This window comes from Eumetopias jubatus, unplaced genomic scaffold, assembly GCF_037043125.1.
Source record: "Eumetopias jubatus isolate StellerSeaLion01/CBP00866 unplaced genomic scaffold, mEumJub1_p1.0 scaffold_7, whole genome shotgun sequence".
Taxonomy (NCBI): Eukaryota; Metazoa; Chordata; class Mammalia; order Carnivora; family Otariidae; genus Eumetopias; species Eumetopias jubatus.
This window is the reverse complement of record NW_028274813.1, coordinates 86706511-86778599: the sequence shown is the minus strand read 5'-3', so window position 1 is coordinate 86778599 and position 72089 is coordinate 86706511. Positions and strand designations below refer to the sequence as shown.

At 40.2% G+C, this 72089-nt stretch overlaps 1 protein-coding gene, 1 long non-coding RNA gene and 2 pseudogenes across 3 annotated transcripts in view; 3 read left to right on the top strand and 1 right to left on the bottom strand.

The window, feature by feature from the left end:
* Positions 1–12294, top strand: part of GATM (glycine amidinotransferase) — a 15259-nt gene extending 2965 nt beyond the window's left edge. Inside the window, exons 1-8 of one of the 2 annotated variants that reach the window (XM_028126729.1) lie at positions 1327–1500; positions 4840–5035; positions 5888–6078; positions 7061–7198; positions 7374–7538; positions 8772–8835; positions 9300–9416; positions 11254–12294. In XM_028126729.1, coding sequence (XP_027982530.1) covers positions 1495–1500; positions 4840–5035; positions 5888–6078; positions 7061–7198; positions 7374–7538; positions 8772–8835; positions 9300–9416; positions 11254–11366 — 990 coding nt within the window. In that variant the 5' untranslated portion in view covers positions 1327–1494 and the 3' untranslated portion in view covers positions 11367–12294. Of the gene's footprint in view, positions 1–1326; positions 1501–4839; positions 5036–5887; positions 6079–7060; positions 7199–7373; positions 7539–8771; positions 8836–9299; positions 9417–11253 lie in introns of those variants that run through there. The other variant, XM_028126728.2, reaches the window with a different exon arrangement.
* A 19548-nt stretch (positions 12295–31842) lies between these two features.
* On the top strand, positions 31843–32874 carry LOC148163940 (52 kDa repressor of the inhibitor of the protein kinase pseudogene; annotated as a pseudogene).
* A 7-nt stretch (positions 32875–32881) lies between these two features.
* On the top strand, positions 32882–33870 carry LOC148163939 (52 kDa repressor of the inhibitor of the protein kinase pseudogene; annotated as a pseudogene).
* A 5369-nt stretch (positions 33871–39239) lies between these two features.
* LOC148163938 (uncharacterized) lies at positions 39240–50919 on the bottom strand. Its single transcript, XR_015768639.1, has 3 exons — positions 50867–50919; positions 41914–42285; positions 39240–40033 (listed from the first exon to the last, which is right to left on the bottom strand). It is a non-coding gene; the product is annotated as an uncharacterized LOC148163938 (long non-coding RNA).
* Positions 50920–72089: the final 21170 nt, after the last annotated feature.

The following is a 72089-nucleotide window of genomic DNA, read 5'->3' as shown; positions in this document are numbered from 1 at the left end:
TGACCGGAGCCAAAGGCAGACAGCTTAACGACTGAGCCACCCAGGTGCCCCGAGAGTGCTTTTTTTTAAACCAAAATTGGATCACGTTGCTCATCCTGCTCCTCTCATGCCTCTATTTCCCAATCTTCCACATGTCCCCTCCCCCCGCCACTACCTCAGATAAAGTTCTCACAGTATTTCAAGATCATTCACAATCTGGCTCTTGTCTGCCTTTCCAGGACTCCCCATTTCAATCATTGGTTCATCTTAGAGGTGTGTTAGTATGGCTGGTTAGCAGCTGTCCATTCCTATTTGGGTCTCTCTCAACTCTACGGTTTCACCTTGGTTTTCAGCAGACTTTATAGGATAACCCTCTAAGCAGCCAAACTAGACTACTCACTGTTCCCCAAACAACCCTCATGTCTGTGCTCCCACTCAGGACTCCTTCCACCTATGTTCCTGTACCTCTCTTGTCTGTAGTTTAAACCTACCCTCTTACTACCACAGAGGTCTGATGGTCCCTTCCCCAAAACCTCCCAGGGTTTCCCTGGCAACAAGTAATATCTCTCTTCTAAAAACTCCTAGTGTTATCTTTCATATTCCTAAGACTGGGCCTCAGTGGATTGGTGTTCAGGTTCAGAAGGAAGTGTCATCCACATTGCAGACACAGCCTGAGCTTCCATTAATAATGGGTTAGAAATATATCTTCATTGTACTTAAATTCTTCCTGAATATTTACATTGTTATTTATAACATGGATTAAGGAAATAAGTTCTATTACATCATTCCCATCATCATCAGAAATGCTGCCTACCTTGTACCCGGGCTCCAGAGGTATCAGCACAAAAGACCTTGCTTTCTGTTCAGAGAAATAAGATCTTCGTCTAGAAACAAAGACTAAAGCTAAGTATCTTATGCCAACCACCTGGCCATTGAACTGAATGCCAAAAGAGTAAAGGAAAAAGCAATGACCAAATGCGGGAGAGTTAGGAAGTCTTCTTGAAGAAAATGACTCTTTAATTAGACCTCGAAGGCAGGGTAATAGAAAAAGTCGTAACTTCTAATTGTTCTGAAACTACCTCTGGTTCTGGTATTTGATGTTTGATGAACAGATTAATTTATGTATCGTCCACGTGTTTTAAAAAGACATGATCTTTTTTAAGTCTTTTCTTGAAAAGAAGTCCCATCCCTAACCATTTTAATTGGGTGGAATTCAATTTCAAATTCAAGCAATAGCTTATCCTTTTACTTGTCTATAAAATTGTTGACTTTTGTACTGTGTAATCTTACGGAAACAGACATGATTCTCAGACACGATTTTGAGTTCTCTGTCATTTGTGGAAAGTGTACCGGGCTGAAGTCAGGAGACCAGGACTGAATTATGTATTTGATTAAGAAGCTTGATGCTAGTCTTCGCTAAGTAGCTCTTTGACCTTGTGCAAGATTCCACAAATATCTGGGCCTCAATAAAGTGAAGATATTAAGAGGCTTGCTCTCTACCTAACAAGACTAAAGATGAAGGTAAAATGTTATATGCTAAGTATTTCAAGGGACAGAACCACACTTCGGTTACTGTTGTATGGATCTAGATTTATATTACAAAAGTACATTGGGAGTGCAATGATTGTAGATACTACTAGTATTAGCAGTATTGATTTCATTCATTTTTCTGGTTATTTCTGCTTTATGCCACATGCTAAACTAGGTAATGAGAGAGAGAAAAGTAAAGGCATGCATGGCCCCCAGAAGGCAAGGCCTTACTAATAGAGGAAAATGATACGGATGTGTTAAATCAGCTGGGGAACAATGAAAGATAAAATAATGTATTAAACTGCTTATGGGCAATTAGAGCATAAGATTGGTTGGAAGATATAAAGGCTAGAGAAATTTTATGGGAGTAAGGACGGTGGTTGTCAGGAAGCAGTTTTTAAAAGCTATGTAGCTTTTTATTCTGTAAAACGTAATGAATACTTTCCACCAAATATGTGCTTTTTGTTTTGCTTTTATCTTTAAAATAAAGCTCTTAAGAAAGGACCTTTTGTAAGATACAAAGTCACCCAAGGTTAATGTACTATAAGCTTGAAGCTGGATAAGTAAGTTTCTATTTATATTTCATAGCCTTCCAAAGACAGTATTTAAAATTCATTTGGCAGCCCCACCACCACCCCGAGGGGTTTTAAGCTCTGAAAGACTATAAAGTTTCTAGGAGTGCAGCCACATCTCTGCAACAGATTATTAAAAACATCCTATGCTAAGCATTTAGTGTAATGTTTTTTATCTTGCAGATACTTGGTAAATAATTGCTAACTCATTTAGCAGGGTTACAAAGGAAGTGTAAATAATTTCTAACTATGTCTTGGAAAATGTAACGTGCCTTGATCATTTGGACTTTGTTCAACCTTAGCCAGACAGGGTATGAGTTACACAAGGAAACTCACACTTGTTCAAATAGCTTTTTTTCCCCCCAGCAAAGCCTAGTTCATATTTACCAAGGCGAGCTTCATTCTGCATAGTTACACAGAATACTTTGGAATGTGTCTGGCAAGACAGCATGGCTATGCATCTGCTGGAACAAGTTTTAAAGTTTCAAAGGCTTCTTGTCCTTTAGCGGACTTTAAGCGATGTGCCTGGCATGAGAAGGAGGAAGCAATGAATGGAGGAGCAGTACCACGATGTGTCTGAGAGGAATATTAAGACTCATTATTATCCTCTCCTCCTGGGGGCTGCTGCTGGACTTCCTAGGGGTAGAAAACAGTGGAATGCTTTTGTTTTTAAAAAGAGTAGATTGATCTTAAAAACTGCGTAAATTAATACTGATAATTTGAGACTGATGATATTTGTCACAGGCCAGAAATTGAGCCTGCTGTTTTCCTGTAGATCTTCAAAAGTAAAGCAACTAACCAATAATGTAGACAGGGATCAGCAAACTTACTTCTGCCAGATAATAAACATTTCAGGCTTTGCAGACCTTAAGTCTCTGTCACAACCACTCACCTCTTGACTCTGCCACTGTAGTGCAAAAGCAAACTGCAGACAATATGTAAATGAATGTGTCTGTGTTCCCATAAAACTTGTATTTAGTAAAAAAAAAAAAAAAAAATCTAGCCATGGACTTTAGTTTGCCAACCCCTGTTTTAAAGCCTCACTGTCATCCTCCATGTTTGTTAAAGACATGTTTTTCAGATTCTTATTCCTTCACCTGCAGGCTCAGCTCCAGCCTTACTGGTGCGAACCTAGGTACTGAACTAACAAGAGGCAGGTCTGCCTCCGTATATTTGAATTTATCAGACTGAGGTGGAAATGGAAGTAGAGACAGAAAACCTGGACAAGACGTCGTCTTTGACATTACTGGGCTAGACATCTAGACACACTCTATCTCATTACCCAGTTCCCTTCTTCACAGCCCTTAACCACTATCTGAAATTGTCTGATTTGTGATGGAAACCTTATCTGACATGATCGGGACTGGTAGTCAGTTAATCGATGATATAAGGAAGTATTTTTTTTTAAATACCTGCTTTAAATATTTTTTAAACTTAAAATATATAGATGTATATCACTTTGCCAGTCTTTTGATGAAAGTCCAAGGTTTTTTCCTACCGTTTGGATCTTCTGATTGGAATTCTGCCTCATCTATCTTGATAAATTACATCCATATAGTCTACATTTCCCAATGTATTTCTGTAAATTGAGAACTTAGGCACATGCAAAACAATCTGAATGAAGAATCCTTCTACATTTTTATATTTTTGGAAACCAATATTTTACAGTTGTTATGCCTGCCCTATTTCAACATTTTTAGCAAATTGAGCCTTTTTAAAGCATTTAATTGGTTTTCATTCAGTTGTCTTTTAAAATACATATCACCCTTGGACACTTTCTAAATGTTAAGCTTTTTTTTCAGCTGCCGAAAGTGTGTGAATTCACTTATTGGATCACTTCCTTTGATGACAAAAGGACTTGAAGCAGTATGAAAACTTGGAAGGACTGGGGAGGGGAGGCATGTCTTGCAGGGAAGGCGAGGAAGTACCAGAGGCAGACTTGCACTGCTGCATAATTTTGCCAAGTGCTAATTCTGTTGAATGAGAAAATCAATAATGGATTTTTAAGAGCAACAAAGAATGTTTGAGAATATGTCCCTAATTTTAAGGGGGCAGTGTCCTATTTTCCTATAGAGTATCTTGCGGTGCTATTTTCTAGACAGAATTCTGGGATGCATGGGTAGGTAGCACATGGTTTTATCTAAGTACAGATGTGCTTTTATCCTCTTATGCCCTTTCTTTGTTCTCTTATTTGATTTCGTTGAGACTATCTAACAGAGTACCTATGTCCTGTTTTGTCTATGAAGCTTTGTCTATGAAGGACCAGTAAAAACTGGTCCAAGAAGACTCCAAGCCCATCTGAAGGCAGATATGCTGTGAACGGCAAGGCAGAAGATCCCAGGCAAAGGGAGCAAAAGGTCTCAAAACCTCAAGAAAACTTAGAATTCTTCATTCAACAAATACTGACTGTCTTCTCAGAGAGGCAACATGCTTGGTGCTGGGGATCAACACTAGACAAGACATAGTCTTAGGCTCATTTCCATTAAATTATACAAATCAGGAGCACCTGGGTGGCTCAGTCAGTTAAGTGGTTAAGCATCTGCCTTCAGCTCAGGTCATGCATCGGGTTCCCTGCTCAGTGGGAAGCCAGCTTCTCCCTCTCCTCCCTGCTCGTGCGCACTCTCTCTCTCTCAAATAAATAAAAATTAAAAAAAAAAGAAAAAAGAAGTTATACAAATCATTGTTCACTGCCTAGGACCTTATCATGAGTTGTATTTTTCTCCAATTAAGTATTTCGCTTACTTTCTCCTGGTTCTAGGCCAACACATATGAAAAGTACTGGTCATTTTACCAGAAGCACGGAGGCCATTATTTTCCCAAAGATCATTTGAAAAAGGCTGTTGCTGAAATTGAAGAGATGTGCAATATTTTAAAAATGGAAGGAGTAACAGTGAGGAGACCTGACCCCATTGACTGGTCGTTGAAGTATAAAACTCCTGATTTTGAGTCTACGGGTAAGTGATGTTGGATACCTAAACTGCTAGTGTCTTAATTTTTAATATCTTTCTTAATGTGTAAGGAGAAAGTTCAAATAATCTGTCAGAGATTCCTTTGTTTTAATAATCCTTCAAAACTGTAAAGATTACTTAGGAACAGATTGGTTCTTTTTGATATGATTAAGATGTTAAGATGTCCATATTCTAAACTCCATTATAAATCAGAATCTTCTTGAAAGAAGCAGTTTTTCTAAACCTTATGATCATTTCCTTTCATAAAACAGTGGATTCCATGTCATTTTCCTCAGGTATAGAAGTTAAGAGGGGAACAGAAACATTCCCATTTTAGTTTTAACTGACATTGCTACAGGATTGGTCTTGTGCCTGAATTCAGTGTTCTAATTTACAGTTCTGGAAATGATCCTTGGCCCAATTTTTATCTTGTGCTACTGATATTCCCTGAAAAACTCTGTTTTTTTATGTAGCAAGAAAGGAGCTTACAAAACATGAAAACTTGGTGGTTCTAGATCTCTTTGAACAAGGACCTTATTGCTTCATTTCTTTTCTTCCTCTTTCTTTTTTTCTTTCTTCCTTCCTTCCTTCCTTCCTTCCTTCCTTTCTTTCCCCTTCCCTCCCTCCCTCCCTCCCTCCTTCCTTCCTTCTCTTTGCCATCCCCACACAGAATACTCATGCTAATAATCTAGTATGTATCATTCCATCTTTTTCCATTTGCATATAAATGTACGTATACACATTCCTATAGGTTTTCTGCAATTTTTTTTAACCAAAACCTGGGATCCTATTATATAGACTCTTTTGTCTTGGAAATTAGCATTGCTGAGGTTGTTGTGGAACTTTTTGGTCTGATAGGTTTATATGGTGCGATGCCTCGAGACATCCTGATTGTTGTGGGAAACGAGATTATCGAGGCTCCCATGGCGTGGCGCGCCCGCTTCTTTGAGTACCGTGCATACCGGTCAATTATCAAAGACTACTTCCATCGTGGCGCCAAGTGGACAACGGCTCCCAAGCCAACAATGGGTGATAAGCTTTATGACCAGGTAAGACCTTAATTATGGGTGAGCTTATTAGTAATTTTTCTCAATAATCCAGAGAATGACATAGAGATTCTCTGATACCTTATATTTAGTATGCATTTGAGAAACTGAGGACATCACCTTCATTCAAAAAAAAAAAAAAACAGATTGTTTTATGATGAAAATAGAGTAAACGACATTTGTGATGATAAGAGTAATAGTAGTAATAGCTAACACTTACCTGGTGCTTACCATGTGCTAGGTCTTGAGCTAAGTGCTTTTATACATCGTCAGTCCTGCTTATTCTTCACAAAATCCTCTGAGGGAGGAGCATCCGTGTTCCCTTACTGGGAGGAAAACTTTCCTAAAGGCACATAGCTATTCATTGGTAGAAACAGAAAAGTCACTCAACTGAACTCCCTTCTTTTCTTCTAGAGAAACAATGTGGTCTACAGGCCAAATTCACAGTAAAAGGAAGTATATATTCCTTCTTAGGCCACTTACTATTTAATCATTTATAGATAGAATCAAAAGATCAAAATTTTTTCTAGGGGTTTAAAGACAGAAATAAGTAATGAATTCATTCCACCACACCAAATCAATTTTGGCAAGGGATGCATGGCATCTCATTTTATGGTATGAGTTAGGCTTAGGACCAAATTCCTTTTCTAAAAGAACAGAATGACTTCATCCTGTTGACTTTCAGTATTGTAGCTAGCTACATAAATCAATATATGGGTCATGAATATTTTCAGAATTATTAATATCACTGTACCATTTCCTTCCTAGTATCAAGAAATTGCTGTCATGCCTAGTTTTTGGTTTTTGTTTTTTGTTGTCAGTTTATTTTGATTTAGTTAGCATGGGCCTACATCTTCCCCATGCATATTTTAGTCTAAAACGGGGTAGTACTATTTTGGGAAATGATGATGTTGAATTAATTCTCTTAGTAATGAATGCCCCATAAATAATTTCCTTTGTATGTATTCATTCTTGTTCCAATTAGAATTACCCTATCCATTCTGTAGAAGACAGACACAGATTGGCTGCTCAGGGAAAATTTGTGACGACTGAGTTCGAGCCATGCTTTGATGCTGCTGACTTCATTAGAGCTGGAAGAGATATTTTTGCACAGAGAAGCCAGGTCAATAAAAGCTGCCTCTTAAATTCCACACTTTATTATTATATTTTTTATTTATTATTTACTTGTACATTATTGTATTTATTTATTTTATGAAAATATTTTCATCCTGACTATTTTTAGTTATCTAAACATAGAACCAAATCTTTATAGAATTTCGTCCTCCTTTCATTTTCAGGTTACAAACTATCTGGGCATTGAATGGATGCGGAGGCATCTTGCGCCAGACTACAGAGTGCATATCATCTCCTTTAAAGATCCCAATCCAATGCATATTGATGCCACCTTCAATATCATTGGACCTGGTCTTGTGCTTTCCAACCCTGACCGACCATGTCATCAGGTAAGGGAGCTCTTAAGACTCTGGAGAAGCAATAGAGTCTAGCCACTGAAGTAATTACCATGTTTATTTTAAGCACTTCCATGGTTCCTAATGGTTCTAGATGACAAATTCAGCAGTGCTCAACATTATGATAATCAAACACTGGATTGCTTATGGTGGATTTACTACAAGGTGTCCAGAACTCACAAATGTACATTGTAGCCATGATAATTAGTATAGTGTCATCAGACTTTGACTTTCCTTGCTTGCTGCTTTCAAAGCCTCCAGTTTGTGTGTCTGTGTGTGTTTTTATCGAACAGAGTATATTATCCCATAGCTTGCAGCCAAGATCCCACAGCAGCTGAATTGCAGAAAGAATGATCCTTACATGGCTGGGCAATGCTCCTGGGTAGTGGGTGTCTTCCTCCCTCTCCGGGGGGTCAGGACCCCTTTGGCCAGCCCCAGCCTGCAAGGAGGAGCAGAGCCACTGCACTGCAGCTAGTCTGTCCCTATCACCTGCAGCTTCCTACCTCTGTTCCTTCCCTCCTACTTCCAGTTGGGTGGTGAGTGATTCCGTGTTATTTGGTAAGCTGCAGTACACCTTTTAAAAATGACTATTTTACCATGTCACTGTTCATTTCTATCCCGTACATTTATACCTAATGACCAAGATTACCTGTTTCATTTTAACATAATTTATTGATAAACTGAGTATATGAACATAGGGATGGCTGGATGGTAATAGGTCACTAAGGACAATTATGGTTCTTTGGGAATACACCCTTAACATCTATCCTTATGCTGTGGTAGAGATGCAAAGTGATGGACTATGAAGTGGATGGACTGTGGGTTTAACACAGTCACATTTTTGTTTCCTTAATAGCTAAATAGGAAATATTTTCCTTTTCTTTAATGCGAATTTGTCAAGGAAAGTATCTTCTGTATTTTAAGATCTCTGAAACCTAAATAAAACATGAGAATATTTTTAAAAGCTTTAACATTTCTGTTACTTTTTAAAAATTTTAACCTGGTAATATGGGGATTTTATGTACATTTTTAATTTGGATTCAGACAAAACCATTTCAAATGTTTGGAAATTTAATTTTTTTATTTTGGCAGTTGAGAAGTCAGTGTCTCAAAAAGAATTATTAATCATAAGAGCTATCAGAGACTAAATATGATAATAATAGCATAAATAGATTTAAGCTTCCTTGGAGTTTGTTTTTTGGTTTTTTGTTTGTTTTTGTCTTGCAGATTGATCTTTTCAAGAAAGCGGGATGGACCATAGTTACTCCTCCAATACCAGTCATCCCAGATGGTATGTTTACTATTATATACTTATAGCCTAAAATGAGTACTCCAGTGACTGAAGATCTTGCATCTATAGACAGCAGCCCAAATTTTAGCACTTTAGAGAAAATGTTTCCCCAGGAAGGAGTAAACTAGCACTTGGGCCTGTAGGTACAAGAACAAGGCTGGGACTTATGTTTGCAACCTCTACTTCCATAGACAATGAAAGAGAGAAGATGGGAAAAATCAGTATAAAGCAACATCACAAAGCAAGAAATGACTTTTTAAAGAAAACAAGGTGAAATCCGAATGTGTAATGGGTATAGATTGAGTCCTAACATTTATAAATTGTCTTAAGATTAAAATAAAATTCCACAGGGAAAGTGAACTACTGAAAGAATGGAAGTGTCACTTTAATATTCTTCACTTTGGAACTCTTGCTTTAAACAAAAATGATAGTGGACATGATTTAACTGTTGTTACCATTTTTAGATCACCCACTCTGGATGTCATCCAAATGGCTTTCTATGAATGTCTTAATGCTAGATGAAAAGCGTGTCATGGTGGATGCCAATGAAGTCCCAATTCAGAAGATGTTTGAAAAACTGGGTATGTACAAAAACGAAATGTGGTGTCATGCATGAAAGTATTAAACCAGAAGAACTAAAGAAATTACCTGCTAGGTCTGATGTATGCTTTATCTAATTCAATTTGTTCCTTTTAGAGGTACCACATTATTTCGTAGATGCACAATATTTTTATTGTTAACAATCATAATCCCAAAGGGTTGGAGATGCATTCCAGGTTCCTCAGACACTCCCTTAGCAATAAGTATATCAATCTTCTGTGACTTATCTAACCTCTTGGTGCCCACGTATGAAGAACTATCCCCTTTGTAGGCGAGCATAGAGATTATTCAGTCCTTCCGCAAATAAGAAATTGAATTGTTGAGGGTCCTTTAAAAGTCATTTAATTGTCATTACATATTTTAAGGGACATCTAAGGGTACAGATACAGAAGTGACTTATGTGTGTGGTAAGCACAATGAACCAAGTAATGAAATGCAGTAGTCAGTGTCAGTAAATCATTCAATTTTGAACTAAGAACTGGTTTTTACTCGTGTGGGAATTTGCTTATCCTGATATTCAAAATTTAAAATAGTTATTCTGACAGTATTGAGAAAAGTGTTGAAAGAAAGGATTTTCATATGGCTGGGACATAGAGTACAGAAGTATGTATGTTCATCACTCTTCACATACTTGATATATCCTAAGTGTCAAATAAAGCCAGGCAGTATATACTTGTTGAAAGTGAGTCAAGTTTTGATTCATGTCTTATATTTCAGGTATACTACCCAGAAGAAATGATTTGCCCCTTTGACACATCCCTCTTTAATGTGGTGTCAGTTGAAAAGGATTGGCCTGTCACTTTTAGACTGAGCCCAATCTAATGATTTGATCTCTAATGCTATGCCACTTTTTTCCTGACTTCCTTGAAACAGCCCAACTGCTTGAGTTCAGTTTCTTTGTCCATTAAGATTTTATTGTTTCTCAACTTAAAATATTATTAAGAACCAGATATGTGATTCATAATATTATTTTATAATTGTAGACACAGGGAACTTGTTAAAGCAAACTTTATCAAGCAACTGGAACCTTTCCAATTCAGGATTAAAATGGCTCTAGCCATCTGAATAAGATAGATACATCTGTCTACCAGGAAACATACTTGTGTTTAAAAGTCCACTCTTTATCCCAAGCCCACTCCTTACACCTTCCACACTGTATTCTTACTTCCCCAAGCCCTGCTCAGTCTCACTTTCCTGGGAAAGTCCTTTCTGATGGCCCTGCTGCTTCCCCTCCCCGACTACTCCAGTGGAAGCTTTAGTGGCTCTATAGCTGTATTTCCCCTCAAAATACAAAATACAAAATACAGAGGAGGGTAGATCTTCTTTTTAAAATCCTGTTATGCTGAACACAATAGATTTCTTTCTAAATACAGTTGGTTCACTGGGCCATGCACATCATCACAAGCACATCAGTACAAAATGATGCCAGATTAAACTACTCGTCTGAATGGATTTAGTACCTGAATGAGCATACAACCCAGCATATTAAAATACAAGCTCCGTTCCGTTGTTTTCTTAAGGTGGTAAAGTTAATCCCGTCAGACACATCCACTCATCCAGCCCGTTGACTTGTGCATTGTCAGCAAAACAAAATAGACTTCACAGTTTCTGCTGACTTTCTGGTGAAGACTTTATATTAGCAGTGGAATAGGTTAGATAAAATACAATTGGTGACAGTACAGTTGAAAGACTGTTTGGGGTTCAGGTAGACTTGAGGATTACAGACACAGGATTCCTACCCATCTTTGGGCTTACTTCCTATAGGAGAATCTCCCTGGGAGTCCATCCAGCTGACTACATGTCTCTCTTTTGATGCAGGTATCAGTACCATCAAGGTTAATATCCGTAATGCCAATTCCCTGGGAGGAGGCTTCCACTGCTGGACCTGTGATGTCCGGCGCCGAGGCACCCTGCAGTCCTACTTTGACTGACCGGGCCTGATGGCGCTGGTGGCTTGGCCTCCAAGAAATCTAGGAAGCTTAGGGATAAGGTTCGCTCTCCCACTTGAAGAAGTGCATGAACTGTAGTGCTTTAAACAATCATATCCTTAACAGGGGTCTTAAGCCTGGTTTATTTTTATTACTTTTCTTTGATGTAAGGAAATAACTTGTGCTAGGTATTACTGTCTTCTCCTAAATTCATTTACTATTTGTCTTCAAGTGTAAACATTTGGTGAATGTGTACCAACAAAAGTTAGTTGTTTGAGTAACTTGGCCACTAATATTTAACCGTCTACCTCTGTTTTTAATTTTCTTTCCAAAAGGCAGCCTGAAATGTTGGTCCTAATCTTCATTATTTTTTCCTTTTTTCTAAGACTTGTGAATGTTTGTATCACTTCTTTTTTCTAAATGAGAGAAAGATTTAAAATGTACACAGATCTTAAGCAGAACCAGATAATTGTCTCTTTTTCTAATGAGGAATTTTGGTAATTTTTAATTTTTTGTCTTTAAAAAATAATCTAGACTATGCAAACATTTTAAGTGAATTTTCCATAAATGTTTTTAGTATTCTTATTTCAACATTGGTGACACTTGCTACTAAAAACCTTTTCATACAACTTACCTCATTTCAAGTGATTTAGTTTTCTTTTTTCTCTGTCCAAATTTTACAGAAGTATTTAGTGCAATAGGTTATAACTATCAGTTCCAATCCTAAATTTTGATGTCCAGTATCTAATGGATATATTGCATCTTTGATAATCTAAGCTTGGTTTACAGATGTGCAAATTATTTAAAGCACAGACCTTAAAAGCATTAAAAAAAACTAATGGAGGTAAAACCTACATGCAATGTGAAATAATTTTAATGTTGGATTGTACATGTATTTTTATTCTAATAAACTTTTATGTTACAGAATGGATTTCATGAGAGTTTGGTCCAATTATTTTAAGCATAAGTAAATTATAAGAATGTAGCGCTAGGGACAGAATTCTAATGCTCTGAAATAATATATTCATCCCTAGTAAATAATTTAAACACAATACTTGTATTCAGAAATGTTTAGCAGAGTCATATTTTATTAGTTTTTTTTAAGATTTATTTTATTTATTTGAGAAAGAGAGAGAGCACATGGGGGAGGGGCAGAGGGAGAGCAAGAGCGAGAATCCTCAAGCAGACTCCACGCTGAGCACACAGAGCCTGACTCAGGGATAAATCCCACGACCCTGAGATCATGAGCTGAGCTGAAACCAAGGGGCGGACACCTAACTGACTGAGCCACCCAGGCACCCCCAAATTTTATTAATTCATTCAAAAATATCTGAATGTCTTTTATATATAAATATATATAATGTCTTTTATATATAAATATAAGGGACTAATCCTAGGCCCCAGAAAAGAAAGAGAGTCTCTGTTCTCAAGATGCTGTTTGGACTCATGAAAAATCTGGGAGAGGGGGTCGTAGGGCGGGGAAGACGTGCTCTGAAATGAGCCATAGGTTCACCCTATGCCCGTGCCCGTGCCAACACCTTTAGCTCCATTGTATTCTGATGTTCTTTTTCACTCACCACAGGAACACCTATCAGTTCTACACCGAGGCTAAGTCCTGCTCAAGAAGTCCAGAGTCATGTGGACTGGTACACACTTGGGGTGTATATTCCCAGGTCTAAATACTGCTCAGCAGTTCTATTACAAACCCCTCCACATTATCCCCAGGGCCTATTCCAAACCTTCACTATGTTGTGTTACCTGATCTGATTGTTTCATTTTTCACAGAGAAAATAAAGGCAGTCCAGTGTCAGCTCCCTCAGCTTTTCTGCTCCAGTCCCCTGCAGATTTGTCTGCATCTGCATTCTCTGGTTGAAGTCCTTTCTCTCCTCGCCTTTATAGCTAAGCTTCTAGAGAAAAGTCAGGCTTCATCCCATCACGTGTCTTTACTTCTCGACCCTCTACAAAGAGACACTTCTCTCACTGCTACAGAAAATGAGGTAAACCTTCTGAGCAGGCCTAACCCATACACCTATCCTTGATTCTAATCTTTCCCTCAGGAACTTGCTGTATCAATTATCATCATCCTTGTGACCCTTCTGTGTGTGTGTGTGCATGTTATTTTTTCCCCTTAGCAAATAGTCACACTTAAAATAATTTCAAAATAAAAACTATTCTTCTGGCAACTTCAGTTTCCTTTAGAGCTAAGCTTCTAGAAAGAATACAGATATCTACTATCTCCACTTTTTCACCTTTCATTTACTCCTCAATCTCCTGCCGATTCCTACCTTATCACCTCAATGTACTAATATCCCTGATCTGACCTCTCCAGTACTATTCCTAGTGGGTATTAGTCAGGCCTTACTGACCATTCCTTTCAATGTCTCTCCTCATATGGATTTTTGTGATACTACTTTCTCTAACTATAAATAAAATCTTTAAAAAAATAAAGCTCATAAATCTGATCACTACAGTGTGTTAACTTGTTTCTACATAGGAATACCACCCAATAGTGCAGGAGAATGTAAAAATACACTACCATGGATTTTTTTTTGGCCAACTTTTGGATACATAGGATCCTTTTTTTTTTCTTTTTTTGAGAGATTGGAATAATATAAAAAATACACTATTTTAAACTGCACTAATGGTAACAGTTAAATGAGGTTTGATTGCTAAAGACTCACCAGACTCAAAATTACAATGCATAAAATCTATAATTTACTGCAAGAAAAGGATACAGGATACAATATAGCAACAGCATTAAAGTAAGGACATGCATCACAGCCAAAGGCTACCTCAGAGCAAAGGGTTCAGGGCAGCCAAGTCCAAGCTCCACTTGTAATCCCTCTGTAAGGGGCCATCTACACACACTTTCTCTCAGATCAGGAACCACCAATGTGGACATGGACCATCTCAGAACCAAGAAGCTCAAGATGGAGTCATGACCGGGGTTTCTCAGCCCCTGTTGGTCATGTGGGCACATACTTGTTATGTAACTACCTCCAATGATAGGACCCTCTGGGTGTCTCAGACCAGGTGTAAATCATCGATATCACTGTTACCAATAAACAATGCCAACAGCTTGCCCTGAAACTCTTCCCATCTATGGTTACAAAGCAGCACTAATCATCTGTAGACTTTATGCCTTGACCAGATGTCAGGGTTATGTGGGTACATTTCTTATTTTAGTAAAGCAGTTCAGGCCAATTTTAGTCCTGCAGGAATTAACCCTCACAGTACAGTCTATCCCCCTGATCCATGCTCAGGGTTTTTTTTTTTTTAATTTATTTATTTGAGAGAGAAAGAGAGAGTGTGTGCATGTGAGTGGGGAAGGGGCAGGGGGAGAGAGAGAATCTCAAGCACACTCCCCACTGAGCGCAGAGTTGACATGGGGCTCAATCCCACGACACTGAGATCATGACCTGAGCCAAAACCAAGAGTCTGATGCTCAACCAACTATGCCACCCAGGTGCCCCAATAAGGCAACTTTTATTATGAGTTTCAGCTTCAGCAGGCGCCACATAACAGTAAGCAAATTCTTCTCAGAAAGCTCCATAGTCAATCCTACAGGAAAAGAGGCTACTTGCTTATGAACATAAGTTTCTCCCATGGCAACTCTTAGTAGCATGCTCCGTTTCCATATTAGGATGGGCATTGTCCTCCATGTTGGAGTGCTTTTCTGACGTTACCCATGACATGCTGGGTATTTCAGGTCTTAACATAATCTTATATCCTTCAGTTTTTGGAGCTATTTCATAAATGGTCAGTAACAAGCCTATAACTGTCTTCTAGAAGGAGTATACTGGAGAATAGCAATTGGTGCTTTTCTAGTTCAAAAGCCCAGAGGTGACCATTGATCAGTGGCCATGGACTTTTGCCAGAGACTCCAGTTGACATGAGTGCGGGCAGAACACTTCTAATTTAATCTCATCTTTAGGATCAGATAGTCCTAATGGCATAATTTTAGTTACAGCTTTCTGCAGTTCTAAGAAGCCTTGTTGCTGTTCAGAGCCTAAATCAAATGCCTCTTCCCAGGTAATTTTAGATTTAAGTTAATAGTATCTATCCCTAAGTGAAGGATATGATTTTTCTAAAAGCCAAATAGGCCTACCACGTGTTGAGGTTCTAGTTTAGTCTGGGAGGTGGGAAGCAATGACATATTCCTCGTCGTCTGCGGTAGGCCACAGGTTGCTCCAGCTCGTGCAATCCCCCCAAATTTTACTGTCTGTGTGGGACCCTGGATTTTTTTGAGGTTAAACTGATCATCCCCAATCAGTCATATGATTTATGACCTTCGTAAGGTTGCTTTTAGCTTAATCCTCAGTTTCTAAGATAATCATAATATCCCCAAAATAGTGTACTGAAATGTTGTCCAGTTGTATTAGATCTCGGTCCCACCTGACCAGACTGACAGTACATGGAAGAGTTCAACATCCCTGAGGGGATCCCATATATGTGTGTTATAGACCATAACATGTGAATACAGATTGTTTTGCCTCTCCTTGGAGACTGATAATAAGAACAACATATTTTCTGTGGGGTTCTGTGGGGTGAATTGGCTCACTTCTCATTGTCTATCTCTGTAGACACTCAGGCTCTGCTTCCTGCACCCTGCTATTGGATCAGATATCACTCCCCCATCAACTGTCCTGTCTCTCAAAAATGTGTGGACAGCTCTCATTTACTATTTTCTCTTTTCCCTTCTCTTCATTCTGGTGAGTTTTGATCTTGTTATTCTGCAACTATCATTTTAGGGCAGTTTCAGGGGGAAAGTGAAGATAAATGTTTGTGTTTAATCCACTCCAGTCCCGAATTATGTGGAAGTCTTTAGACCATTAATCCTAAATTGCATGATAAAGGAGGAAATTGAGGGAGTACCCCCAAAATCTTTATGAGATTTTATAGGAAGTTGGGGGGGACCCACAGCTTTGTCTCTTCAGATTTCTAGGACGTAAAAATCCCAAGGCTGGGAGTACAGTGAGGTAAGTGAAGTACTCACCTTGGACACAAAATTCAGGGGGCCCCAAAACTTACTAATCCATATAAATAATACTTCAATGCAGTATTATTAAAATTCATTAATAAAATAATGAAAAATCCATGATGAACAAAATATCAAATTTTAAAATAAAGATAGGATCAGTATTACTGATGGTTCTTTTGCCTCGACTCCCATGTGGCTCAGCATGACACTGGTTATACACTAGGAATTAAGGTGAAGTAGAAGTAAACCAGCCCTTGCACTGTCTTCAGCCCGGCTTCCAATCATCTGTAGCCCAGAAAATCCTCCCATCATCTGTAGCCCAGAAAGCTCTTCAGATTTGCTGTAGCTCAGAAAATCTCGAGCCTCCTAATGGATTAAGATGGTACTTGATTGCTAGTACTCTGAGATGCATGAAAAAAAGCAATCAGAATTTTTTTGAAGAAATATAACATCCATTTGGCTTCAAATTATTTCTAAAAATAAAATTTCACAAAGTCCCACATACATCCAAAAATAGATGCAGGAGGAGAAAAGACCCCTTAAGCAAACAACATTCAATAGAAACATATCCACAGGGACTCCTGATATCAGATTGTCAGACATAGACTATAAAGTATCCTCCCACACAGAAACCCCATAGCCATTAGCAGTCACTCCCCATTTCCCTTCCAAGCCCCAGGCCATTACTAATCCACTTTCTGTCTCTAGAGATTTGTCTACTCTGGATATTTCACGTAAATGGAAGCATACACTATGTGATCTTTGTAATGGGCTTCTTTCACTTAGCAAAATGTTTTCAAGATCATACACTTTGTAGCACATATCAGTACTTCATTCTTTTTATAGCTAAGTAAAACTCCACTGTATGGATATTCCACATTTTATTTGTCCATTTCTACTTTTTTGGCAATTATGAATAATGCTGCTATGAACATCTGTGTACAAGTTTTTGTGAGGATATATTCATTTCCTTTGGGAATAGGGTTGGAATTCCTGGGTCATGTGGTCACTTCAAGTATGACTTACAGAAAAAAAAATCACACTAAGAAAACTAATAAGAATGAAAATAAGCTCACTAATATACCAAATCAGTGTATAATTTGTGTGATTCATTTGTACAATCATTTATAGGATTGTATTATGGTTTAAAAAAAAAAACGAAGGGGCACCCGGGTGGCTCAGTCGGTTAAGTATCTGCTTTTGGCTGGGGTCATGATCCCAGGGTCCTGGGATCAAGTCCTGTATGGGGCTCACTGCTCAGCAAAGAGGCCTGCTTCTCCCTTTCCCTCTGCTGCTCGCCCTGCTTGTGCTCTCTCTCTCTCTGTCAAATAAAAAAATAAAATCTTTTTAAAAAAGACAATGATCTAAGGGAAGAAGTGGCTCCCATGTGAAGACAGACTAAGTAAGTTAGAACCCAGCAGAGGAGAAGGAAAGCTGAGGAAGTTACAAAATTAAAATTATTCAAGTTCTAAAATCTTTTTTTTTTAAGATTTTATTTATTTATTTGACAGAGAGAGACACAGCGAGGGAGGAAACACAGCAGGGAGAAGCAGGCTTCCCACTGAGCAGGGAGCCCGATGCGGGGCTCGATGCGGGGCCCGATCCCAGGACTCTGGGATCATGACCTGAGCCAAAGGCAGACGCTTAATGGCTGAGCCACCCAGGTGCCCCTCAAGTTCTAAAATCTTGATCAACTGGTTAACTTCTGATTTATTTAACAATTTTCAAAACACCTCAATAGGGGTACAATCTTGATTTTAATAAGTTAGTTTAAGAACCTAATAACAAAGTAACATGTGAAACACAAACTCTCTTGTTTTTTACCAAAAAAGTGGTGAACATACATGAATATTAATGCCTGTTATTAAGGGCCTACAATATGCTAGGCATCATCCTGGGTACAAAACATGCTTCATTTCATTGGACCCTTCCAACAAACTTCAGATAGGGATTATTTTCCTTATTAAAAAAGAAAATAAAGTGTTCATGCTCAAATCTCTATTTTAACCAAAAAAACTCTCTTAAATCACATCATTCCCCAGCTATATCTCATTTCTTTCCCCCTTTTTAATGAAAGAACTACTTGAGAAGAGCAATTAGCTAGATGATGAATCCAGTATTAGTGCAGGCTGACCCTCAGCTCATCCCAATGTTCTGACATGGACAGAATCCATGACAAGCAGCTTCTTCATTGAGCCAATGAGACAAGTAGAATACTTCCCTCCCCATAATGATAACTTAAAATGTTTAAATATATTCTAAAATATAGTATTACTATACTATGAAATGAAAAAGTCATATGATTTTTTTTTAATATTTGAAAGGGAGACTCCAAAAGAATGTTAGGATTTTATTGGCCACTTTGGCCATACCCCCATACTCTCCAGGTATGCATTTGCTGTCTCCTGCCCGTAAGGGGAATTGGTGGAAAATAATGAAAAGTTCTGACTGAACTGGTTTTCTCTTTGTAAGGAAAGCTAAGGAAGGGATCAATTCTTTAAAATTTCTTTAAAGCATATCTCTGGGGGAGAAATTTTTCTCGGTTATTTAAAAATTAGACTAATAGAATATTTTTACCTAAACAGCAATTTTATTATTTTCTAATGCAATAGTGTAGTAATTCAAAGTAGGCCAAGAAAACATTGATTAAAGGAGTACTTTGGTGAAATAAGAGAAAAAATGAACCGATTTGATATAAGAAAGCATGGGCTTACCACAAGGTGCTACTTAAATTGAAATTTATTATTTGCATATTCATTGAAGATAATGTCTGAAACCTTTAAAAAAATGATGCAAAATTTCCCATATAATTTTTTTAAGATTTATTTATTTATTTATTTGAGACAGAGAGCACATGAGAGGGGAGAGGGTCAGAGGGAGAAGCAGACTCCCTGCCGAGCAGGGAGCCTGATCTGGGACTCGATCTAGGGACTCCAGGATCATGACCTGAGCTGAAGGCAGTCGCCCAACCAACTGAGCCACCCAGGCGCCCCTCCCATATTATTTTTTTAAACAGCCTTAATTTTCTATGAAAACAGTATCTCTGAGGTAAAAGGGAAAATTTTGATTTTGTCCCTTCAGATACCACAAATGGTATGAAATCTGTTTTCGTGAGGTCTTATTCTAACCTACACTATTTGGGTGGTATTTGTGTGGATGCCCAGAAATATGTAGCCTCAGGCCAAAGCTGAGCTACTGGTCATCATTTTCGTCCATACACCCTGTCCTTGGGCTCCAGGATACAGAGACGGAGGCTTTCAAATAGCTTTCTACTCTGTCCCTGCAGAAACTATTTCTGTAACCAGAGTTGCTGGCATTCATTGTGCATAGAATGAGAACAAACTTTGGCACAAGGTTCTGTGAGATATTCTGAGAACTGCTCCAGCAATTTCTCCCCTCTCTCCAATGCATTGATATTTTTTTCTTTCTCTACGAGACATTTCCATTAATATACAAATATGGTATTATGGCTTCCACTTAAACAACAACAACAACAGCACTCGACCTCACTTTTGCCTCTGGCTTCCTGCTCTATTTCTGTTCCCTCTGCAAAAAAATGCCTCACAATAATCATCTATCCCCATGCCTACAATTTCTCTCCCATTCTCTCCTGAACCTGAACCCATTCACTTGGGCCTCTACCCCCACCTGTCCACATTGCCCTTGTTATGGTTACTAATGACTCCCAGTTTGTAAAATCCAAGGCACATCTCCATTATCCTGACTTGCCCATCAGCAGTGTTCTCAACAGTGGATCACTTTCTTTTTCTTCCTTGAAACATTTCCTTCCTCTGGCTTTCAGGATACCCTAGTCTCCTGGCTTATCCCTGCCCCCCGTGGCCGTTACTCCTCAATGTCCTCAGCTGGTTCCTCCTGTCTGTCTGACTCTAAAGGCAGGCGTGCTCCTGGGCTCAGTCTTGGCTCTTTGTCTTACACTCTATCCACGTTTTCTCCCTCGGGAGTCTCATGTGTGTAGATGGCTTCCATAGTTCTATTTCCAGCCCTGACTTGTCTACACTCGTAGATCCAACTGCCTCCTCAGTGTCTCTACTTGGATATCTAATAGGCATCTCGATTTTCACAGATACCAAACTGAACTCCTGATCTTTTCCCCAAAACTTGCTTTTCCCTGAGCGTCTGCCTCTGTTTAGTTCGTTAAAGTAACTCCATCCTTCCGGTGGCTCAAGTTAAAAACTTTGGACTCATCCCTGACTCCTCTCTTTCTCTGGAATAAAATGCTGAAAGAAAAAGTTGAAGTCTGTTAACATAATGCTTAAAGACAAAGGGACAGAATTCTCACCACTGTCTAAAAGTTGCAGAAGAGCTACTGCCACTTCTTCCTCTCCGGAAATGCCAAGCTTCCAATCCCCAGCTTTAATCACCCTTTGGACAGACAAGGAAATTTTTTTTCTTAAGATCTATTTACTGGGGAGCCTGGGTGGCTCAGTCATTAAGCTTCTGCCTTTGGCTCAGGTCATGATCCCGGGGTCCTGGGATGGAGCCCCGCATCGGGGTCCCTGCTCCGGAGGAAGCCTGCTTCTCCCTCTCTCGCTGTCAATCTCTCTCCCTCTCTGTCAAAAAATAAATAAAATCTTAAAAAATATATTTATTTACTTATTTTAGAGGGGGGTGGAGGGGACAGAGGGAGAGAGAATCTTTTTTTTTTTTTTTGAAGACTTTATTTATTTGAGAGGGAGAGAGAGAGCGAGCACAAGAGCAGGCGGAGGGAGAAGCAGATTGCCTGCTGAGCAGGGAGCCTGACATGGAGCTAGATTCTGGGACCCAGGATCATGACCTGAGCTTAAGGCAGATGCTTAACCAACTGAGCTACGCAGGTGCCCCAGGAGAGAGAATCTTAAACAGGCTCCATGCCCAACCTGGGACTTGATCTCAAGACCCTGAGATCAGACCTAAGCCGAAACCAAGAGTGGGACACTTAACCGACTGTGCCACCCAGTTGCCCCCAGACAAGGAAACTTCTATTCAGATCTGCAAATCCTACTAATTGGATAACAAATACTCAAACTAGTTCCAGGAGGAAGAGGAAAGGAAAAACAAAAGGCTGGACGTCATATTCCCTTTTATACACTCTACTTATATACATTGAAGTATTTTCACACATTTCTTTTATTCTCTACTCTCAAATGGTTAACTTTCCTACCAAGTGCTAAGGGGAGCTCTGAGACACCAACCTCTGGAAAAGTTCTGTGCGGAGCACATAGTTGTCATAGGTGCTGTGGATACTTGTATGTCCCTCCTCTGAGGACAAAAGGATTCCTGAGAAATTATGGTAATGGGGAAAACTTCTGCCATAGGCTGAATGTAGAATCTAAGTCCCTCTGGGAGCTAGCTAGCCAGCTAGTTATTTATTTATTTATTTATTTATTTATTTATTTATTTATTTATTCAGAGGCAAAGAGAGTGCAGGAGGGGGTGAGGGGCAGAGGGAGAGAGAGAATCCCAAACAGGCTCCACACTCAGCACAGAGCCCAAAGTGAGGCTCAGTTCCTCAACCCCGAGATTTCGACCTGAGTGGAAACCAAAAGTCACCCAGGCATCTCCCTCTGGGAGCTTTTTAAATGGTAAGTGTATCTTCTGCTTTTTAAAAATCAGCCCTCTGCAATTTCTTTGAAGATATGAGGTATGTTTTCTACTCTTCTGGGGGAGGGACCACACCCAAAAGCCTGAGTAAGGTGTTTTGTGTTTGATGGGTACTCAAAAAAATGTTGCTGATTTTTCTGAACTTCTTCTCCCCCTTAGGAACTGGATGAGTTCCTTTTTATTCTTTAAACACTAATCACATTTATATGTGTTTCTATCACCAAGGCCCAAAGAAGCACCTACTTGCCACACAAGCCCTAGGGAAGAAGGCGTTCATGACAGTCTTGGAAAGTTGCTCTTCCAGTGGGACGCCACTGAGGCTTCAGGCAACGAGAGACATTAGAAGGGAATTTAAGGTAGCCATGTATTCTATACGATACCAGCTTATCAAAATCCTTATAAGAGGATTGTTAATTTATCACTATTAATAGCACTACCTTCTCCCTTACAAATCAGCATTTGTACTCTGCTGTCATTCTTACTAACAATCTTGTACTCTTTGGTTTCTTAAATTCATGCAAATACACTTCTTCCCCTCCCATAATCCACCATCTATAACTAAGTATATTTTGACATAAAGGAAATGGACAGTATCTAATAGACATCCTAAAGACTTAAAATATTTTTAAAAGCTCCATCTGAAAAAAATTGTGATAGAGAAGTATGAAGAAAGCACTTTGTATCTATATTTTAACTTTACTTTCTATTAAATGTAATTTTGAAATGTTATTTTCTGGAAAAGACGAATGATAAAGTTCTTTTTTATTTTTTTAGTTATTTTTTTAAAAGATTTTATTTATTTATTTGAGAGAGAGAGAGACCACAAGATGGGGGAGGGTCAGAGGGAGAAGCAGACTCCCCGCTAAGCAGGGAGCCCAGTGTGGGACTCGATCCCAGGACTCCGGGATCATGACCTGAGCCGAAGGCAGTCGCTTAACCAACTGAGCCACCCAGGCACCCAATAAAGTTCTTTTTAAAAAAAAAATTTTTTTTATTTATTTATTTTAGAGAGAGAATGTAAGCAAGGGAGGAGGGGTGCCCATGCAGGGCTGGATCTCATGACCCTGAGATCATGACCTGAGTTGAAATCAAGAGTCAGACACCTAACCAACTGAGCCACCAGGCACCCCGAATGATAAAGTTCTGTTTAAAAAAAGAAGCTGCATAATAGAAATCTGTTAGAGCTATTACTAAAAAATGCCATGAACCCATGAAGAAATGCTTGCAAATAAATGCAAGTAATTGATGTAAATTAAAAACTCAATCCTAGTTTCAAAGAAAAAAATTGCTAAAAGTAGATGAATAACTTTCCTTCCCACCCCTGCATTTTATTGAGATATAATTGACATAGAACATTGTATTAGTTTAAGGTATACAACATAATGATTTGATATATGTATATACTGCAAAATGATTATCACAATAAGTTTAGTTAACATCCATCACCTCACATAGTTACAAAATTTTTTTTCTTGTGATTAGAACTTTTCAGATCTACTCTTTTAGCAACTTTCAAATATACAACACAGTGTTGTTAACTATAGTCACCATGCTATATACATGACATCCCCAGAACTTATAACTGGAAGTTTGTACCTTTTGACCACCTTCACTCATTACCTGCCCCCCATCCCCAACCATTCTCTGCCTCTAGCAAACCAGCAATCTGTTCTCTGTTTCTATGAGTTCCTTTATTTTAGATTCCTCATATAAGTGAGATCATACAGTATGTCTTTTTCTGTCTGACTTATTTCACTAGGAATAACATTCTTATTAAAAAGTTTGTATTAGTCAGGGTTCTCCAGAGAAACAGAACCAATGAGATATATATATATATCAAAAGAGAGAGAGAGAGGAGAGAATGAGATTGATTTTAAGGAGTTGGCTCACGCAATGTGGGGGCTGGCAAGTCTGAAATCTGTAGGGCAGGTGGGCAGGCTGGAAACAGGTTGAGTGTCTATGTTGCTGTCTTGAGGAGAATTCCTTCTCCTTCAGAAAACCTCAGTCTTTGTTTTCCCAAAGATTGATTAGATGAGGCCCTCCCACATTACGGAAGGTAAACTGCTTTTCTCAAAGTCTACTGATTTAGGGGCGCCTGGGTGGCTCAGTTGGTTGGGTGACTGCCTTCGGCTCAGGTCGTGATCCAGGAGTCCTGGGATCAAGACCCACGTCGGGCTCCCAGCTCAGCAGGGAGCCTGCTTCTCCCTCTGACCCTACCCCCTCTCATGCTGTTGCTCTCTCGCTCGCTCTCTAATAAATAAATAAATAAAATCTTAAAAAAAAAAAGTCTACTGATTTAAATGTTAATCACATCTAAAGAATATCTTCACAACAACATCTAGATTGGTGTTTGACCAAACAGCAGAGCACCATAGCCTAGCCAAGTTGACACACAGAATTAACCATCACAAAGGTCGTCAAGGAGTATTCTTCCTCTGTATCTTCTTCAGCTGAGGAAGGAAAACAACTCTGAGTATTCAGGGACGTGATCAAGTACACTAAGGTCACCAAATTTATTCAAGATTAGCAGACACCAGCCTGACGCTCTGAAAGTCTCAATGAAAGAAGTAAGCGGTTTGGGCACTTGACGAAGCTGCTAAAGGTCCCAGAACAATGGCCAGGGCAAAATAAATACAATAAAAATATATTCTCCTTTCTACTTAAATTAATCCCTAGAACTATACACTGGTACAGAATGGGCACTAGTTTTGCTTTGGCTTCAGTCAATCCCCTTGGAATTTTTACACAGGGTTCCTTCCCAGGTCCTACTTAAGGTTCCCCAGCACAGAGATGGCTACTTGCTTAGGGAAAACTGCTTCATTGCTATTAACATATAAAATTAACTCAATTTTCTACTTGCAGATATTCACCCTGAGGTCATTTATGAATTTAACTATCTAATCATATAGACTTTTTAATCTAACCACAGAGGCTGAATTAGTTTTTTCTAAGTTAATAGTTTTATTCCCCTATTGTAATGAAATCCAGGCCTCTTTGATGTATAATTATGATAGGAAATTATCGGTCTGCAGCAAGCATTCTAGAGAGTGAAGGAAGCACATGGTGTTAATGATTTCTCTAAATTGAGTCCACTGAAAGAATCAGAGAAACCTATTTACTTTCTTTTTTTTATTATAAAAAATGGCTTTCAATCACAATCAGTTGGATAGGCCTTCCCATCCACATCTCTAATAATATCCAACACCAGCTAAGGAATTGAAAAGAAGACAGTGGTTAACTATTTAGGATGATGAGTAACAAAGTCTGAATTCACCACCATTTCCCCCTAGGATTCTTTTTTTCAGAGCTTCTTCCATAACTCTCTTAAAACTCCATCTTTTTATTCTTGGAAGCCAGGAGACAGAGAAAACTCCTTGTGCCTTATACCATATAATTCTTGTTAATGCTCCTTCTACTAGAAAAGATAGTTGAAAGTTAACAGAATCCATGTGGGTCTATAGTCAAGAACACTCTACGGAAGATACAGAGAACAGTGGTGGTTGCCAGAAATGAGAGGAGGAGGGAGTGAAGGTACAAACTGCCAATTAGAAAATAAATAAGTCATGGGAATATTATGTACAACATAGCAACTAGAGTTAATAATACTGTATTGCATATTTGAAAGTTGCTAAGAGAATACAGCCTAAAAGTTTTCATCACAAGAAAAAAAATTCTGTAACTATGTATAGTGGACGGATGTTAACTAGACTTACTGTGGTGATCTTTCACAATATATACAAATATTGAATTATTATGTTGTACACCTGAAACTGATACAATGTATGTCAATTATACCTCAATAAAAAAAAGAAATTAAAAAAAGAATATTCTATGGACAATAATAACTTACATGTATAAATTACTTTGTAATTTACAAAGCACTTTCACAACCATTTTATTTGCTCCTCTTAATACCTCAATATGGCAGGAATTATTAGCTCAGATTTAAAGACAAGATTGAGGCTCAAGGAGATTAACTGACCTGTTCAAGATCACAAGGTCAAAAGGTGATAAAGACAAGAACCCAGGTCTTCCAATACCCAGTTCAATGCATCACCACTCTACGCTATACTGTCCTAATGAAATGAGCTCTCGGCTGCTAAATATACCTGCAGGATTAGCTACTGCATGAGGTCTATATCGTAGAGGGCAGATATCACACAGCTGAAGAAAATAATTATCGGTAAAGCCTGAAGAAAGAACCAGCAACAGAGTTCTATAATTTTCTCAGCGGGCTATTTCTTTCAAAAATAAAAAAGAAGTGCCATTATGCATACTATAATGAATTTTAAAGTGACTCTAGCACCCTTTCCTTTTCCCTATGACCTCATTCTTTTTCTTAATGAGTTCTGAGATTGAATTTGCAGTTCTGAGTTCAATTAGCCAGTCTGGATGGATATCTTAATACCTTGCTATTCAAGGGGTAGCATATGGATGATAGATGGGTAGCATGGGTATCATTTGGGAGCTTGTTAGAAATGCAGATTCTTAAGTCAGAGTCTCACCCCAAAGTTATTGAATCAGAATCTACATTTTAACAAGATTCCCCAAGTGATTCATGTGCACACTTAAGTTTGAGAAACATTAATATATACTTGCAGATGTGTGTGTCGATATCATTCTGAAAAGACGTATCATACTAGCATGTTCATTAACAAACAAATAGAAAGGGGCTCCTGGGTGGCTTAGTGGTTAAGCGTCTGCCTTCAGCTCGGGTCACGATCCCAGGGTCCTGGGATCGAGCCCCGTATGGGGCTCCCTGCTCCGTGGGAAGCCTGCTTCTCTCTCTGACTCTCCCCCTGTTTGTGTTCCCTCTCTCGCTGTCTCTGTCTCCCTCTCTCTCTCTCTCTCTGTCAATTAAATAAATAAATAAAATCTTTAAAAAAAAACAAATAGAAAGTCGCTTCAGTAAATGGGTAGTATGAAATGACAGATAATCGGTCTGTCAAAGATGGGTGAAAATCTATTTGACTTAGTTTCATGCTAAATCAGCAAGTCCAAATGACTGTGAGATATTAAATCATGCCGGTTATCATATTAAAATGTACAACTTTCAGTCCAAATAATTTTCTCAATTAGCATAAGCAAAAAATATGGGGCAACTTTCCATTTCCATATTCCCTTTACAAGCACAGAACAAGAAAATATTACCATCTGTAAAGGAGGCCACAGTCACCCAACCACCTATTTCTCTGCCCTGGCTATATATGAAAATTACCTGAGGAGCTTTTAAAACCTATGGGGGCCTGACCTCCAGACATTCTGATTTACTTATCTAAGATAAGGACCTGGGCCCCATGATTTGAATATGCAGCCAGGTTGAGAACCACTGACGACCCAACCCCTTCATTCCATAGATGAGGAAGTCAGAGTTAATTAAAATGGTACCAATAGAGCATATTTAAATAAAAATTTTTTCATAAATAAGTAAGTAGTGATTTCTAAAACCTGAAACTCATTGACCAAGTGAAGCTTAACTGTTCGGACAACTGTTTACCATCTCTCTCTCTCTCTCTTATTTTTTTTTTTTTAAAGAACTAAAAGTCTTCTTTATCCTTGCATTAACTCTGTGAACATGGGTTAAATCAGCTATCCTTTCTTTGAAAAAATTACCAGCAAAATATTTACCCACAGGAGCTGACACAGGAAAATTTCAAAAGAATAAAACTTGAAATAACATGGTTGACTCCCACTTTTTAACTTATTCTCACAGAATTTCAGCACTCATTCGCATAGTGAGAAGAGCTATTTTAAGTAGTTTACAAAATTAAAAACCAAACAAAGATTAAAACCTAAGAGGTAACCTCTGAAACTAATAATACAGTATATGTTAATTAAATTGAATTTAAATAAAAAATTCTAAAAAATCATAAGAGAAAATAAATCTATAGTTCTGTACTGTAATACTGTGAGTATAATTGGACACATGCAGTTCAAACCTATGTTGTTCAAAGGTCAACTGTATTTAATGCCACTGAACTATACACCTAAATATGGTTAAAATGGCAAATTTTATGTTTTGTATATTTAACACAATAAAAGAAAAAATGGGGGTTATTTAAGGTTTAAGCACCTAAAATAGGATAAATCAAAGCCAGCCTTTGGAATACACTATTTTCTTTTTTTTTAATTAATTTTTTTTTTATTTTTTAAAGATTTTATTTATTTATTTGACAGAGAGAGACACAGCGAGAGCGGGAACACAAGCAGGGGGAGTGGCAGAGGGAGAAGCAGGCTTCCCGGGGAGGAGGGAGCCCAATGCAGGGCTCCATCCCAGGACTCTGGGATCATGACCTGAGCCGAAGGCAGACACTTAACGACTGAACCACCCATGCACCCTTGGAATACACTATTTTCATTATACTTTTCCCTTATGACAAAATGTCTATATAATGTACCAAAAAAATATTAGTATTCAGTTCTTGCAATAAATATATGACTTGTTGGAAGTTACATTCCCTTCCTCTTAATTCCCCCCCATCAACTACTGAATAAAAGTATTTCTAAAAATACACATAAAAAAATCTGAGAGGTGGGCACCTGGGTGACTCAGTCAGTTGGGCATCTGCATTCAGCTTGGGTCGTGATCTCGGGGTCCTGGGATCGAGTCCCGCATTGGGTTCTCTGCTCCTTGGGGAGTCTGCTCCTGCCTCTCTCTCCCTCTGTGCTCTTCCTCTCCCCTCTCAAATAAATAAATAAAATCTTAAAAAAAATCTGAGAGGTAAACAGGTGCTATGGTAATTTTCCAAAAAGGCTGTACTTTCTTTGACTTATCTCCCACCAAGAGTGGGGTTCCCATTGACACTAAGAGGCTGTGATTGCTTTAGCTGACAGAGCAGGGCTCAGCAAACCATTTCTCTAAAGGGCCAGATAGTTAATATCGTAGGCTTCGCAGACCATACGGTCTCTGTTGCAACTACTCAACTTTGCATCATAGCATAAAAGCAGCCATAGACGAAATGCAAACGAATGGACATGGCTATGTTCCAATAACACTTGATTTACTAGGACAGGTGGCAGGCTGGATTTGGCAGGAGGTCACAGTTCACTGACCTCTGCAATAGAATATGGAAGAAATGCCATGTGACTTTTGAAAGTAGGTCATAAAAGGCCTTACAGCTTCCATTTGGGTCTTCTGGAACACTCACTCTCAAGAAGTTCCCTCTTGGAACTTAGCCACCACCCTGTAAGAAGCCCAAGCCAGAGAAAGAGATTGGCCCTAGGTAAGTGGTCTGGTCAACAGCCCTGGCTGAGCCCAGCCTTTGTGTCATCCCAGCCCAGGTGCTGGCATGTGAGTGAAGAAGTCTCCTGATGATTCCAGTTCCCAGCTGTTTAAGTCACCACTCAACACTGAGTCTTCCTGGCTGAGGCCCTGGACAGAGTGCAACAGAGACAAAAACATCCCCACCATGCCCTATCAGAATTCTTTGAGGATAGTAAAACTGCTGTTTCCCATGTTGCTAGATTTGGAAGTGGTTTGTTATGCAACAATAGATAACTAGAACAGAGGATGACTAAAAAAACTCTTAAGATCACAGGTGGAAGGCTAAAAATCTCAGAAAACTGGAGTTAACACACTCAATTGAAAATATTTATGCTTTTTAAAAAACAATTTATGCTTGTAAGTCATAAATCTAAAGACACTTGTAATATCTTTTGAAACATAGTTGCCAATCAGTTTGGATTGTCCTAGGACAATGGCTTTATGGCTGGTTGATAAAACAAATCTGGGACTAGTTACCAACTAATCATTAAACATTTATCTGGTGGAAAATAGTAAACAATTAGGATCAGCTAATTTAGTCCAACTGGCCAAACCAGTTTCTGTGTATGTGTAGAATGCTGAATGCTCAACTGAACTATTGCAGACACCTTGTACATAATACTAAAACAAAATTTACGTAGCTAGTTGATACTAGAAAATCTTTCTAACTTTAAGTAATATAGTCTATGCTCTAGTTGCAGGTAAATTATTATAAAATCTAACCTACTAGATATTCACTAATGCTGAACTTTAGAGATACATGGATTAACAATTTGCTAAAAATTTGGTTATAAGTGTTTAAACTCCCCACCCCACTCTGAACAAGCAAGGCCCTAGAGATTGTGTTGGATATGGTATTGTGTCAAGATTGTCCTAAGAGGTACAGAGTTTAGGTTGAAGCCAACGTGAAAGCATTACTCTGAGGCACAAATGAAATCAAGTCTGGCACAGAAGAGACAAAAACCAGGGATAAGGTAAGGGTACAATCTCAAGCCACCAACATAGAACAAGCATTTATAAGAGAAGCTAAAAATTCATTGGGGATACTCCTAGAGTTTCTGGAGCATAGATGCAAGGACTTTTTCTAGGGGAGTAAAATGGTTCTAAGACTAATGCCAGCATGTGTGTGGAGGAGGTATCCCCCCCACACCACCAAGCAATGCTCAGGACACCAGGTAGGTGTTCTACAGTTCAACTCAGTTCTGAACAATCTACCTGGAGAGAGCATCAGATTCCAAAGGGACAGGGCTCAATCACAAAAGACCACCCTCCACTTCCGAAGCCAGTTACAAGCTCAGGTTAACACCCGTGCTTCGGCCCAACCAGCTATAGATTGGAGGTTCCAAAGATCCACTCACTGGATTTCAGATACCAGTTGTAAGTCTGGGTTGTTAGCTGTGCTTCTTCTTAGCAACTGGCTATAGATCAAAGGTTCTCCTGACCTCTACCCTTTCAGATTCAACTTACTAGCTGGAGTGGCTCACAGAACTCAGGGAAACATTTACATACATTTACCAGTTTATTATAAAAGGATATGATAAAGGATACAGACGAACATCCAGATGGAAGAGATGTTTAGGGCAAGGTATATGGCAAGGGACACGGAACTTCCGTGCCCAGCCTGTGTGTGCTCCTCTCCCAGAACCTCCTCATGTTCACCAACCTGGAATCTGTCCAAATTCTGTCCATTTCTAGGTTTTTATGGAGACTTCATTACATGGGCATGATTGATTAAATCATCAGCCTTTGGAGATCAATTCCACCACCAGCCCCTCTCATCTCCCAGGAAGTACGACCCCATTCTTGGGTCACCCAGGGGCATGCCAAAAGCTGCCTCATTAACATAACAAGAGGCACCTTTATCTCTCTCACCACTTAAGAAATTCCTCGGGTTTTAGAAGTTTTATCATGGGAGCAGGACAAAGACCAAATACATATTTCTTATTATAATTCATAATATCACAGGAAGGAAGCCATTAAAAGATGACATTGCTAATAAAAAAAAAATACGATATTGCTTCCTTAAATTATGGATTCATTCTCGCACTCACTTGCTGTAGCTGACAGGTCTCATGCCCAGTATCCTTATTAGCCTCCCATGGTTAAATCCTTGCAACTAGTTGTTATCCAGCAATATTCTACACTTTGCCAGCCTTAACAAACAATAAGTATATAGGCAAACTACCCCTAGGTGGAACATCAACTGCAAGTTGAAGAATCAAACTATTAGGTTAGAACAAGATTTCTTACAACTTTGGCACTATTGACATTCAGATGGCACATTTGACATAATTCTTCGTTGTGGGGCTCTCCTCTGCACTGTAGGATGTTAGTAGCATCCCTGGTCTCTGCCCACTAGATGCCAGTACTGCCCCCCCACCTCAAGTTATGACAATCAAAAATGTCTCCAGATGTTGCTAAATGTCCTCTGGGGATAAAACTGCCCCCAGTTGAGAACCCTTGGATTAGAAATAGAATTATCCCTGTGGTGTTCTTTCTGCTTCCTTTCTTAGAAGACATACCAGGGGATTACTACTGGGGGACATCGTGGTTATTCTTTTTGGTAATAGACTTAAAGTGTTTCCTGTTGGACTGAGGTCCTCAGTTCCTTGTCACATTGACTTTTTCATGGCATGACTCATAAGAAGATAGTTGACTTCGTCAGGACAAGGAAGCAAGAGAACCAGAAAGATGGCAAGCAAGACCAAGTCAGTCTTTTGTAACCTAATCTCAAAAGTGATATCCATCACTTTTGCCTTATTGCATTCATTAAAAGCAAGCCACTAGGGCCAGCCCACACTCAAGCAGGACCATTGGGGGGCCAATTTAGAAGCCTGACTACACCAGGATGGAAGGGAGGTAAACTTCATTTTTTAATATTTGCATGTCGAAAAAGGTCTTTTTTTTTTCTACTCTCCTATTCAATCAATAGTTAGACATAGAACTCTAAGTTGAAGGTGCTGGGCTGGCTCTCCTCCCCAACCCTACTGATGGCAGGCTGCCCTGAGAAGACAGCAAGAGGAGAGCTGGGAATGCAGGGAAAGGACCCCTAACCCTTTCACAACGCCCACGGACACGAGGAGGAGCCAGACCTGGTCTTCTTCAGTCTCCCCAGGGGAGCCTGGCCAAATGCATCAGTAAGTGAAGAATTAAAGAAGAGCAGACTTAGAAGATAAAACTTAGAAGAGACAACATTATTGGTTATGCACCAAGCACTTGGAGGCCCCTACAATCTGCAGAACTTGTCCTTATAGGACAAATTTTTATCCGACAAGTCATCTGAACAACCTGCATAATAGACACAGAAAACAAATAAAAGAAATGAGTGAAGATGAAATCAGGACACTGAAACATAAAAACAAAACAAACAAGAAAAAAAATTGACAAAAACTTCTGTCCAGGAATATAACAATAAAGAGACAAACAACAGCGATGCTTAGAACCCCAAAGCAGGAGGTAAAGAACTGGATGAAGACATTGTACCTTTAACCCTTGAAGAGAAGGAAAACAATACCTAAAATCTTTATTTGAAGTTTTGATTCTTATATAAACAAAACCTACCTCCGGATGGACCCGAGGCTGATGAAATCCCAAGAACTCTCTAAGCTCCTGATAACTTTCAAGCATTGCTGACATGTGGGATAAATTCTGGTGGAGAGGTCCTGAGAAATTTTAATAGATTCCCTGCAAGCACTTGTTTTATGTTTAGATGGTATAAGTAGAGACACAAATATTAGATGGAATAACTATGGCTGGCTAAGAATCTGTCCCTCTGCCGTGCTATCAACAGATTTTTATTTTTGTCATTGTTGTTCTTAAAAATATCCTATCTTAACCTTTACAAAAAACGCCTATCTTTTCTAAGAGCCCTTGGACAAAGTTCCCTGCAGGACACATCTCAGATGTTTTCTTTGCAGCTTGACTGCAGTGTTACATTCACTAATGAGGTGACGGAAAACATTAAAGCTTACCATGGATTTTGCTATGAGGAAGCCATAAATTTGATAACCAACGTGATACTCAAATAAAACTCCCTGAGAAATTCCACAGAGCTCAGCAAGGTAACCTGGAATCTCAACCAACCTCTGAGAATCACTATAAAGGATCCCTGTGTTCCAACAGTGGAAGACATTACTCAGGAACTTAAAGATATATTCTCAGAACAATACCCCAAACCTTGTAAATGCTCATCTCGGGTACTGTCTGTCATGGGACAGCTCAAATTCAACATATCAGAGAAACACCATGCTGACTTGTACAGAAGTAACTTCGTCAATCCTGACACACTCTCAGCCCAGCTTCACTGGTAGAAAATAAAGTAGAAAAACAGAAGGAAAGAGGTAGAGTTCTCATCCACTACTTAGGAAGCCCGACATCTGCCTGACCCCAAATTTTCCCTAATGCTTATACATTGCTGAAAGTCTTATGTATTCTTCCTGTGATGAAGTTTGAGAATGACTGCTGTGAAAATGCTCAAAAGCATCTCAAAAACATTCCTGAGGAAGACTTTGACAGAATGAAGGTCAAGTAACTTGACTTTGCTGAACATAAACTTTTATATAAAACATGATCTGGATTTAATGGTAGATACACATATCAAACTCTACACAAACAAGTCAGTGCTTCCTACAGGTAATTCATAAACCATAAAAAGTACCTAAGAGAATGTTAAAAAATAGGTTGATACCCTTGTCAGTTACCTGCTCAGTGGGGAGTCTGCCTCTGCCCCTCCCCCTCCCTGCTTGTGCTCTCTCTCTCTCTCAAATAAGTAAAATCATTTTTTTTTAAAGATTTTTATTTATTTATTTGAGAGAGAGAGAGAACATGAGCATGGAGAAGGGGAAGAGGCAGAGGGAGAAGCAGACTCCCCACTGAGTGGGAGCCCAACATGCAGCTCCATCCCAGGACCCTGGGATCATGACCTGAGCCGAAGGCAGACATTCAACCAACCGAGCCACCCAGGTGTCCAGTAAGTAAAATCTTAAAAAAAAAAAAAAGATTTTCTCCTATATTTAATATTTGGTGGAAAACCTGTAAGGTGTATGTAGGCCACTTAATCACTGTCACTGAATATCTTTGCCTATACACCTCTTATTGAATACATTAGCCATTGATAATCTGTGTAGACAACCACTGTTTTAATGCTCACACCTTGAAGATTTATCTGTTCTTCCAGAAGATAGTATTGCAAGTACGAAGTTTCATTTCTGCATGATCTCTGGTTCTGGCACTCTAGAAATGCTTAACGTCATTTTGGATATGGCATTTATTGTCACTGTGGATCCAACTGTATTGAGTTATCACTTCTTTGAAGGAATAAATTTTGAGGAGGTGTAAGAGGAAAGAAGAGATTTTATAAAGTGTTACAATGAATCTCACAACCGACCTTTGACTAGTTGGGGTTTTAAGTATATTGTTAAAGATTTGTAGCGTACAGTTAATGGAAGTATCAGAGAGAGAAACTGTGAGCTTATAAAACAAGGGGTCAGTACAGGTTTCCTCTTTATCGTGTGAACTTAGAGGAACACATTACCATTGAAGTTCAGATGGGAGAGCCTGCCATTCTTGTTCCATATCTGGTTGTTGCTATTTATTACTTTGTTAAGCTACACCCTCCTGAGTCTTAACCTTTTCATCAAGTATATATTAAACACTTCTGTCTCATGATCAAACTGAAATCAGAGACCATGGATTCTGAGAATTGATCTATTTTCTTCTGTCTTTTTCTGTGACTGTAACTACTTCCTCATCTTGACCTGGAAAACTTACAAAAATAAGGGTTTTGTGGTTTATCTAGGATTAATATAGAAAATATGACCATTATTTTTAGTGAGGAAAATCAAATTTATTTAAATCTAAATAGTAAGTGAATTTTCATTTCATCTTATTTCAGTGAAATGTGGGTTTGTTCTTTTTTCAAATTTGTTTTAAAAAAAAACATTATGCCCAGATGGGTTCACTGGTGAATCCTACCAAACATTTAAGGCAGAAATTATACCAATTCTCCATAATCTCATCCTGAAAACAGAAGCAGAGAGAATACTTCCTAACTGATTCTGTGAGGCCAGAATTACCCCAATACCAAAATCAGAGACTACAAGAAAAGGAAATTATAGACAGACTCTCATGAACATGGCTGTAAAAATATTTAACAAAATATTAGTAAGTCAAATCAAATAATGTATAAAGAGAATTATCTGCCATGACCAAATGCAATTTACCCCAGGTATGCAAGGTTGGTTCAACATTTGAAAATCAGCTATGTAATCCATCACATCAACAGGCCAAAGAAAATCACATGATCATATCAATAGATGCAGAAAAAGCATTTGGCAAATCCCACACCCATTCCTGATCAAATCTATCAGAGAACTAGGAATAGAGGAAAGCTTCCTCAACTCGATAAAGAACATCTACAGAAACCTACAACTAACATCATACTTAATGGTGAGAACTAGAAGCTTTCTCACTAAGATCAGGAACAAGGCAAGGATGTCCCTTTTCACTACTCCTTTTCAACACCACTCTGGAAGTCCTTGCTAATGTACTAAGGCAAGAAAAGGAAAAAGAATGTAAACAAATTGGGAAGGAAGAAATAAAATTGTATCTGTTCACAAAGTGATTGCTATGTAGAAAATCTGAAAGAATCAACAGAAAAACTCCTGGAACTGTCAAGCAATTATATAGCAAGTATGCGGATACGAGATTTATATACAAAAGCCAATCACTTCCCTATATGCCAGCAATGAAGAAGTGGAATTTGAAGTAAAGCAAGGTTCTAAATGGCTAGGCAATTATCCCAATGTCATTTATTTACTTCTTATTTTTCACATTGATTTGGAATGATGCCTGCATCATACACAAAATTCTCATATACATTTTCAATTTTTAGACTCTTAATACCATTCCACGTAAGTGTAGATTTCTGCATAATATATACCAAACTGTTCTTATCATTATAACTTTATGATTAAATATCTAACTGGGTCAATGTAGTGGTTACCTATTGTTGCATAGCAAATTACCCCAAAATTAGCATTTTAAAACAACATTTATTATCTCACCCAATTTCTAAGGGCCAGGAATCTGGGAGAAGGGTAGCTAGATAGTTCTGGCTATCTCTCACCAGGTTGCTGTGGAGGTATTGGCTGGGGCTGCAGTCATTTCAAGGCTTAACTGGGGTTCAATTCACTTTTGAGCTCACTCACACTGTTGACAAGTATCAGCTCCTCATTTGATGTTGGCCAGATGTTTTAGTTCCTTGCCATGTAGGTCTCTCCACAGGGCTGCTCACAACATGGCAGCTTGCTTCCTCCAGAGGAGAGACTGGGGAGTAGGAGGTATCCAAGACAGAAGCCACAGTTTTTTATAACCTAATCTTTTTTTAAAAAAGATTTTATTTATTTATTTTTTTGTTTGAGAGAGAGAGAGTGAGCGAACGCATAAGTGGAGGCAGGGGCAGAGGGAGAGGAACAAGCAGACTCCCCACTGAGCAGGGAGCTGGACATGGGGTTCGACCCCAGGACCCTGGGATCATGACCTGAGCTGGAGGCAGATGCTTAACTGACTGAGCCACCCAGGCGCCCCTATAACCTAATCCTGAAAATGACATACCATTAGTTTTGTCATAAGCTACTGGTCAGACCAACACTGGTTTAATAGGGGTTCAGATTTAACAAATAAAAAAAAAAATCAGTAATCCCAGTTAAACTTGATTTTCAGGTAAACAACAAAACTTTTTATTATAACTATGTCCCATGCAATACTAAAGATACACTTATACTAAAAATATGCAATCTTTGTCTGAAATTCAAATTTAATTGGCCATTCTATATTTCATCTGTCAACCCTACCCTGGTACAGTGTGGGAGGGGCAACAGAAGGGTGTTAAAACCAGAAGACAGAGATCATGAGAGCCCATCTTGGAGAGTGGCTACCAGAGTTAAGTCTTCCCTTGTAAGGTTTTTTTTGTTTTTTTTTTTTGCTGATCAATTTCATGCAATTACTCTTCTAGTTGAGCCAAAAATCAAGTTCCCCCCAAAAATGCAGTTATAGTTTTTATTGGGATTTCACTGAATCCATAGATCAATGCAGGAGAAATAGATATATTTATAGTACAGAATCTTCTGATTAAGACTTTTTATATCCTCTACTAATTTTTAGATTTTTCTTCATCTAGATCCTACATATTTCCTGTTAGGGTTTGCTGTTATTGCTGTTTTGATTTGCGATTGTCATAATTTTACCTATGATATTTTTGAACTTGTAGTTGAAACATAAAAATGCTGCTGATTTTTAAAAAAGATTTTATTTATTTATTTGACAGAGAGAGAGAGAACACAAGCAGGGGGAGCAGCAGGTAGAGGGAGAAACAGGCTCCCCACCAAGCAGGGAGCCCCATGCGGGGCTCAATCCCGACCCTGGGATCATGACCTGAGCCGAAGGCAGACGCTTAACGACTGAGCCACCCAGGGGTCCTTATCCATTTATTTTAGAGAGAGAGCATAAGCAGGGGGTGAGGTGGGGGCGGAAAGCAGAGGGAGAGGGAGAGAGAGAGAATCCCAAGCAGATTCCCGGCTGAGTGTGGAGCCCGACCAGGCGCTCGATCCCATAACCCCAAGATCACAACCCAAGCTGAAATCAAGTCAAATGCTCAACCGACTGAGCCACCCAGGTACGCCATTTTTTTTTTTTTTTAATTAAATAGGCTCCACTTCCAGTGCAGAGCCCATTGCAGGGCTCAAACTCACAACTCTGAGATCAGGCCCTGAGCTGAAATCAAGAATTGGGTCACCCGGGCGCCTGGGTGGCTCAGATGGGTAAGCGTCTGCCTTCGGCTCAGGTCATGATCCCAGGGTCCTGGGATCGAGTCCCGCATCAGGCTCCCTGCTCCTTGGGAGCCTGCTTCTCCCTCTGCCTCTCTCTCTCTCTCTCTGTCTCTCATGAATAAATAAATAAAAAGTTTAAAAAAAAAAAAAGAATTGGGTCACCCAACTGACTGGGCCACCCAGGTGCCCCAAGCAGTAATCATTTTTATGAGAAAAACTTGGGACTAGGAAGAGTCTTTTGTTTTGTTTTGTTTTGGTTAAGAGTTAATTATTTATTTGGGAGAGAGAGAAAATGAGAGTGGGGGAGGGGGAGAAGGGGCAGAGGGAGAGAGAGAACCTCAAGCAGACTCCCACTGAATGGGGAGCCCAATGTGGGGCTCCATCCCACGACCCCAAGATCATGACCTGAGCCGAAACCAAGAGTCAGACATTCAACCGACTGAGCCACCTAGGCACCCCTAGGAAAGTCTTCTGAACTGAGGGAAAGTAATATATAGCAAAACTATTCTCCACATTTTATTATTTAGATTGACATGTAAATGTGCTATGATGTTTCCAAACTACCCTCCCCAAATGCTTTGGACCAAAACTTGCTGCATAAAAAACTTCCTAGAATTTTAGTTTAAATATCCCATATCTGCACTGCTTTGAAAGAACTTGCAACAGAGTCTCACTTCCAGATGGCAGCCTGACTTTTTCCTTACCTACCATTTCAGACAAAATGTTCAAGGGGGACTTTTCATAGTACTTTAGACATATCACTTCCCAAAGAATTTACTACCTAACAAGGTTTGGATCAGAATCACACATGTAAAAGATAAATAAGAACAGAGTCCTCTGCAAATCCAGAATACAGGCCAAAGCACAAGACAATATAACCTAACGGGAGAAGGAAAGACAAGGAATGAGAGACTCAGCTCTCAGGGGAATGCCACAACCTTTGCCAGCCAAAGGCTGGCAAAGGATGGCGTCCAATCTTTTTTTTTGGGGGGGGGGCGCTCATTCTTAAACAACAACTGTTACCAATCTCTTGAGCATTGGGATTGTCAGATTTCTTTCCCTGAGAAATGCTTAGGAGTAGCAATCAGATGGGGAGGGGAAGCTACGGGACTTGTCTTCACTTCATGTTACTTCTGCATAGGCAGCATGCTGTTTTTACTTAGATTGCACACTATGCAATGATAAAAATAATGTGTTTTCTAAAGAGGCTTTTATTTGTAATTCATAAACTTTTCTTTTTATATAATAACTGTGATTCGGAAGGAGGGTTGTGGGGTTTGTGAAAACTGGTAGGGGAGAGCTAAAGCTCTCCTAAGCCATTCCTTTATATGTAGCATTACCAAAGCTGTAAAATAGCACTGTTCTACACTGTATAAAAGTTTAAAAAGGTAGAATTCTTATCTTCAAAAAAGCACAGTCCAAAGGTGCAAGCAAACAGGTGCAGAGAAAATGCAAAGAGTGAATCAAAGAAGGTGAGTGGGATAACTTGATTATAAGCACAGTACAGAATACTCAACCTGTGGGGTACAAAAGAAAACATTGATATTGAGGGCTGAGTTGATTTTAAACTTTGCCTTAACACTGTGTTAATGAGGGCAAAATATTCCTGTGCAGTGGGGCACATGCCTTTTTCTAACACACCGGGTGATACGGTCCCAAGCCATGATGAGTCTGGAGAGGCTGGGAGTACCCAGCCCATGGGCTATGTAACAACTTTTTGGGAAATAGGTAATATGAGGTATTTCAGGTCCTATGGAGAGTTCAACTGAGGGCTGAAGCCTGGAAAACGATCCAGATGGAGTGGACTCATTTCAATACATATTTATTGAGTACCTATGTATCAGGCACTATGTTGGGGACAAAACATGGTCTCTGTTTCATCTATGTCATCTCAGAATCACACTCAGGATCTGACCTGTACATAGCAACTTGAGAAGATCCATCAAAATGAGTGGTCTTGCATTTTTAGAAGCTTCTTTAAGATTGTGTCCTCCTTCTGAAAGAGTACAAAAAATAAAATGTAAAAGGTGCTCTGTTCTGTTTTTTTTTTTTTTAAGATTTTTATGTCTAAATAATCTCTACACCCAACATGGGGCTCAAACTCACAACCCCAAGATCAAGGGTTACATGTTCTACTGACTGAGCCAGCCAGGAACCCCTGTCCTGTTCTCTTTAACTCTCAAATGCCCAGCTGAGAAAAAAACACTGAAAATTTAAGCAGATTTTGCTATTGCTCAGGAGTGAGTTAACAGCAATTTTTAACTAAATGAATGCCAACTGTAAGCTAATTTAAACCAAATATGCCAGTCTAAACCATTCTATTGGGCAGTACACTGGTGCAAATTCCATCCTAGCCTGGTTAAGTGATTTCCACCGGATTCCAAATGCCTGGGGAGGAGTAATTTAATTAACGTTTTTCACTGAGGGCGCCTGGTGGCTCCGTCGGTTAAGTGTCTGCCTTTGGCTCAGGTCATGATCCCAGGGTTCTTGGTTCAATCCCCAAGTCCGGCTCCCTGCTCAGTGGAGAGCCTGCTTCTCTCTTTCCCTCTGCTGCTCCCCCTGCTTGTTCTCTCACTCTCTCTCTCTGTCAAATAAATAAATAAAATCTTCTAAACAAAACATTTTTCACTGAAATCTTGATTCTTATCTACCATCCTATCCTCCAAAACCTCTCTTTCCCCATGTCTTCTCCACCTGAGAAAATGCCAACCCATGCACCCAGGCACTTGCTCAACCCAGAGATGTTTATGCATTTGCTCTCTGACCTCCCACATCCAATGACCAAGCCCTGTCAATTCTACTGCCAATCCATCTTGAATTCATCTACTTCTCTTTCCCCTAACACTACCCTAATCCAAGTCATCTGTATCTCCCACCCACACAACTGGTCTGCTTACTTTCACCCTGACCTCTATCAAATTCCTCAGATAGATATGTGATTTAACTTAACTTTTTTTTTTTTTTTTTTTTTTTTTTGGATATTTCTCCCCTCAGAATGTAAGCTCCTTGAAGACAAAGATCATGTCTGATTTTTTTCCCCTGGGTTATTGCTAATGCCTAGCATATAGTAGGCATCAGTAAAACTTGAGAGAATGAATGCATGAATGCTTTGTAGAATCCCTGCACAATAGGAGTCCTCCTCTGTAAAACAGACAGTTATAGCTCAGAGTCCATTCTCTTAAAAGTCTTTTTTCCCCTTGGGGCCTCATGAACCAGTTCCTCAAAGATAATTGAGTCTTTTTTCTTCTTTCAGGCAGATTGTATGGTGACCTTTCAGCAGAGCCTTTTACGAAGAAATCAGGAGTGAGAGCTCTGATAGAGCATGACTAAATGGAAATAATCCAATCCGAGCCTACCTCTTCTTTAAAGCTTTGGAAAGAAGCGGAGAAATTTTAAAAGAAAAACACCATCTTAGAAACAGAGCCTTGAGGCAATACTGCCATCTGGTGGCAATAATCTTAATCTGCAGGCAACCAAGAACGTTCCCCTTTGCCTTAATCTTTTTTTTTTTTTTTAAGGATTTTATTTATTTATTTGACAGAGAGAGACACAGCGAGAGAGGGAACACAAGCAGGGGGAGTGGGAGAGGGAGAAGCAGGCTTCCCACTGAGCAGGGAACCCGATGCGGGGCTCCATCCCAGGACTCCAGGATCATGACCTGAGCTGAAGGCAGACGCTTAACGACTGAGCCACCTAGGCGCCCCTTGATATTCATTTAAATGGTCTTCCCGGGGAAGGAAACTCCCAGAGCAAAGTTATTTTTATCTTCATTGCCCTGTGAAAGAGTTCCCTGTAAGAGTAAAGTTATATTGGCGACAAGACTGAAATAGAATTTGTGTGAGTATAGCCGGTTTCAGTTCTCAGGGATTTTCTCACCTTATTTTCCTTTCTTTTTGTTGAATTTTTCACTTCTACTGTACTATTTTCAACTTACAATCAACTTTTTTTCTTCCGAATGTTCCTTTTGAATGTGTTCTTTCCTTTCCTTTTGAAGCAAGTTTTCCTACCAACTTCATAGCCTCTATTTTCTGAGTTCCTTTTTGTTAATTTTGGTCTCTCTCATACCGGAGGCTTTCCTTGATTGTCTGAGGGCAAGCCTTGGCTGTCTTTTTAGGAGAGTAAGGCCAATCGTAGGGGTGAGGCAGGGTAGGACGTTGGGCTGCTCAGTGGAGGATGATCTTTTCAGGAGTGCAGGATTTTGCCCCTCTTGGGCTGGAAAGTTTTCCCAGTGAGGAATTATCCAATCACCTGTGGATGGAGGAGGGAATGGAGTAAGTCTGGTTGCTGGCACTCTGAGAGCTGAGTTGGAAGAGGGGGCTGATAGGTCTTGCCATCTAATATTGACTTTCATGTAATTCCCATTTTCAGTAGAGTATCTCTGTCTTCGGCTATGCCTCATATTTTTTTTCACACACACTCCCCCTTCCAGAGATATCTAGTACCTTCTGGGCCTAAGCTTTCCAGGGGTCCTGAGAATTGGCTTGCTCTGGTTTCCCTTACTAATAGCTTAGTTAGCTATTAGTCCACAAAGTCAGTTCCCACACTTGCACCTGCTTTACAACTTCCCATAGCTCACCACAAAATTATGCATTTTGAGCTTATTGTCTTTTAAGAGGACTTCAGATAAGCAGCAGAGATATATGAATGTGTCCATTGGATCATATTTAAGTAGGAGTCTGCATTATATTCATAAGGCCCCCTCTAATTCTAAATTGTTATTTTAAGTGCATTTTCATTAAAGCAAGAATAACATAGTTGGGAATGATATTGAAGCAAGTACAACTCAGGAATCTCATATCCAAATGCATTAGGAGAAAAGAGGTAATTGATTTTTTTTTCAGTAATCAATCTGGGGAAACTTCAAGGAAGAGACAAAATTTGAAGAACTATCTATATGATAGAAATGTACATCTTGATACAGAGCAGAAGAAAACACTTTTTAATAACTGAACCTAAAACTTTATGTATACATTTTAAGAGCAGCAGGGGTGGAACAAAAAAGAAGTTGAGGGAGCCTGCAGCAAGCTCATTCTTGATCCAGAGTGCAACAGGAACCTACCATCAGGCTTCAGGCAGTGAGATGGTATGAGAAAGGCAGTGAAAGGCAGGATATAGAAAACTGTGGTATCAGCTGGAAGGATAAACTGAAAGAGGAAGAGACGACACACACACACACACACACACACACGCACACAAACCCAAAAAACAAAAAACAAACAGAAGGTTTTTTATAGAAACGGAAAAGTCAATCTTCTAAAATTCGTAGGGAATTGTAAGGGGCCTTGATTAGACAAAACAATACCGAGAAAGAAGAACAAAGTTGGAGGACTCCCTTCCCAATTTCAAAACTTACAACATGGCTACAGTAGTTTAAAATCTGTGTGGTACTGGCATAAGGATAAACATATAGACCAATGAAATAGACCTGAGAATCCAGAAATAAATCCATACATCTCTGGCCAATTGATTTTCAACAAGGATGCCGAGACCATTCAATGAGGAAAGAATAGTTTCTTCAATAAATGATGCTGGCACAACTGGACATCCATACTCCGATCTCATACAATACACAAAAATTAACTCAAAATGGATCAACAACCTAAATATAAAAGCTAAAACTAGAAAACTCTTAGAAAAAAACTTATGGGTAAATCTTCATGACTTTGGATTCTGAATGGACTTTTAGATACGACATCAAAAGCACAAGCAATAACAACAACAAAAAGATAAATGAGACTTCATCAAAATTAAAATCTTTTGTGCATCAAAGGACATTATCAAGAAAATGAAAAGATAGGCCCTAATAGAGCTAAAGAACCAGGCCTGCCTTGTGCCTAAAGGACCTACTTTGGGGGCACTGTGTCCCAGGGGGACATGAGGTCTCCTTTGGGATTTCATTGCAAAATGTATGATTTACCTCCTCACAAAAATAAAAAAAGGAGGAGGAGGAAAGAAAGGAAAAAGAAAATGAAAAGATGACCCACAGAATAGGAGAAAAAAATTTGATGTATCTGATAAAAGGTCTAGTGTTCAGAATATATGAGTTACAACTCAACCACAAAAAGATAAGCAACCCAAAGTAAAAATGTGCAAAGAACTTGAATAGACATTTCTTCAGAGAAGTTATGTCAATGGCCAACAAGCACAGGAAAAGATGCTCAACATCACTGGTCATTAGGGAAATGCAAATGAAAACCACAATGAGATACCACTCTAACCCACTAGTATGACTATTTTTAAAATGGAAAATAAATTCTGATGAGAATAGGGAGAAAATGTATACTGCTGGTGAAAATGTAACATAGGGCAACTGCTATGAAAAACAGTTTGATGGTTCCTCAAAAAGTTCAGCATAGACTTACCATACGACCCAGCAATCCCATTCTTAGGTATATAGGCAGGGGAATTGAAAACAGGGACTCAAACAAGTACACGTACATGCATATATTCATACCAGCATTACTCACAATAGCCAGAAGGTAGAATCAGTCCAAATGTCCTTTAATAGATGAATGGATAAACAAATTGTGGTATACACATACGATGGAATTCTATTCAGCCATAGAAGGAATGAAGCATTGATACATGCTACAACGCGGAGGAACCTCAAAAACACTAGGCTTAGTGGAGAAACCAGACCCAAAAGGCCACTTATTATATGATTTTACTTACATGAAATATCCAGAATAGGTAAATCTATAGAGACAGAAAGCGACTGGTAGTAGCCAGGGACTTGAGGGAGGGAAAAGTGAGGAGTGACAATGGGTACAGGGTTTTCTTTGCGGGTAATGAAAATGTTTTAGAACTTGATAGAGGTGGTGATTTAACATCATGAATGTTCTAAATGTCACTGAATTGTATACTTTAAAATGGTTAATTTTATGTTATGTGAATCTCACCTCAATTTTTAAAAAGTAGAGGAGATGCTGAAGGACCCAACAGCAAAGCCTTAGGAGTAAGACAGAAAAACAAACAAAAAATAGTGAAACAAATACAAATACAAAGCAAAAACAAAACAAGGAGGCATAAAACAGAGAATTTCTGCTTGAAGCAATGACGGATGTGAACATTCTTAGCTCAAAAAAAGGGGGCAGAATGTACATAATCAGAAAAAAAGCAAATGAAATAATTTTCTAATTAGCAGAGCTCTGGGAATGCTGGTTGGACAGGTGAGACGTGCTTATCACTTTAAGTTCACTAAGATTCTAAAGGGCAATAAAAAAACTAAGTGGAATAGAGACAGGGAAGAACTCTGCTTTTCTGAGAACCTAGGAAATTTGAAAGAGATAGCTCAGATTGGTTTGAAAGTGGTTACAGAGTAGACTAGAAAAGAAAAACCATTGCAGTAAGGACTAAGATTTACAGAGATATAATGTAAGATAGGAAGATCATGAATACCTAACAGAGACTAGTAAAGCTTTAAGACCTACACTAATCTAAGTAATTTTTTTAAAGATTTTATTTATTTATTTGACAGAGAGAGGGAGAGCACAAACAGGGGGAGCAGCAGAGGGAGAGGGAGAAGCAGGCTCCCCGCTGAGCAAGGAGCCTGACACGGGGCTCGATCCCAGGACCCTGGGATCATGACCTGAGCCAAAGGCAGACACTTAACCAACTGAGCCACCGAGGCACCCCAACTGAGCCACCGAGGTACCCCTAATCTAAGTAATTTGAGAGGAAAGCTGAATTGTATTACAACTATACATTTGTGTATACAGTAATACAGTATGTACATATACTGTAGTATACGTGCTTTCAAGCCCTATGAGTTGAACAACAGACAGGAAAATCTGAGGATTTATGAAGCAATAATCTAACCTTTTTTTAAAGATTTATTTTATTTTACACAGAGAGAGAAAGTGCACGTATGCACTAGCAGGGGGAGGGGCAGAGGGAGAGGGAGAGAATCTCAAGCAGATTCCATGCTGAAAGCAGAGCCCAATGTGGGGATTGATCTCAGGACCCTGAGATCATAACCTGAGGCAAAATCAAGAGCTATATGCTTGGGGTGCCTGGGTGGCTCAGTCGTTAAGCGTCTGCCTTCGGCTCAGGTCATGATCCCAGGGTCCTGGGATGGAGCCCCACATCGGGCTCCTTGCTCGGCAGGAAGCCTGCTTCTCCCTCTGCCACTCTCCCTGCTTGTGTTCCTCCTCTCACTGTGTCTCTCTCTGTCAGATAAATAAATAAAAATCTTTAAAAAAAAAAAAAAAGAGCTGTATGCTTAACCAAATGAGCCACCCAGGCACCCCAGCAGTAATCTGACATTTTATTCTCAGAAAAGGTTGAAAGGTTAAATTAATGAGTGTATAAAGGTATGCTTACAAATGTTCATTGCAGCATTATCTTAGCAAAATAACTGATTCAAAGTAAATATTCACTAGTATGGTATGAAATTTTATGGAGACATTAAAAAGGGTGAGGTAGATTTTTATACATTGGTTTAGAAAGAGGTCCAAAACATAACTAAGGGGGGGTGAATGGGAAGCATATTGTAGAGCAAGATATGGGAAAGGGTCTCCATTTTTGTGAAACCAAAGAAAACAAAAAGCCTCAAAGAACAAAATTCTATAAATATTTGTGTTAGCCTAGAAAAAATCTAGAAGACTGCACACCCAACTATAAACAGCAGTTACCTCAGTTGGTAATGGCTGGGAGACTGCTTAAGTTAACATTAAGTAAAGCCCTTAGAACAGTGCCTGGCACAAAACTGGTGTTCATTATGTGTTAACCACCATCATTTTTCCTTTATGCGCTTTGACACTGAATTATTACAAAAATTACTTTTGTAATTAAAAAAAACATTTACAGAATGACAGAAAAACAAATGGCTAAAAACATATGAAATATGCTTAGTTTCATTAAGAATCAAGAAGATACAAATTAAAATTACAGTATCATTTTCTGCCCATCAGATTGGCAAAAAAGGAAAGGGTTTATAATATCCATTTTGGTGAAAATTTGACTAAACCATCATTATCCCACATAAGAAAATCATACCTACCAAAGTTTAAAACATGTATATCTTGTGACCCAGCAACCTCACTCCTAGAAATCAATCTGAAAGATATAGCTGCCATACATACAAAGTGATATGTATAAGGATATTCACCATTTAGCAGTGAAAAACTGGAAATAACCTAATGTCCACCAGTGAAGAACACGTGGAATTCGGCAATCATCAGAAAGAATAAGATCTATATGTATCAATATGGAAAATTCTCTAAGAAGTAAAAAAAAGTTAGTTGTGTATCTGTGCCAGTTACTGATTTATTGCCCCTCAGCTCCAACTCTATCCTTCATAGCCCTGTTTTGTGATACTAGATATTTTCCTTTGTCAGCTGATACAATTTTAAGCTCTATCAGTAGGGGGTGCTAGAGGGATACTGCAGGAGGAAGGGGGAGTCTCTTCCTGGTTCTTAGGTGCTATCCTCATTTTTTTTCTTTGTATTGGGGAAATACCCAGTGATGCTTGCCTACCACTGAGGTTCAAGAGCACCCCAGCCAGGCAGCTTCCCAGTGAGTTTCAACAGCATCCCTGTGTCTTTCCATTTAATTCTGCCAGCATCCTTGTGAGCGGCCTTCCAGAACCTCAGTAGTTTCCAAGTGAGTTTCTCAGCACTCCCAACTCAGCAGTCCAGCCTGCAGTTTCCTGCATGCCAGTCCCAAGTGGCAGCAATTCATCAAACTTCATCATCCAGTGACATCATCTGTCATACGCTCTCCCATAAAGTCCAATCATCAGTCTTGGAGAAAAGAGGCCTCTTCCAAATTTGTTCCTTCCTTGAGCCCTTTGCCTCAACCTTAGACATAGTGGCTGCTCCCTAAATCGGCTATTGTATTGTTTTAGAATTCTTTTTACCCCCTTCATAGTTAATTCCATTACTAGTTAATAATTCTTTATATTAAACTTTCTCTATTTAACATGTGGTTTCTGTCTCCTGACTGAGACTGTAGCTGATACATCTCATTTACATTTTTAAAAAACTGTGTGTGTGTGTGCATGCATACACATTTATGTAAATATATAGATGACATGGAATATACCAAATTATTAACAGTGATTATTTCAGGAAAATTAGTGGGACTGCAGGAATAGGGTAAAAGAGGATTTTATCGGGGCGCCTGGGTGGCTCAGTTGGTTAGGCGACTGCCTTCGGCTCAGGTCATGATCCTGGAGTCCCGGGATCGAGTCCCGCGTCCCGCATCGGGCTCCCTGCTCAGCAGGGAGTCTGCTTCTCCCTCTGACGATCTTCCCTCTCGTGCTCTCTATCTCCCATTCTCTCTCTCTCTCAAATAAATAAATAAATAAAATCTTTAAAAAAAAAAAGAGGATTTTATCATTTACTCCATATACTTGTCATTTTAATTTTTTACAATAAACATTAATTCAAGCATTATATAATTCAAAACAAATATATATATAATATAGATACATATATCATGCCAATTTCTGGGGATTAAAATACAGTATGAGGGGACTGAGGGTTGCTCTTGGAAATATAAACTAATTATAAATAGAAGAAAAAATGATAAATTGGGGCACCTGGCTGGCTCAGTCGGTAGAACATGTGACTCTTGATCTCAGGGTTGTTAAGTTCTAGCCCCATGTTGGGTGTAAAGATTACTTAAAAATAAAATCTTTGAGGGGTGCCTGGGTGGCTCTGTTGGTTAAGTGTCTGCCTTTGGCTCAGGCCATGATCTCAGGGTCCTGGGATAGCACTCTGTGTCAGGCTCCCTGCTCAGTGGAGAGTCTGCATCTCCCTCTCTCTCTGCCTGCTGCTCCCCCTGCTTATGCTCGCTCTCTCTCTTGATCTCTTTAAAAATAAAAAATAAATAAATAAAATAAAAATAAAATAAAATCTTTGAAAAAAAGGAAAAAATGGTAAATTATTTTTTGAGGCAATGAATAGGGGTGCCTGGGTGGCTCAGTTAAGCGTCTGCCTTTGGCTCAGATCATGATCCCAGGGTCCTGGGATCATGCCCCACATCCGGCCCAGCATTGTCTTGTCTGGTTCCCTGCTCAGTGGGGAGTCTGCTTCTTCCTCTCCCTCTGCCTCCCCCCACCCCTCACCCTCCCCTCCTGCTCTCTCACTCTCTCTCAAACAAATAAAGTCTAAAAAAAAAAAAAGGCAATGAATCGTGTGGAAAAGACAAATTCTATGTGATAAGGATGCCTGAAATTATGGCACTGCTCGTTATGTCAGGAGTTGCACATGCAGGAAAAATGGTGATAGGAAGATGACTAGCTCCAGCCTCATATTAGTAAGCAGAAGTTAGTACCTATAGTATAAGATGATTATTTATAGATTTAGAGCTTGCGCAAGCCATTCCTAAAACTTGGAGGCCTTGAGCTGAGGGGAAGGCAACAGAGTAAGTCCTGAAGTGCTAACAAGTGTCATTCCAGTAATTTCCGGCTGTATTTTTCAAATTCCTCCCACCCCTGCCTAATTGCCTATTCCACAGTAGCCGTGGCAAAATCCACTACTACAGTCAGAGCTGTAAAGTAAGCATTCCCTAACTTAGCAGGGACCCCAGAATATAAATTTTTCTTGAAACTGAAGTGTTTTATAGAACCAATCTGAGGGAATGAACTCAAGGTAGTGAAGTAGATTTATATGCCATTCACATACAGTACAGATAACTGAACTTACAAAAAATATAAAGAGTGTTAGACTTAAATGTAAACTGTGTTGTGGTTGAAGGAAAAAAAAGCATTCAACTGAATTGGAATCACACAGTCCTACCACTATTTAGTATTTCTTTTTACTCAATTAGTTAAGCAGATGGGTTTAAAGTCAGATTTCCTGGGATCAAATCACAGCTCTAGCACATATTAGAAGGTTAATCATTCTTAGCCTATTTTTTCATTTGTAAAAAGGGGAAAAGCACCTACAGCCTTGGTTTTTGAAGAACATATAAGACATGCACTGTATCTGGTACTTACTAAGGTCTCAATACATGTGACTTTCACTCACTTTATGAGTCTCAGGGTTTTTTTACCTAAAAATGAGGGGTCCCTACTAGATTATCCCAAAAGCCCCATTCCTGCTTTACCAGTCTACAAGTTGAGAGATCAAGGATAGGCTTTTTAGGTGGAGGTGGGATGGAAGGAGGTACTACTAGAGAAAATAGTCTAACATGAAACTCAATGAAAGAAATGTTATCAGAAAGGCAGAAAATTCAGTAGAAACTGTCTTCAGGGAGTTCACATCAAGAAAATGTGTCACAGGAGTCAAGGTGCCAGGTACCCTGTAAAGGCAGAAGTAAGATGAGAGATGCCCTTCTCAAAACCGGAGGATGTGCAGGTGATCTTGCAGTAATTTAGAGGATGAATCTGCTGATCTGGTTGTCTAGACCCCGTCCTTTGAGAAGAATGACAGTCTCACTCAGTGGGGCTAAGGAAAACTCCCTGTATCAGTCACCTCTTCAAGGACCAGATCTCACCTCGGCACTCAAAATAATTTGCACGCGTCAGTTTGATGCAAAAGGAGCGGCTAACTCGGTGATCAGAAGGGCCCAGGCGATAGCGGACTCCCAACACACTCCCAGTCTTTGCTTTACTGCCCCACTCGGATTGAACCCCTAGGCCATCCCATACTCGGGTGGGTTATCCCATTCTTCCCTTTACCCATTCAGTGTCCCTCTTGCACTCTCCTTAAGTCCTCTCACCGCGCCGCTCCCCTCACATCTCTCCCTGTCCCCATTTCTGCAGGCCCTCTCAAGCTCCCACCCTTTCTTCCCCATTGCTTCCTATCTCTCATCTCCGACGTTTATAATTCACCTCTTTCCCGTTTCTACCCCCGCCCGGTTCACGCCCTTTCCCACTCACCCTCGTCTAGCTGACGGTGGCTCGCCTACCCAAGCAGGATTGAAGGTGCAAAGGCCCCGCCCAGGGTGCGTGACGTCCAGATTCTCCCGCCCACCTGAAGGCGGAGCTCGAGAGCGATTGGTCCCCATGGTGCACCTCCCAGGACTGGGACCTCTCCCCTACCAACCTGGGCATGTCGGACCACTTCCGCCACCGCTGGGCACCGCTTCTGCAAGCAAGTCTGGCGGCAAGGGGTTTGTCTCGTTCTTGCTGGGATTGTGCGCGGTTTCGCTGTACTTCCTCCAACTTTTCAGTCGGTTTTGCAGGCGGCGTTTCTAGGCTCTGCCCTGTTTCTTGACTGCACCCAGATGTGCTTTAAATAGGAGACCCAATTCGAAAGCCGGCCCTTCCTCTCCAAACTTCCTCCTTGTTCATTGTGTGTTGGCCAGATTTCTGAAGTCCAACAAACTCATTCGTAGCCATAGACTGAGCTCCATGATAGTACTAATAGTGGCTAATACTCCAAACTTATTGTGCGACAGCTATTATTCTCAGATGCTTTGTAAGAATTAGCTTATTTCTCTGTAAGGTAGACATATATTATCCTCGTTTTACATGAGGAAACTAAGTTACAGAGAACTTAAGTATTTTCCTCAAGATCAGCTATTACTGCAGCTATTAAGTGGCAGTTAGGATTAGAACCAGGTGGTTGGATTCCACTAAACCAAACCGTAACAACTGCCTTTGGGACCCTAGGTTTTGAGGCTTACCTCTTCCTGAGTCCGATTTAGAAGACATGAAGGAGGAAGGGTGAGGATGGGAAAGAAGACCAAGAGATTCTTCGTTTTGGCGCTATGTTCTCTGAGCTTGGTGAATTGAAGGATAGGTGGATTGATTATGTGTATATACAGTATATGGATATCCTTTTGAAATCATTCTTTAAAGGCAACTTGGTAAAATATTAAGAGGAAAAAACTATTAAATGATCTCTTATTAAAATGGGGAAGAAAGTTAGGGTGGTATGTAGTATTATGCTTATTTCAAGAGAATGTGTCACAAGAGTCAAAGTGCCAGGTGTCCTCAAAAGGAGCCTGGATATTCCTTAGGGGCTTGTAAATAGACAGTATTTTTGCTTCTGTATTAATATTTAAGGAGATATATAGCAGCTATGCAAATAATGTGGGGGGGAGGGGAAAAAACCTTGCCCATTAACTTTTCAAATGACTAGTAGCCACATAAATCTCAGCTCACTGTCAAAATTTCCAGAAACAGAGCTTTTCTCCACAAGTGCTATTACTCACCATACCACAGTACATCATATAACGTATAGAATGACCAGGAACAAAAATGTTAAAAATTTATTTGATATGGTATTTATCATTTCAAATATAAGTTCAGGTAAGATCCATGGATAGTTTCCAATATTATTGTTTAATAAGTTTTCGTTATTAGGATACAGTGAACAAGACTAAACATTTTCTAATAAAGATCTTGGTAAATTGTAGAGCAGGAACTCAGCTAGTTTTGCCAATAAAAAGGTAGTCTGAATAAGGAATGGTACAGAAATGAATCGGTCTTAGGCACAGTGGCCTACTTTAAACACTGAACCCATTTCCACTTAAGGACCAGAAAATGATGGTGCCCTTTAGAGAATGCTGAAATGAAAATACAGAGGAACATATAGTGGTTCAATTAATACAAAGCAACAAAACTGTCAATATGTTATGTAGCCAGTGGGGAAGCCTTCAGCAATGGCTAAGTGAGTTAAAAAAAAATGTATTTTCCCTTTCCTACCTCAAATTATACCAGTAAGGAACTCTGGAAGATGTGTTAGGTGAATTAGTTTCTTTCCTGTCTTCTCCAATGCTTCATACTTAACTCTGCCCCTGTTGGGAAACTCACTCCTCAGGCTTTGTTGCAATGCAGTTCATCCTTTGCCAAGTAATTTCTTTGGCGGGCCTCCATCCTACAAGTTGAGTTAGGTATCCTCAGGTCTCTTTACTTTTGGGGGAGAGAGGTTAGAGACTGAGGCTTAATGTCTACTAGTGATTGGCGAAAATCGTTCTTCCTTCAGATTCAGGGTATTAATGGCCTCCATTACAGAAACTTGGGCAAACAGTTAATTCTGGCTCTGAAAAAAGTGACTAAGAAACACTCTGCATTTTGTTCATTTGGGCATAATACACATCAGTGATATGACTATAACTCACAGTGAACAAAAGGGTTATTTTTATATTATTCTTTTATCACATTTGGCCCTAATGATGACCCAGAGCCACAATAGGAACAAAAGAATTTAAAAAAAAAGTCAGGTCAAGATTATCCAGCTAGGAATTCTAACAATGGACCAAAAGGACGCTATTGGAAAACTAGATTGCCTTCCCTGATGTTAAATTGGAAATTCAATCGGATAGCATCCTATAACTTTCCCAGTATGGACTCAGGATAGTGAACATAATACCTCTATTGTGACTGTCATTTATTTGCTGACTCCCAAATCTACATCTCCAGCTCTAATTTCCTATTCTGAACTCTAAACTCCAATGGCCTTCTTTATCTCTGCCTGGATGTCCTGGGTGTTCCACAGTATCTCTAACCCAGCCTGTCCAAAACTGAATTATTTATCTCTACCCTCACCCACCTCAGAACTATTCCCCTATATTTTGGTGAATGAATAGTACCCCCTTAGACTCAAGCCAGAATTAGAGAACATTCCAGATCTTTTCCTCCCCTCACGTTTCCTTCTCATTCATCTAATTAGTGGTCAATCATGCTAATTCTACTTGGTTCAGTATATCAGGCATCTCCATCCTTATAAACAGTTAATGCTTGCTGTCTTAGGTCTGGTTCCCTAGAAGAAGAGTCCAAAAGAGGATTTGGGGTGTACTTGATCTCTTGAGGGAATGAGTTTTAAGAAAAACCTATAAGGGAAGGAGAGAAGCAACTAGGGAAAGGAAAAGAACCTAATAATCACGTAGTCTCAGGTAAAGTATAGCCTGGCCTGATCCCCAGTTAAGGACTTGAAGCATTAATCACACAGCAGAATTAAGGCAAGAGGGCCAATCTCTTGTACCCCCCCTAGCAGTCATTGACCAAGGGCAGTTGTTGGCAGGGGGGCATCACAGACTGTTTTCTGGGTAAGGTAGCTGCAGTCAGTGGTGGACGAGTCTCTGGAGAAAGGGGCAGCTGTGAGTTACCAGCATCCACAGTCACTGCCACTTGGTGAAAGGAGATCTTGGCAGCACACCGCGGTTTCTACCACACCAGCCCTCATCATCTCTCACATGAACTACTACAGTAGCCTTCTTGCTGGAATTTCTACTTCTAGACTCGACTACCTTTAATTCACCATCCACACTGCAACCAAGATGATCTTTCCAAAAAGAAAATCTGACCATGCAGCTATTCAAAACTATATAGAGAAAAGAGCAAAACTCATTAACATTTCACATCAACCCTTCATGTTAAAACCTTAAACCACCCTCCCAACCTTATTTCCTAGAACTCCTCACCCACCTACACTTCATGACTGTCTCACACTCACACACACATACATGTGCATGACTTGCACACATGCACACACCTTTGCTCTAGAAATATCAAAGGCAAATTTCATACTCTCTCATATTGCCATGTTTTTATACTCCTGTTTGATCTGCCTAGAAGATATTTCTCTCCCTGCTGCCACTTACCTATCTGAGAAATTCTTGTTCCTTCTCTGGAATTTAAGTGTAGCATCACCTATAAAGCCCGACCTGATTTCTTTAGCCAGACTCACCCCAAAGCTCTCATTGTACCAAATTACAGCACATGTCACAATGTATTGTAATTGTGTACTTAAGCACATGTCTCTCCATTTAAACCATAAATTCTTCCTTTTACTTCCTGGGACTGGCTTGGAGCTAAGGCCCAATAAATGTCAGTTGCTGATCTTTCAGGTTTATCACACCTTGAATAACATGCCCTATTAATTTAACACTCACTGTTCCATGTGATCCTTCCTTACATGCCCTCAAACTGTCTTTTTGAAGTTCTATGACATAACCCCTTCTTTTTAATGTTGTAGAATTTGGTAAACAAGTCCACGTTCCTTCATGATTTTACTAACCTCAGTGTTATTTTTCCTGAGTCTTTTGCAGTTCTAACTCATGCAATATTTTATATTTGAGCTGAATAAGCTTTAAAAACGGAGTGAGATTTCTATAGATGACAATTGAGACTTAAGAAGTAGCATGGACAAAGGTGGAGGAATAGAGTGCTGGTGAATTAGAGCACTAATTACAGTATCAGGAGGACAGAGGGGTGTGGTGGGGAAGAGACTAGAAACCAACGAGTGTGGAGCCTTGAACGCCTCACTGATTGAGATGCAGGGCACAACTTGTGTAGTCAGAGGGTGTGTAAGTCCTGGCTCCACCATGTCTTCACTTGTTGATCTTAGGTAAGCATCTTAACCTCTCTAAGCATCGCTTTCCTCACTTGTAAATTGAGAATGCTATGAAAACTTAAAAAATATATATAACCTAATAAAAAGGTGCTGACTGAATGCTAGTGGGGAGATGACTGGCAGAGGGGCAAGGGGGAAAGACCAATTCCAAAGGAGAAGAGCTGGCTGGGATCTGGGAGGACTCCCCTAGCAGCTCTTGGTGGCCCAGCATGGGCAGATGGAGGCAGAAAGATGGAACCAATTTCCTGGTCTGACAGCAACATCAAAAAATGACTCAGGAGCTGCTACAGACTAAAGCCCAGCTATGGCCCGAGCAGATTAACTTCCTGGGAGAGGTTTCCCATGTGGGCTGAGAAATAGGAAAGAAGTAGGCCTTTCCCAGGTGGGAACTGGTTTGGGGAAGATGACCCGGTGGTTCTGACTCTGAACCTGGCACAGAGTTGCTCACCTGAGAGTTGACAGCGCATGCAGACAGTAAAGAAGCAGCATCAACTGTAAGAGCATTCACACCCATGGTAAGGACAACACCATTGTTCTCAGTGGGTGGTAGGACTAGAGAAGAGAATTCCCAGGCACCTGCATGGCTCCATGCACACCAGGATAATTGAGGAGCTCCCGGGGAACCCACCAACACCTGAAAAACAGGAGGTTCCTCAAAACAAGGCTTTTGAGGGATAACGCTTATGTTCAGTCTTTGTGTTTCTAAGTAGAGAGACTTAAGCTAGAAAGAGGTTTCCTCCCTCATTCCTCTTGGGGTATTTGTATTTGGGATGTGCTGGGCAGAGACTCATGTGAACGGTGAGTTTGGGAGAAGGGACTTCACCCTCTTTGGGATTCAACCTGATCTCAGGATGCAAATATTTTAGTCTGTATAGTAAAGAGACTGTTCCTACAGGAAATGGCCTGAGGTTGTCCTCAGCTGTTTGTCCTGGGTGGAAAAGTGCTCTATGTACTTCAACTTAGCTCTCATCAGTTAAAAAAAAAAAAAAAGGAAGGAAAGAAAAGAAAAAAGCTGACATTCCTTTTAGTTAATTTTTTAAATTTGTTTTGAAATTGATAAACTTTGTTGAAAATAAATTTGAGGGCGCCTGGGTGGCTCAGATGGTTAAGCGTCTGCCTTCGGCTCAGGTCATGATCCCGGGGTCCTGGGATCGAGTCCCGCATCGGGCTCCCTGCTCAGCGGGAAGCCTGCTTCTCCCTCTGCCTCTGTCTTTCTCTCTCTCTCTCATGAATAAATAAATTTAAAAAATCTTTAAAAAAAAAAAGAAAAGAAATTTGATTTTATTTTCAAACTATAAGAATACTCCTCACCCAGATTCCTAACTGTAAACATCTTATTACATTTGCTCCATCTCTGTGTGTGTACGTGCTATATATATTATATGTAATTATATACTTGTATAAAACAATTAGTTGTTTTCTGAGCCTTTTGAGAACAAGTTGCATCCATGAAGCCCTATTACCCCTAAATACTTCAGTGTGTATTTCCCCCAAATCAAGGACACTTTGCTACTTACTTACCATATAACCTTCCAACATTAATACAATGGCATCATCCAATTCACAGATTCGTGCACTCCCCCACCCCCATTCAAATCTCACAAACTTCCCCAACAACTCTTCTTCCTTTCTGGCACACTGTCCCTTCCAGAAACACACACGGCTATTGTCAAGTCTCTTCAGCCTCTTCCAGTCTGAAACTGTTCTCCCTTTTTCTCTGCCTTTCATGTCCTCGCGAGTACCACCTCTTACGTCTGTGACAGTTTTAAAGAATACAGGCCTTATACTCCAGAGAGATGATCCTTAGCCTTAGTCAGTTCAATGTTTCCTCACTTCCACGCTTGGGTCTTGCTTTCTTGGCAGGAACTCCTCAGAATTTATGTTGTGCACTGTGTAGGGTTGAGACGGGGCATGTGTTGTTAATCCATCTCACCTCTGGTGATGGTGATGTGAATCATCTGCTCCTGTTGGCACCTACAGTTTTCCCTACTGTAATACCACCTTTTCCTTTTGCAGTTGATTAGCACTTTGTGAAGATGTGTTGCAAAATTATACCATCGAATCTCCCATTAACAAGCCTAGCCATCCCTGACAATGAACTACTATTTGACCTGATTGTTGGCCTGACTGTTCCTACTACCTGTACTCCCACTGCATTTATTAGTGATATTCTACTGTGAGGAAGAATTTTCCCTCTTCCCTGTTTATTCTTTCATTTACTGATGTATATTAGTATGGATTCATGGCTTCCTATTTTATTCACGGGTTATAATAAATTGCTATCATTATTTTCATGCATAAATTGATCCAGGTTTGGCCGATGGGACTTCCATTAGGGGGCTGCTGTGATCTTCTGACAGGTCTTCATCATTTTGTGAATACTTTCTTGCTTTCTAAAACAAGATATTTCAGGATTTTTTTGTCTGTTCCTTTCCCCAGCCCTGGAATCAGCCATTTCTCCAAGGAGTCCCGTATTTTAGAGAAGGACGGTATTTGAAAACCAAGATCTGGCTACTAGATGTGCTCATTGCTACTACAGTGTCATGGCTTCTAGACTTTTTTCAGTGGACACACTTAGGAAGTGTATGTATGTATGTATATACATATCCCTGAATTTATATCAATACTTCTAATACCAATAATACATTTCAGGTTTCTTTCAAACTTTGCCTCTTTCCATGTTTTACCTTCTCCAATGGTGAGAAACCTGGCTCTCTCATCCTAAATGTATTTAATTATTTGCTCAGTTTTCTTATTTGCTCACTGTAAACAGTCTCCCAGCCATGTTGATTGTCTCCTCTGTTTAACTGCTATGTATACCATCTCTTCGTTCTTGGGCACCAGTGGGCACAACATCAATGTGCTTCCACGCAGCTTCTTCCTCTCCACTTTAGTGTTCTGTGTCCTTGGGTGTAGGTGGGCATGCTGCCAAATCACCTCCATGCCTCTCACTGCCACTCCCCCCACCCCCTGCCCCTCTGCCTCTCTGCCAGGGAGGAAAGAGAATGAAAAGGAAGAGAAGATGGGGCCGGGGGTAGGGAAAATTGAAAGAGAATGGCAGATTTTCTCTCATGTTAAAAATATCCATCTGACCAACTCCTTTGCCTTTCAATTGCTTCTGAACTGGGTCAGGGAAGGAGGTGTTTTATTGACACTCTCCTTTCACTGCATGCAAAACTCCAACAATGGAATTTAATTCCCTGAGAAGCAAAGATTTATTTACTTTATATTTGGCTATTACCCCAGAGAGACCAGGTGCATTTTCACAAACTGCTTGAAATTCAAACAGTGTGTAAATTCATTCATTCTGCTGCTGGCTGTATGTAGTTCACTTCCTCACCTTAGAAAGTGCTATCTATCCTTATGAACCTACTAGCCAAATTATGTCTCTATAACCTGGGATGGTGCTTGGGGAAATATCTTGAAGTGAGCAATTGTTGAAGTGACTCTGCTGTGGCATCATAATCCTCCAAGGGATTTTTTTTTGAACCCAGACTGTGGCTTGGGGGGCTACCTTCCAAGCAAAGTATAAGGGAAGCAGGGATTTAAAAACCAGCCCATGGTCCTGCCTTTTTGGACACACATTTTTTTAAAGTGTTTATTTGAGCTGAAGTGACATCCCTGACAGATAGGATTGGGTTGGTCAGAAGGCCAATGGGAGTTGGAAAACCAGGGAAGGTCAGGGAGAGGAGTAGGGCGTGGGCATGGGCAAACAGCAGACAGTCTGGACTAAATCTGGAGGTGAGGCTGGGTGCAGCTGGAGGTACTGAGTGCTGAGATCACCAGCCAGTGCTGTGAATGAAGAGGAAGGCTGAGCCACAGCTAGAAGCTTTGTGCCCTGCTGTGAGGCTCTGGAAAAGGACCCCCAGGCCTTCACACACACAGTACTCAGCTTTCTGTGTAATGCTTGCTTCAGAACTATAGCAAACCCCTGTCCTTGCAAGCTAGCAGTGGAGTTCATTGTCAAAGGCCAGAAGGTACTTCTGGTAGTAGGCCTCTCTCAGCCGGCCCCTCCATCCACTTCGCCTCCTCACTGCTAGAGCAGAGCTGCTCTTGTCTCTCCAAGGTAGGGAGTGGTGGTGGAGTGAGCCAGGGAGTTTTGCCACTTGCTTTCTAGGTAAGCTGTCCTCCCTCAAGAAGGAGGATGGGACTCAGCCTTTGCTGGCTCTTTTCAATCCAAGTCTATGGTTTTTTTTTTTTTAAGATTTTATTTATTTATTTGAAAGAGAGAATGAGAGAGAGAGCACATGAGAGGGGGGAGGGTCAGAGGGAGAAGCAGACTCCCCGCTGAGCAGGGAGCCCGATGTGGGACTCGATCCCCGGACTCCAGGATCATGACCTGAGCCGAAGGCAGTCGCTTAACCAACTGAGCCACCCAGGCGCCCCAAGCCTATGGTTATTGCTAGGAGAAATTCTTCCGGATTTGTAGCTTGTAGATGACTGATTCCAACCTTAGTTTTCAGTAGTGATAAATTATTTCTCCTTATATCCATGCTCTATTGATTATTTCAGTGGACTTTGGGGAGGGAATTGAGAGGCTTCCATACTCTACCACCGTCCTGCTCAGAAGAGTCATACATAGGAGCAGGCAGAAGACTCTTAGGAAAAGCTGTCAGAGAAGTAAGACGAGATGAGTAGAAGTCAATGCCACAAAGGTCAACATGAAGACTAGTGCTCAGCAGTTTCAAAGACATAAAGAATAGACTGGGGGCGCCTGGGTGGCTCAGTCCTTGGGCATCTGCCTTCGGCTCAGGTCATGATCCCAGGGTCCTGGGATGGAGCCCCGCATCAGGCTCCCTGCTCTGCGGGAAGCCTGCTTCTCCCTCTCTCACTCCCCCTGCTTGTGTTCCCTCTCTCGCTGTGTCTCTCTCTGTCAAATAAATAAAATCTTAAAAAAAAAAGAGAATAGACTGAATCTGGCAATCAGGAGGTGACCAAAGACAGTTGAAAGTACTATTTCAAAAGACTAGAGTGTAAGCTGAGCCTTATGGAGAAATGAAAAGAGCAAACACGACTACTTTTTAAAGACATTTGGCAATAAGTAGGGGCACCTGGGTGGCTCAGTCGTTAAACGTCTGCCTTCGGCTCAGGTCATGATCCCAGGGTCCTGGGATAGAGTCCTGCATCGGGCTCCCTGCTCAGTAAGCAGCCTGCTTCTCCCTCTCCCTCTGCCTGCCGCTCCCCCTGCTTGTGCTCTCTCTCTCTGTCAAATAAATGAATAAAATATATTTTAAAAAGTAACTTAAAAAAAATAAAGACATTTGGCAATAAATAAACAGACAAGGAAAGTGACGGGATATAGGTTGACAGGGAGTAAGGTGAAAAGAGGAGGTTTTGTCGGGTTGAGCCAGTAGAGGCCGGCATGGCGCCCAGTGTTGGCAAGCCCCCTCAGCTCCCTGACCCCAGATCCCCACTGCTGTACAGCTTGCTTCATTCCTACTGCGAGGCACAGAGTATGACTTGGGAAGGCAGGTGACCCAGGAGAGATCTCCCTGACTTCCACGCCAGCCTCTGTGACTTTCAATTTAACCTACACCACACTGCTTCTTGCAAATCATGGCCAACAGTACAACTGAGGGCCCAAAGAGCTGACGAAGTTCTGTTCTACATAAACCCTAGCGACAATGACAATGAACTAACATGTTGAATACACATAGTAGACCTCCACTGTCCTATGTTTGCATAGCTCCTCCAGTCCTCTCAAACTCTCTCTCCTGTGGGGGTATTAGCACTCACATACAGATGAGAAAACTGAGATTAGGAAAGTTCAATTAGTTGTCTAAGTCATAGGGTTGGTAGCAAGAAAGCTGAGGTTCAAAAGTAGATCTTTCTGATTCTAAAGTTTCTTCTCCTTGGGCACCTGAGGCCAAAATACAAACTACAAGCAACATGAAACTTAAGGAGAGACCATGAGTGGCCTAGATTCATAGAGAGAAGTGAGTTATAGGACCAAAGAGAGACAAGTTAGGACCAGATGGGTTTGCCAGATAAAGTACAGAACACCCAGTTAAACTGGAATTTCAGATAAACAACAAATAAATTATTAGTATAATTACATCCCAAATATCGCATGTGATATACTTACACACACAAAAATTGTTGTTTACCTAAAATTCGAAAGTAATTGGGCACCCTGTATTTTATTTGCTAAATCTGGTAACTATGTGGCCAGACGTGGAAGGTTCCAGAATATACTAAGGAATTTAGACTTTATTTCATAGCTAATATGGACCCACTGAGGATTTTGGCACAAGGGCAGTGACACTGGTAGAGTGGTATTTAGGACCAGCCAGGAGACAATGAAATTCTGAACTATAAGACCAGGATGGTGGAGGAAGAAAAGAAAAATGGCAGAATCTAGTAGCCGGTTAAATATGGACAGATGAAGAATAAGGAGAAATCCAGGATGATAGATTTTCAGGCTGGATGACTGAAAGAATGACAGCTACTGATGGAAAGAGACATGTCTAGAGGAGGAACTGCTTTGAAAATAAAAAGGGACTTTGAGGTGATGCTTGTATATCGAGGTGAATTTTGCAAAAGGAAAGGTAATTTACCTTTTCTTTGGCACTTTCCCCGCGGTACTGCAGAGATGGGATGTTATTACTCCTCAGCCTCATAGCCACCCGGCCAGGTCGGTTGAGGACGGAAATTTTCCAACAGATAAAACCGGCATCACCAGCAGATGGCAGTGTCAGGACTTGAAGTCCCAGGCCGCCGGAAACAAGTCTGGGCTTGTTTCCGCTACTCCACACTGCTTCCGATTAGAGATCTAGAAGCCGATCTCCAGGGAAGGCGTGGCGGAAGCTTTGGCTGCGGAGAGTTGGGAAGAAGGAGCTGAAGGGGAGGAAGAGTTTGCTAAAAGGACAAGGAGGAGGAGGACGGGAGAGAACTTGGGAGCATCTCTGGCAAAGAAAACGGCATGGGGAATGGCTAGGAAGTTTCAGCGAGGCTAGCATTTTGAAAACAGCAGCATAATGTGATGTTCCTAGCAAACAGGTAGAATAGGATGATGAAAGGACATACAGAAAAGGAATACGGGGCACCTGGGTGGCTCAGTGGGTTAAGTGTCTGCCTTCGGCTCAGGTCATGATCGCAGGGCCCTGGGATCAAGCCTCGTATCAGGCTCCCTGCTCATCGGGGAATCTGCCCCTCCCTCTCCATCTGCCTCTCCCTCAGCTCATGCTCGCTTGCTCTCAAATAAATAAAATCTTTTAAAAAAGGAAAAGGAAAGGATACAGGCACCTTGTCCTCCCGGACCACGCCCACGAGCTCAGAATTACCCTATAGGCAAAGGAGTGTTACCAACCGACCATTGTAAGCAAGACCCACACGACCAGATTTGTGTTTCAGAAGGGTCATGCTGGTGGCAGTGATGTGACAGCTGGTCGGAAGGCCAATTAGGAAGCAGCTGTGATGATCTAGGGGTGAAAGAATGAGAAAGGGAGGCAGAGGAAGTAGAAGTTTGGGAGAATCAATAGGAGGTGGAGCGGAAAGAGATGTGAGGTGACCAAGAGGCCTTTCCCAGGGTGACTGGGAATGGTGATGGTATTTACAAAACAGAGAGAGTGCAGGAGGAGAAGCATATTTGGGAAGGAAGTGTAAAGTTATTCCTCTTTGCATACCTACAACATAACTTAGAGCTGACAGAGTAGAAAAGCCCTAAATGCATGTTAATTTGCATTTGATTTTGGACCTATTTAGTTTGAGATATCACTGGAACACGCAGGGGGAAATGTTTGGCAAACTTAGAAATATAGTTCTAGAAGCTTAGAAGAACAAGAAAGCCTGTGAATTAGCTTTTTATTTTTTTTTTTAATTTTTATTTATTTATTTAGAGGGGAAGCTGGGGAAGGGGCAGAGGGAGAGAGAGAGAGAGAGAATCTCAAACAGACTTCCCACTGAGCGGGGAGCCCAACGTCCTGGGCTCATCTCACCACCCTGAGAATGACCTGAGCTGAAATCAAGAGTCAGTTGCCTGACTGAGCCACCCAGGCTCCCCTGAATTATCTTTTGAATCAAGACATAAATAAGGGAGTAAAAAAAGTCCATTGACAAAATCCCTGAAAGTACTTAGCATACAAAGAGCAAGTGGTGGGGGGGTGGGGAAGCTAATGAAGCAAACAGAGAAGGCAGCCAGAGAGGTAGGTAAACAAGGAAGTTTGGTGTAATGAAAACAAAGAGATGAATTTCAAGGAAGGGATTTGCACTTCCATGCTCAAGGCAGCATTTTTAATAATAGCCAGGTGGCAGCAACCTAAAGGTCCATGGATAGATGAATGAATTAAGAAAATATGGTAAATACAACATAGAAAGGAATATTATTCAACCTTAAAGAAGGAGCAATGTTACATGTTACAACATGGGTGAATCTTGAGGACATTGTGCTAAGTGAAATAAGCCAGCCACAGAAAGACAAATACTGCATGATTCTACTTATGAGGTATCTAAAATAGTCAAATTCATAGAACCAGAAAGTAGAATGGTGGTTGCCAGGGTCTTGGGGGAGGAGGAGAGAGGAGTTGTTATTCCGTGGGTATGAGTTTCAATTTTGCAAGATGAAAAAATTCTAGAGAACCTTTTTAACAATGAGCATACGGTTAACACTACCGTACTGTACACTTAAAAATGGTTAAGATGATTTTTTTTTTAAAGGGAAAGGGTTGTTTCAAGGGTCTTGCTGCAGAGATGCCCGATGAAATAAGGACTGGTACGCATGTGAGAGCATTTAATAAGGTGGTTGTGATGACAATTCAGTTGCACTTGGCTGTGGAATGAATGGAAGGTGAGGAAGTAGAAAGAGCAAGTGAACTTTGCTTCTCCAAGAAGTTTGGCCACAGAGGATATGGATCTTTCCTGGGGAGCACGACATTAAGGGAGGATAGATTTAGGGCTCACCTTACTTGCATCCATTCTCTCAGGGGTCACAGTTCTTCACTGACTATTGTCTAATGTCCAAAAACAGTAATTTAATATTTTGTCCAGGTTCCTAATTATTTACTGTAGGAGGACATTTTTCATACCAGTTAATCATTTGTGGGCAGAGGTGAGACTCTCTTTTATGAATTAAAAAAATTTTTCAATCATTTTAAATATAAAATGGGGAATGAAATCAGGGTAAAAAAGTCAATTACCTTCCAGATCCTCCCTTTTTCAGTATCTCCCTGGGGATTCCAGAAAGGTCAACTTTTATTAGCTCTAGTAGGTAACATTCCCATTCTGCATCCTCATGAACAGGGTCCTGACAGCACCTTCCTGTCTAATAATTTGGCATCCTCCAAACCAGTATTTTAAAAATATTCTTGGTGGGAGGCTCACCTGTGGGGAGGAAGGCAGCAAGGACTGCTGCTGCTGCTGGGGAACAAGGATGCTTGGAGTCCAGAGCTCAGGCCACCTACACCTCCTCCTGCAGCAGAGACTGCCCTGCTTAGGCGATTCTATGCACGGGCAAATGGAAACTGAAACCACCCCTCAAGCAACAGGGCCTGCCCTGCAGGACCTCCAGCCAGCCCAGACCACCCACATTGCTTTGAGTACAACCCCCGACTTATGCCTGAGAAGACAGACCATGGTGTAACCTCTAGAATGATTGACAAGTATATTTACTTTATTATCATTCTAAAATCTCCGTCCAAGGAGGAGCACAAGCCTCATTTACATAACCTACAATGTATGTATAGGCATATTTCCTTAAGGCACATACATGGCTTATGCCCGCCTCTACATACGATGACAAGGCTTCCCTATCTAAATATTCATCTTAACCCTAAATAAAAGGAACCCATTCACCCTTGCTTGGGGAGTCATGGCTTTGGAAGTTATTCCCCATGATCTCCTTATTTGCTGCAAATAAAGTTTCCTTTGTGGGACCACTCCCCTGGGCATAGTTTCTATCTGTGACTCACCAAGGAGCCAGCTCACATTGGTTTGATTGCACTATGTCATTATCTTTGTTGATTCTTTCTTCATCTGTGAGCTGGTCTTTAATTGGGCATAACCCTTCATTGTCAAAAGTTTTGTGTAATATTATCACATTTATTTCTAGAAATTCTATCATATATAAGAATTTTAATTTCAATTTGCAGATGATTTGTATTTGCATAGAGACTGAAGTATTAAAAAATTATTGGGAGAGGATAGAAATTAGTCTTAAGAGGAAAGGCCCACTTCCTACAGTCACATAGGTCATGAACTGAAAAACTTCAAGGGATGTCTGGAGAGAGAGATGGGTGGTAAATGTTTTAATTTTATTTGTGGTTGGTTCCTAAGTGATTGTTTTGATATTATAATAACACTTTTTCTTACATAAGCATGTTACTACAGGAACTCAGAAATTCACTAATGTGGTCATGAGAAGCTGCTTCCCCCATGATTGGTGATTAATAAAAATTGTTGATTGGTGCACCTGGGTGGCTCAGTCAGTTGAGTGTCCAACTTTTGATTTTGGCTCAGGTCATGATCCTGAGATCATGGGATCGAGCTCCACGCCAGGCTCCACGCTTAGTGGGGAGTCTGCCTGAGAGTCTCCTTCTCCCTCTGCCCCTCCCCCACCTTCTCTATAAAATAAGTAAATAAAATCTTTAAAAAAATAAAAATTGTAGATTGAATGACAGAAAAAAATTAAAATATTTTTAATATTATGCAGTGAATATAGAAGAAGCTTATTTTCTTTTAAAAAATTGAATGCCTCTTTCTTTATGCTGGTATGTCAGCTGACCCCATCGGCCTTTCTTTTGAGCTTTCCCAAGGGAAACTGCACTTACAAAAGAACATTATTAAGTGATGTAGAAGTACCAGCTTCCTGAAATACACCCTTCATTTGCTCCTTCAGGGATAGATGAATGAAAAATCATCAGTCTTCCTTTGTCTGAAAATATCTTTAGTTCTCCTTTAGTTTAGCTAGGGACAGAAGTCTAGTTTGACCATTATTTCCCTCAGTACTTTGAAGAATTGATCCCATTATGATTTGGTCTTTAATTATGCTGATGAGAAATTCATTGTCCAATTGCTGTGTCTTTGTAGTTAATCTGTCTTTTCTCTCTTCTGTTGAAATTTTGTTCTTTGTATTTGGAGACCTAAAGTTTTACTACAATGTGTCTTGTTATACATTTATTTTGAGTCATCTTGCTCAGGAGCTGAGAATCCTTGCCTTTCATCACACTGACATTGATCCCAATTATGAGATCTCTTATCCACTACGTCAATTGTCTTGTATATTTGTTTTCTATTGATGCCGTAACAAATTACCACAAACTTAGTAGCTTAAAACAACACAAACTGATTAGCTTACATTTCTGTAAGTGCAACACAATTCAGACGTGCAACACAGGTCTCTTTGGACTAAAATCAAGGTGTCAGCATGGCTATCCTTCTTTCTGGTGGCTCTAGGAAGGGAATCCCTCTCTTTACTTTTTACAGCTTCCTTTGTTCATACCCTCTTCCTGCATCTTCAAAACCAGCAATGTAGAATCTCATTGACCCTTCTGCTGTTGTTATATCTCTTTCTTCCTTTCTGACCACAGCTGGGAAAGATCCACTTTTAAGGACTCATGTGATTACAATGAGCCCACTGGAGCAATCCCAGATAATCTCCACATCCCAAGGTTCCTAAACTTAATCACATCTGCAAAGTGCCTTCTTCCATGTAGGGCAGCATATTCACAGATCCCAGGGATTAGAACATAGACATCTTTGGAGGATCATTAATCAGTTTATTATGCCTTGAGACCTTAGCTTCTAAGGTCTCATCCAATTTTTGCTGGTATTCCTATGGGTATCGAATTCTCTTGCTCCAGCTACTTGGCTGAGAGGCTTGGCTCTCACTTCTACTACCAGTGACCTCTGGGAGAAAGTCATTCCTCCAGGCACAGTAGTCATTGATGGTAATCAAAATTATGATGGTAGTCATCTGGAGCCTTTGGAGTCTCCAGGCTACATGGAGGCAGAGGGGAAAGAGAAAAAATGGCCTGTTCCCCAGCCCCATGGCTATATTTTTCCCCCTGAGTTTTGGAATATAGTGAATAATCCTCGTCTCTTAAATTTTTTCATGAGTTTAGAACTTTTTCTAAAACTAAGCCTTCTTTCCAAAGAAACTCAGAACTAGACCATTGGTTCTAACGGATGAATAAGCCCCATTCTATCCCCTCCTAGTTGTTATCTCCTTTTCCTCTTACTCTACATTCCTGGCACACCTGCCCCACATGCCTACCAAAACAATGAAAGTCCTTGTGCATCTCAGTTCGTGCCTGTGGCTTACCAAAGTGCTACTGTTCCTTGGGTTCTCGACACTGCCACTTTCTGAATACATCTGGAGGTCAGTTAAGACACCCTTCTATAGAGTGATTGAGTTGATGAAATATAGGTTTAAACAGTGTAGGTGGGAGATTCAGTCCTGGGTTATTTTCCTACAACCAACATTATTCAAGAGAACATCACATCTGAGATATCTCAATCTTTTATCACAAGTAGAACCAAAGTCTCTTCAGATCTGGCTCTGCTTCACTTTTGTCAAGCTCCTTCCTATATTATTCTGATCCCCACATATTCTCAGGTCCTACAATTCTTTTGGAAATTAGGCAAATTCCTTCTGCAGCAGGACATGTCCCCCTGCTCAGGCTGGGCAGAGCTCTGACACTGGCTGTCAGACTGAAGGCCAAAAGGGTGATGGAGGCCTGTCTTGAAGAAAAGAGTCATCTTGCAATGAATCTATTTCAGGTGAGTTCATATATGATCTCTAGGCAAGGGGAGGTTGTTTTCCTCTGTTAAGAGGAAATGGTCTGCTTCTTTTAGGTAAGAAGATTTAGGGACAATTGGGAGCTCAAGGTTCTGTGGCTCAGCCACCCATATATTCATTGTCCAGGTCTTACAGTCTCACATTTTTCCTATCTGGAAAAGACTTTGACATGGGAGACCTGTTGAAACTATGCATTCAATTTCTTTTGCAACTGCCACTCTAAATCTTGAACCAAATTTTCAACAGTGTCTGATTTACTGTTACAAGAGATGGGGGTCTCCTTTATGGTTGCCACAGAAGTCCTCTGGCTTTCATAATGTTCTTACATTGGCAATTAGCTGCTTCAAACTAGTGTGTGTGTGTGTGTGTGTGTTTGTGTGTATTGCAAGGCTTATAATGCTGTTAGAAGCAACCAGTCTATTCCTCAATTCTTATCATTATCATTTCACCCATACCAATCAAATACAGCATCCACTTGGTACCCCAGTGCCTTATCTTCCACTTGCACCTCATCCAAATTAACTGTAGGTAAAATCTTTGGTAACAGTGATGCATGCCACTGTATTGCAGAAATTATTATCCACTTGCCATCAGGAAAATCATTCCTATTGCTTTCAGATAGGTGGGCTATTGACATTTTGGGGGTCTGCTCTTAAAGACCACTCTGGTGCCAGCATTTTTAACTGAGGGTCTTAAGAAAATGAAGCTTGAAGCAAAAGATTATGTGCAAATGCTTTACTGATGGGTGCAATTCCCCAGGGAGGTGAAAGAGAGAGAGAGAGAGAGAGAGAGAGAGAGAGAGAGAGAGAGAGAGGGAGAGGGAGAGAAAACAGAAGTGAGGTAGTGAAAAAGTAAAAACAAACAAAAGGGATGTATTACCAAGATGGCCATAACTTCACTGCAAACAGAAGCTGATTGTGTCATCTTATGGGCCATCTCCAGAGAGTACTTACAAAGCTACTGCTTCTCAGAACCATCCACCACACAGGAGGCAGAGTTTACAATGCTGGCTTCTTTCTGTCTCCTGTCTCTTATTGGTTGAGTTTTACCATACCCCCAGACTAATGCCCCAGCACTTCTGGATTGTATTACCCAGCCTTACCAGGTAGCTTCTTGGGAAGCCAGAGCCTCTGCAGTCCTGCACATGTCAGGGCCAGATGGCAATAGTGGCTATGGCCAAGGCTTTATGATTATAGGATGCCTCATAGGGTTTTTGTCAGGACTCAGTCAGGTAGTACCCAGTGCCTGGCATATAGTAAGCACTCAACAAATACTAGTTGTTACTATTAATAGTAATTAAGTGAAATTTTCATGTGTGACTATTATGTGGTTTGAAGGTTATGAGCATTTCTCCCACCCCTTCTAAGACTTTGTTAAGCACCGCTGGACTCAGTCAGCACTCTGATATAGAGCTAGACACATGTGAGTGGTGCAACAATGCCACAGCCTGTGGTCTACAGCAGTGGGAGACAGCCAGGAAGCCAAATGTATTCACAACAAACTCATAATAATGGTGGCCACCCACCTGGTGGGGTGCTGAGCATATTGCCTTTCTAAAAACACGACTATGATAATGCCTTCCATTTTCTAGCTACCTTAAAAAATTCTTTTAAACTTTTAACTGGTCTCTGAAATCTCCTAAGGAAATAAATTGGTAGAGTTGTTTGTTCTATAAATTATAGCCATGTAGCTGAAGGATAATTTGCCCATTCACAGAATCATAGATTGGCTTCTGAAACCATGAATACAGGAGCCCTCAAATGTCAAATATCTGAAGGATAATATGTTCTTTGGGAAATTTTCTGCATCATCCTCTGAGTTTGGTTAATCATAAATTAATATCTTTCATTTAATGAATAATTCAAATCTTAGTCTTGTCACCATAGAAAAGAGGACTACCCTCCTCTAATGTTTCTTTATGAGGCATTCAGTGCCAGAGGCATAAATGTTTACTTCCCTTGAGGGAATGACAGCTCTTGACAAGTGGAAACATGATTTCAGCAAAGAAATTGCTGTTCTATATGTTAAAAATGGCTTCAATATTCTGCTTTGATTCCTGCTTAAAATATATGGAAAGGATTTTTATAGTCAAAGTAAATCCTCTGTACTGATGAATGTGATAGGCATGAGCCTTGAGACAGTGAAAAAATGAATTTTGGGAATTCAATGAATTTTGGGAATTCTTGCCTTTCTGGAAGCAAGAGCTGAGTTTTTAAAAATAAAAACTGATAGAAGTTATTCAGTCTAATAAAAAATGTAAGCTACAACATGGGTGGTTTCTAATAAATTTCCTACATCATGCTTTTCTTATTGATGACAAATGGTTACCATGAGTGTCTGGTATTTGTGTTGAAATCATATGATGACATAGTTGTCCCTGTTCCCTGATCTACCTCACCCCCCTGAGAACAAATTTGGCTTCTGCTCTTTGGCCTTGTGCCCTAAACATGGCAGGGGGCTCCTGTCATGATGCTTCAAGCCAACCTGAGCAACTACCAACCTCTAGCCCCACCCTTCTGAGACTATCTTTGTCCCAAGAGAGCAGTAGGACATGCAAAGGACATGGAGTCAGGTTCCATCAAAGTAGCAGAGAAATAGGAATATATGACAGAGTTATGCAGGAAGTATTGAACTTTGAGTTGGAAAATATGAAAGAGAAAGAAAGCCAGGAAACCAAGGAGAGAACATTCTTTAAGCATCTCTATGTTCCAAGTGCTTTAAAGTTTAGGCATTTAATCTCCACAACAACCCTTTAACAAAGCCATTTTATCTTCATTTGTATAACCGTGAGAACAGAAGGTCTGAGAGGTGAGGTTAGGCACCTTTTTCAAAGTCACTTAAGTGTATATTTCTTAGCGAAAGTCAGTAGTTTTGTGTGCTGATTGTGTACTTAGACGGGTGTACATGAGACAGTGGTAAGAACGAGATTGGAAAGCTAGATTTCACTCAGACAGTGAAAAGCCTTAATAAACCATGTCCTTTTCACTATACAAGGCTGGCTTAGGTCCTTGTTAGCTCTGTAACCAGGAGCAAGAATTTAACCTCTCTCTGCCTGAATTTCCTGGTCTGTAAAATGGAACGGTGGGGAGTGACACCATCACACCTACCACAGAAGGTTTCCTTAGTTCCAATGAGTTAGTGTAGGGGCACCTGGATGGTTCAGCTGCTTATGCATATGACTTTTGATTTCGGCTCAGGTCATGATCTCAGTGTCATGATCTCAGGATCGTGAGATGGAGTCCAGCGTCAGGCTCCATGGAGGGTGTGGAACCTGCTTAAGATTCTCTCTCTTCTTCTCCCTCTACCCTGAAAGAAAGAAAGAAAGAAAGAAAGAAAGAAAGAAAGAAAGAAAGAAAGAGAGAGAGAGAGAGAGAGAGAGAGAGAGGGAGGGAGGGAGGGAGGGAGGGAGGGAGGGAGGGAGGGAGGGAGGAAGAAGAAAGAAAGAAAGAAAGAAAGAAAGAAAGAAAGAAAGAAAGAAAGAAAGAGAGAGAGAGAGAGAGAAAGAAAGAAAGAAAGAAAGAAAGAAAGAAAGAAAGAAAGAAAGAAAGAAAGAAAGAAAAGAAAGAAAGAGAAAGAAAGAAAGAAAGAAAGAAAGAAAGAAAGAAAGAAAGAAAGAAAGAAAGAAAGAAAGAAAGAAAGAAAGAAAGAAAGAAACGAACTTATACATAGAAAAGTGCCATACAAATTCAACTCATTTCTTGTCATTTCTAGTTGCAAAAATTTACAATCCAGCTGGGAGGACATGAAATAAATATAACCATAGAAGTGTAACTCGAGGTTTAGCTGTTTTGATGTTCCAAAAGTCACCCAACCCACTGGAGAATCCCCCATCTGATAAGATTTAATGGAAATGGTTTTGCACCCACATCCTATATAAAATGAGACTCTCTGCTCACTGGACTCCCTATACCACACCATCTACACTGCACACATCTACACTGGCCATCTCTTCACAAACAGCCCTAGCCTAGCATCATTTTGCTCCATTGCTTCTTTCTTTCTTTTTTGCTTCCCATTTTCTACCTATCCATAAACCCCACCCTATTCATATTATACTTATGTAGCAA